This window comes from Vanellus vanellus, assembly GCF_965231255.1.
Source record: "Vanellus vanellus genome assembly, contig: HAP1_SCAFFOLD_35, whole genome shotgun sequence".
NCBI classification, from domain to species: Eukaryota; Metazoa; Chordata; class Aves; order Charadriiformes; family Charadriidae; genus Vanellus; species Vanellus vanellus.
The window spans coordinates 1,155,393-1,225,210 of record NW_028128889.1 but is presented as its reverse complement, the minus strand read 5'-3'; the positions used below and the strand labels follow the sequence as shown (position 1 = coordinate 1,225,210).

General features: G+C 52.8%; 6 protein-coding genes across 6 annotated transcripts; 4 read left to right on the top strand and 2 right to left on the bottom strand.

Moving 5' to 3' along the window:
• Window positions 1–343: 343 nt before the first annotated feature.
• LOC309683910 (olfactory receptor 14J1-like) lies at window positions 344–1,285 on the top strand (the record flags this gene model as incomplete). The annotated part of the gene is made up of 1 exon (XM_082499893.1): window positions 344–1,285. One exon carries the CDS (start codon window positions 344–346, stop codon window positions 1,283–1,285), a length of 942 nt encoding a protein of 313 aa, XP_082356019.1.
• Window positions 1,286–14,302: 13,017 nt separating this feature from the next.
• LOC309683909 (scavenger receptor cysteine-rich domain-containing protein SCART1-like) lies at window positions 14,303–22,679 on the top strand (the record flags this gene model as incomplete). Its single annotated transcript, XM_082499892.1, has 10 exons — window positions 14,303–14,633; window positions 16,621–16,935; window positions 17,799–18,119; window positions 18,205–18,519; window positions 18,877–19,191; window positions 19,810–20,124; window positions 20,888–21,025; window positions 21,185–21,280; window positions 21,722–21,805; window positions 22,495–22,679. The coding sequence occupies 10 exons, from the start codon at window positions 14,303–14,305 to the stop codon at window positions 22,677–22,679; spliced, it is 2,415 nt and encodes an 804-aa protein (XP_082356018.1).
• Window positions 22,680–29,192: 6,513 nt separating this feature from the next.
• On the top strand, window positions 29,193–30,128 carry LOC309683908 (olfactory receptor 14A16-like; the record flags this gene model as incomplete). The annotated part of the gene is made up of 1 exon (XM_082499891.1): window positions 29,193–30,128. One exon carries the CDS (start codon window positions 29,193–29,195, stop codon window positions 30,126–30,128), a length of 936 nt encoding a protein of 311 aa, XP_082356017.1.
• A 6,074-nt stretch (window positions 30,129–36,202) lies between these two features.
• On the bottom strand, window positions 36,203–37,159 carry LOC309683907 (olfactory receptor 14A16-like; the record flags this gene model as incomplete). The annotated part of the gene is made up of 1 exon (XM_082499890.1): window positions 36,203–37,159. One exon carries the CDS (start codon window positions 37,157–37,159, stop codon window positions 36,203–36,205), a length of 957 nt encoding a protein of 318 aa, XP_082356016.1.
• Window positions 37,160–44,811: 7,652 nt separating this feature from the next.
• On the top strand, window positions 44,812–45,801 carry LOC309683906 (olfactory receptor 5B21-like; the record flags this gene model as incomplete). Its single annotated transcript, XM_082499889.1, has 1 exon — window positions 44,812–45,801. The coding sequence occupies one exon, from the start codon at window positions 44,812–44,814 to the stop codon at window positions 45,799–45,801; it is 990 nt and encodes a 329-aa protein (XP_082356015.1).
• A 6,359-nt stretch (window positions 45,802–52,160) lies between these two features.
• LOC309683837 (olfactory receptor 10AG1-like) lies at window positions 52,161–53,099 on the bottom strand (the record flags this gene model as incomplete). The annotated part of the gene is made up of 1 exon (XM_082499835.1): window positions 52,161–53,099. One exon carries the CDS (start codon window positions 53,097–53,099, stop codon window positions 52,161–52,163), a length of 939 nt encoding a protein of 312 aa, XP_082355961.1.
• Window positions 53,100–69,818: the final 16,719 nt, after the last annotated feature.

The following is a 69,818-nucleotide window of genomic DNA, read 5'->3' as shown; positions in this document are numbered from 1 at the left end:
AGGAATATGCTGAGCAGCTCCACTTCATTCCAAGTGGATGACACATGAGGTAAAGACTGAATTTCAGAAGCTGTCACGCCCTTTTCCAAATCCCGGCTGCTGTGGAGCAGGGATGACACCTTGGGAGCCCACAAGAAGCTCCCAAGCCCACAACTCGGACAGCATAAACCAGAGCTCCAACACGGGAGATTCAAAAAGTCCCTAGAAAAAAGGAGAGAGGTGATGTGTGTTTTCAGGGGTTGAGGATTTGAAGGGCAGGGAATGGGAAGAGATTTGCTCAGAGCTGTCCTGAGTTGTGAGTGTGCTTTCTCAGTCAGCAGTACCTCGTGAATCAAGGGATCAGATGTCCAACGGCAGCTCCATCACTGAGTTCCTCCTCCTGGCATTCGCAGACACACGGGAGCTGCAGCTCTTGCACTTCTGGCTCTTCCTGGGCATCTACCTGGCTGCCCTCCTGGGAAACGGCCTCATCATCACTGCCATCGCCTGCGACCACCGCCTCCACACCCCCATGTACTTCTTCCTCCTCAACCTTTCCCTTCTTGACCTGGGCTCCATCTCCACCACTGTCCCTAAAGCCATGGCTAATTCCCTCTGGGACACCAGGGCCATCTCCTATGGGGGATGTGCTGCACAGGTATTTGTATTTCTATTTTTCATCTCAGCAGAATATTATCTTCTGACCCTCATGGCCTATGACCGCTATGTGGCCATCTGCAAACCCCTGCACTATGGGACCCTCCTGGGCAGCAGAGCTTGTGTCCACGTGGCCGCAGCTGCCTGGGGCAGTGGGTTTCTCACTGCTCTGCTGCACACTGCACATACATTTTCAATACCACTATGCCATGGCAATGTTGTGGACCAGTTCTTCTGTGAAGTCCCACAAATCCTGAAACTCTCCTGCACTGATTCAGACTATCTCAAGGAACTAAGGCTTCTTCTGTTTAGTACCTCTTTTACTTTTGTGTTTTTTGTTTTCATTGTGGTGTCCTATGTGCAGATCTTCAGGGCTGTGCTGAGGATGCCCTCAGAGCAGGGACGGCACAAAGCCTTTTCCACGTGCCTCCCTCACTTGGCTGTGGTCTCCCTGTTTATCAGCACTGGAACTGTTGCTTACCTGAACCCGTCCTCCATCTCCTCCTCATCCCTGGATTTAGTGGTGTCATTTCTGTACTCGGTGGTGCCTCCAGCAGTGAATCCCCTCATCTACAGCATGAGGAACCAGGAGCTCAAGGATGCCCTGAGGAAACTATTGCAATATACAATTTCAGCATCAATGAGATAACTGTCTGTCTCCTATGACTCCCAGCATATTCACAGAATACAGCAGGATGATCTCTTGTTCATGAGCTTCTCTTTTACTTTCTTTCTTTCTTTCTTTCTTTCTTTCTTTCTTTCTTTCTTTCTTTCTTTCTTTCTTTCTTTCTTTCTTTCTTTCTTTCTTTCTTTCTTCCTTTCTTTCTTTCTTTCTTTCTTTCTTTCTTTCTTTCTTTCTTTCTTTTTTCTTTCTTTCTTTTTTCTTTCTTTCTTTCTTTTTTCTTTCCCTTTCTTTCTTTCTTTCTCCTTCTCTTTTTCTTTCTTTATATTCTTTCTTCTTTTCCTTTCTTTTTCTTCCTTCTTTTCTTTCTTTCCCTTTATTGCCTCCATCCTTCCTCTGTTTTGCTCTTTTTCTCTTGATTCCTTTCTTTTTCTTTCTCTCCTTTGTTCCTTCATTTCCTTGTTCATTCCCTCATTCCCTTATTCATTCATTGGTTCGTTTTTTCCTTCTTTCCTTTTTTTTCCTTCTTCTCATATTTTCTCTCTTTCTCTCTTTCTTCTCTTTCTCTCTTTCTTCTCTCTATCTCTGTTTCTCTCTTTGTTAGACCTGTGGTAATATTATTCCTAATCTCACTTCTTAAGCATTTAGGTGTATTTTCTTGCCCAGTGACCTGGTGTACATGAGAAGCCAGATTCCCCCTGTAGTTGAAACAAAACAAAGGCGGCAGCAGAAAATCAAGTTTTAAACCCCCTGTTTCTGAAAACTTTCCTGGAGCTGAGGGTGAATCTCCTCGGACTCTGCAGTCCCAGCATGGGCTGTAAGCAAGCAGAAGGACAGGGGATTTTCCACTGGAGAGGGATTCATGATACCCTGTTGTACTGGCTTTTGATGGGATAATTTTTTTTATAGTGGCTAGTATGGGGATATGTTTTGGATTTGTAGTGAAAACAGTGCTGATAATATGGGGACAGTTTAGCTATTGCTGAGCAGGGTAACACAGCGTCAAGGCTTTATCTGGTCCTCTTAGTTCCCTGAGAGCGAGTAGGCTGGGGGTGCACAAGAAGTTGGGAGGGGACACAGCTGGACAGCTGACCCCAACTGACCCGAGGGATATCCCATACCATATGACGTCGTGACCAGCAATACAACCTGGGGAAAGAAGAAGGAAGTGCGGGATGTTTGGAATTATGGTGTTTGTCTTCCCAAGTAACCATTACGCTTTCCTGGAGTTGGCTGAACACCTGTCTGATGTTTGGAAGTACTGAAAGAGTTCTTGATTATGCTTTGCATACACACACAGCTTTTGCTTTACCTATTAAACTGCCTTTCTCTCCACCCTTGATTTTTCTCAGGTTTGTCCTTCCGATTCTCTCCGCCATCCCACCCAGCGGGGAGGGAGCCAGGGGCTGTGTGGTTCTTCGCTGCCTACTGGGGTTAAACCATGACACCTCTTTGAAACACCACACGCCAGATTTAGCGCAGCACTCAAACGCAGAGGCACTGGAAATACCCCACGGTCCTACCAAGCCCCCTCCTTGGCCATAGGCCCATCAGGAAGTGGAAGCTGGAAGGGGGCTCATCGGCAGTGATCCCTGTCCGTCTGAGTCTGCTTCCCACCCTGACCATCACAGCCAGTGCAGGGGCACCCCGTAGCCCCAGGGCACCACAGTCCTCGCCCACTAAAGAGCAGCACTTTCAGCTCAGGGCCCTGTGGGGAGCATGGGCAGGAGTGCAAAAAGAGCCGGCCAAGCCAGCACGGACACACTCACATGGGAAAAGGCTCTCTGTGATCAGGGGTGTCCCAGGAGAGGAGCAGGAGACCATGTGTGTGGAGGGGATGAAGAAAAAGAGCGACCCATGCCCGTGTGTCCAACTGGGGCAGGCTGCTGTGCCGCTGGCAGAGCAGGAGCTGCAAAAGGAGCCGCAGGGCAAGGACCCTCCTGCTGTCCTGGGAAGCGGGGCTGGCACAGGGGCGCTGCAGGCTGCTGGTGAAGGGCACCTCCTGGGCCTGACAGCAGGAGAGGCACTGAAACAGACCTCTCTTTCATCCTTCCACGTCCAGCCTGCAGCCCTGGGGCTGATGGGGAAGCTGAGACCCCTCTCTGTCCCCAGCAGCTGCTGTGCCCTTCCGTGGGGCTGTGGGCTGAGTGCCCAGCGCTCTGCAGCACCTTGCGGCAGGCACTGCTGTGGGTTCAGCCCAGACTGGGCTGCTCTGCTGGGCTGGGAAGATGGCAGGGGAGGTGGGGAGAGCAGGGGAGGGCCTGGGCTGAGCTGGAAAGTGCCTGGGAGAGGAAAATGCCAGTGCAGAGCTCAGCTGTGTGTGAAGAGTGGGTGCACACCGCAGTGTTCTCACACAACCAGGCCTTCTGGCAGAGACATGAAGGACCAGGAGAACAGGACCTGGTCTTTGTCATGGTCCCTGGACATACCAGGGAAGTTGCCCCAGGGTACTCATCACCAACCAACCCCTCACGGCTGCCACTGCCAGCAATAGCCACTCACCTCAGCTCAGAAAGGTTTTTTTCCCTCCACCGAGGGACACTGAGTGACTACATCAGAAGTTTATTTCTGCATTACAGATATTGGAATACATATTGCGTCTGTGTGATGAAACAAACATGAGTGAACACAAGTGCCATCAGCCCCTCCTGGGAGTGTCCTCTTGTGGGAAACTGAGTTTCTTGAGATCACTTCAGTGTTTGAGTAACAACCCCTTGTAACCACCAGTGGGATGTGTGTCCTTGAATGTAGGTCATAAGGACATAGAGCTGTATCACCAAAGATCACCAAATGGTTCAGGTTAAAAGGACCTTTAAAGATCGTCTCATCCGATCCCCTTGCCACCAGCAGGGACAGCTTCCACTAGATCAGGCTGCCAAAAGCAATTTCCAGCATGAGTCTGAACAATTCCAATGATGGGGCATCCACAGCCTCTCTTGGCAACCTATTCCCCTGTCTTACCACCATCATCATAAAATATTTCTTCCTCATGTCCTATGTTATCCCTCCTTCTTTCTGTTTAAACCCCTCGCCCCTTGCCCTGTCACTCTCGGCCCTGGTAAAACATCTGTCTTTCTATAAGCCCCCTTCATATCCTGAAAGGCCACAAGAAGGTGTCCCTGGAGCCTTCTCTTCTCCAGGATGAACAACCCACACTCTCTCCAGCCTTTCTTCACGGAAGATGTGTTCTCGGCCTTGCATCATTTTTGTGGACTGTGCTAACATGTCTACATCTTTCTTGTGCTGGGGACACCAGAGCTGGACACAGTACACCAGGTGGGGTCTTGCAAGAGCAGAGTGCATGGGGAGAATCACCTCCCTCGACCTACTGGCCATGCTTCTTTTGATACAGCCCAGGATACGGTTGGCTTTATGGGCTGCAGGTTCATATCGGAAGGTAATGATCAATTTTTCCCTCACCAGTGTCCCCATTTCCTTCTCTGCAGCGCTGCTCTCAATCCATTCATCCCTGTCTCTACTGATGCTGGCGATTGCCTCAACCAAGTTGCAGGACCTTGCCCTTGGCCTTGAACTTCTTCAGGTTCACATGCGCCCACTCCTGCGGTCGCTCAAGGTCCCTCTGGATGGCATCCCTTCCCTCTAGCGTTATCAACTGCACCACTCAGCTTGCTGTCATCTGCCCACCTGCTGAGGGTGCACTCAATCCTACTCTCTATGTCATTGATGAAAATATTCAATAGTACTGGTCCCCTTGAGGGACACCACTTGTTACTGGTTTCCACTTTGCACATTGAGCCATTGACTGTATTGGACACCACCATCCAGCACACTCCTTACCTTTCTACCAGTCCATCCATCAGATCCATTTCTCTCCAATTTACTGTCAAGAATGTTGAGGGGCACCATGTCTAAGGCCTTACAGAACTCCAGGTAGATGACATTACTTGCTCTTTCCTTTCCCACAGATGCAGTCACTCCATTCTAGAAGGCCACTAGATTTCTCAGGCACAACATGCCTTTGGTGAAGCCTTGAGGGCTGTCTAGTCACCACCCTGCCTTCCATCGGTTTCGACATATCTTCCAGGAGGACCTGTTCCCTGACTGTACCAAGTACAGAAGTGAGGCTGACTGGTCAGCAGTTTCCAGGGTCCTCATTTTAACCCTTTGTAAAAATGGGCCTGATGGTTCCAGTTTTCCAGTCACTGGGGACTCCAGCTGACTGCCATGATGTTTGAAATATGATGCAGAATGGCTTGAAAACTGCATCAGTCAACTCCCTCAGGACCCTAGGATTTATTGAGTTGGGTCCCGTGGACTTATGTATGTTCAGGTTCCTTAGGTGACCTCAAACCTAATCTTCTGCTACAATGGGAGGGATTTAATTCTCCCAGTCCCTGCCTTGAAGCTCATGGACTTGACAGACAGGGGAGGACTGACTGCCAGGGAAAACTGAAGCAAAAAACCCCTGTTGAGTAGTTCAGCCTTCTCCATGTCAGCTGTCACTAGTTTTCCTGTCCCATTTCTTAGGGCAGGTACATTCACTTGAAACTTCCTTTTCTGGCCAACATACCCATAGAAGGCCTTCCTAATATTCTTCACATCCCTTGTCAAATTCAGCTCCAGCTGTGCCTTAGCTTTCCTGATCCCACACACACACAACCGGGCAGCATTCCTATATTCTTTCCAGGATACATGTCCCTGCTTCCACTGTCTCTGTGTTTCCTTCTTACACTGTAGTTTCAGCAGGAGGTCCTTACTAAGCTGTGCCAGCCTCCAGCTTTGTATGCATGTTTTCTTACACGTGGCAATCAAGAGCTCTTGCGCTCTGAAGAAAACGTCCTTAAAGAGCCGCCAGCTCTGCCCAGCACCTTTGTCTTTGAGGGCAGTTTCCTCAGGGGGCCCATCCACTAACTCCTTAAACAACAGAAAGCTTGCTCTCCTAAAGTTCAGGCTCCTGATGGTACTCTTCACCAGGCCCGTACCCCTCAGGACTGCTAATTCCACCAGGGCACGATCACTGCATCCCAAGCTGCCATCAGTCTGGACCTCTCTAATTAGTTCTTCCATGTGGGTGAGCAACAGGTCCAGTGGCGCTTCTCTTCTGGCCAGGCTGTCTATCACCTCAAGGAAGAAATTATCCTTGACACTCTCCAGGAGTCTCCTGGACAGCTTACAGCTTGTTGTGCTCCTTGTTCAGCAGATGTCAGGAGGACTGAAGTCCCCCAGCAGGATCAGATCCTGCGAGCACGATGCTTCCTGTAGTTGAAGTAAGAATGCGTTGTCACCAGGCTCCCTTGGGGCAGGTGCTCTGTAGGAAACACCAGACATAAGGTTTCCTTTGTTTGCTTGGCCACTGGTTTTCACCCAGAAGCTCTCAACCTGTTCATTGCTGGTTTTCCAAGACAGCCCTGTGCAGTCAATCCAGTCTTTTACATGGAGGGCAACCCCCCGCCCCTCCTTCCTTGCCTGTCCCTCATGAACAGTTTAGAGTCATCGATTGCAGTGCCCCAGTCATGCGACTCATCCCACCCCATTTCAGTGACAGCAATCAGATCAGAGCTCTCTTGCTACACAGGGCTTCCAGCTCCTCTGCTTTGTTACCCAGCACACCTGCATTGGCACAGAGGCATTTCAGCTGTGCTATGGATCATGTCACCTTTTTAGAGGAAGATGCCCTAATTCCTTTGAGGCATTTCACAGGGGTTTCCCTGGTGGTTCCTAATACATCAGCAGCCCCTGGCTCTTCTCTGCAAGCAAGAAACTCCACCCCCTTCCCCCACTAAGCCTAGTTTAAAGCTCTCCTAAGAAGTCTTGTGAGCTTGTTGGTGAAGACCGTCTTGTCCCACTTGGTCAGGTGAATCCCATCAGCTCCCAAAAGATCCAGCTACTCAAAGCTCACTCCATGATCACAGAAGCCCAAACCTTGAGTGTGACACCAGCAGCCACAAAGCCAGGCATTCACCTGTTGGGTTTGTCTCCCCCTTCTGAAACCCCTTCCTCTGACTAGGAGGAGAGAGGAGAACACCACCTGTGCTCCTGATCCTTTTAGCATTGCTCTGTGGGACATGTAGTGTCTTCTGGTGGTTCTCAGTTTCCTTGTGGCAATAGCATTAGTCCCTATGTGGAATCGGAGTGAGTGAAAACCTGTAGGGTTCACCAGGCTCAGCAGCCTCTCAATGACATCACAAATGTGAGCTCCTGGTAGGCAGCAAACTTCTCTGGAGAAACTGTCTGGAAGGCAAATGGTTGCTTCGGTGCTTCTCCATAAGGAATCTCCAATTACTAATACTTTATGTGCTTTCTGGTGGCACTGGTTCTAATGCGGGCGGGTGGGTGGATCAACTTTGCACGGTCGGCTTTTCCTGAATCCTGCCCATTACTCACCTGCTCTTCATTCTCCATCCCCAGAGCATCACATCTGCTACACAGGGGCACTTCAGGGGAAGGGGGAAGGTTCCTCCTGCCCTGACCAGAGACAAGGGACCAATCTCCTTCCTCTCAGGACTTACTTGTGTCAGTCAGCCTGAGGTGGAATTCAGGCTTACCCTCCCCTTGGGCAGCATTAAGGCAGGGCTGGTGCTCAGCGTGGCACAGCGCACAGGACCACACATCCATCTCTCCCTCACGTTCCCGGATACTGCACTGCCTGTTGAGCTCCTCTGGTAACACACCTACTGGTTTGAGGAGTTCTTCCAGCTGGGCACACTTGCAGCTATGATGGCCATTGCTTACTAGGGGGACTTCCAGGTGCTGGAGCTCCATGCAACCTGAGGTCTGGACAGCTATTTCAGTCCTTGGGAGTTCTGTTTGGGTGGAGGTGACAGCATAGGCAGGCTGTAGAGCTTCTGCTTGCATTTCAGCCTCCGCCTTGCACTTGACTGCACACAGGACGCAGTCTCTTTGAAGTTCCCAGGAAAAACGGCTCTTTTACATCTAAAAGGGAAAATCCTTTGAAAGATGTTGTCCTTCTAATTCTAATTCCCTGGAGACCTCAAGCTTCTGGGTGCGCTTGCACAGCCACCAGCGTGCGGGGGTTACCATCAGGGCTGCAGCCTACGCCTGCCCAGGGAGCAGAGGAGGCAGCAGCCCAACAATGGGCAGAGTGCGCTGCCCTTCTTGTGCAAAGTGCCGGGCAAAGTGTTGCACTGCTCCCAGCTGACACCACTCCCTGTTTGCACGCCCTCGTCGTGCTGCTCCTCAGGGAACAGTTATATGTGGCGTCCTGTGGTTTGAACTGACCGTGGGGACCAATGCACCGCACAACTCTCGGCTGACCCCTCTTGCCAGACCTGTTGCCTGCCGGCTGGTCCCTCCACACACACAGCCCACAGGTGCCAGGGGCCCAGAGACACCCTCAGGCTCCTCCGGGCACCTCACAAGCCTTGACATCCTCTCAGCATGCCGCAACAACTGCTGCTCCACTGCCGCCACTGCCCAACGTTTAAACTCTGGCAGGAGCCATTACTTTCAGGTTGGTGTGGCTATTTAATTCCCAAAGTGCTGCAAATGAAAGTGTCACTGACGGTGAAATAAGTTTCAATAGCTCCAAAGTGGCTGGAGATTGTTTTTTTTAATAAAACTTTCGTTGTGGCTGGGAGCACAAGTGCCGTGGTTTAACCCCAGACAGCAGCGAAGCACCACACAGCCACGCGCTCACTCCTCCCAGTTGGATGGAGGAGAGAATCACAAGAGCAAAAGTCAGGAAATTCGTGAGTTGAGACAGGAACAGGTGCATAAGTAAAGCAAAAGCCGCGCACGCAGGCAAAGCAAATCAAGGAATTCCCTCACGACTTCCCACGGGCAGGCAGATGTTCAGCCATCTCCAGGAAAGCAGGGATCCATCACGCGGAACGGTTACTCGGGAAGAGAAAACGCCGTAACTCCAGAAGTCCCCCTTTCCTTCTTCTTCCCCCAGTTTATATGCTGAGCACGACGTCATGCGGTGTGGAACATCCCGTTGGTCAGTGGGGGGCAGCTCTCCCGGCTGTGTCTCCTCCCAACCCTTTGTGCATTCCAGCCTACGCGCTGGCGGGGTGGTGTGAGGAGCACAAAAGGCCTCGACTGCGGAGCAACAACCACAAACCTGAGGGTGTTATCAACCACCCGGCAGGAAAACAAATAGTCCCACCTCCTCCCAGCACCCACAGGGGCCATTGGCCCCGGAAGACTCTCTCTCTTCTGGTCATGTGCTCTGTTGTGATTGGCTGGCAGGACCGGCCGCTCCCTCCAGTTCACCCGGAAATACATCAGACCAGGAAGGCCCTTCCCCTACATGCACAGGGGCCGCCATTTTGGTTTGACCACCATTTTAGGTCAGGGTACCGCCATTCATGGCAGTGAGCGGCCGTTTTGTTAAACATCATTCTGCCCTGGGATTGGCTAATGGCCATCTTGTGACATCGCAACACCCACGTGTTCTCAGGCAGCCCCTGTAATTGGCTGGCTGCCTCCTTTGGCCTAGGAAGTGCTTGGATATGAAATATATACATTTATATTCAATATAGACATCTATGGAAATAGATCTCTGAAAGGAAGTGCGTAATTCTATTAGTAAAATAATTATTTATATATAAATAGGTACAGTATTTTTTTATAATCATCCTTTTATATATGTTTATACATATATGCATTTTTAACAAATAAACATTTCTGAAGCTACAGGATTTAACATACTCACAAAAGTAGAGGTATGAAATGGATAAAACCATCTTTAATATGATTTAAAATACTGCAGAAGTAAAGTTTAAGTGTGAGCAGAAACAAAAGGAAAATTCCGGGTCGGGGTCCCCCACTTTAGCAGGCGGCAGAACACGCACTCACAGCTCTGGGCTGGGGGGAATTCAAGAGGGTGAAGGGGTACCCGAAAGGTGCTGAGGCACGGACAAGCTGCGACATGCCCAGGTACTGTTGCTCCCTCCCTGGAGACCTCCATGGGGCTCCCAGAACAAATACTGTCAGGTGCAAAGAAGGGCCCATTCCTGTGAGCAGCACTGGGAGGCCCCCACAGGGGGGCTGCAGGGCGGCCGTGCGGGCTGACTGGGGCAGAGTGTGGGCTTTGAGCGGTGCTGCAAGACACAGGCCATGCTGGCTATGAGAATGGAAAACCAGGACAAAATGCCACCTGCAGAAGAACATACGCATGGGGTCAAAGCAGAAAAAACTCAAAGGGCCTCCCCAAAAGTACCACGTGCTTGAGAGAAAACAGCGAATGGGCCAGTGAACTGCAAACTGCATTTTGAGGTGTCCCAAGAAGTAGCTGGGTAGATTGGGGAGCCCCCTTTCCTCAAGGTTGTGGAGGAGATGACAGATCCCTGTCAGACCACCGTGGGGTGCAGGGCAGTGCTACATGTTCTGCCTTGCCCTTAGGTGGATGACCTGATTGACATTTTTAAAAAAACTCCAATTAACTGAGTGAGGGGAGAAGTCAGGAGTGGGCTGGGACTTGTCCACGTCCACCTGAGCCACACCAGCCAAACCCAGTATGCTGTGTGTATGTCATGTCAAAGGATGGGGAAGGGGGTGCTGGTGGTTGCTGCAAATGCATTGCATACTGCAGGACCTGAGCAGAATGCCCCCACTTATGAAACAGTCTTTATATCAACCCATGGTTTTGTTCTTTTGTTGTTTGTTTTTTTATCATTTGGCCTTCCAATTTTCTATCACCTCTTTCTGTGGAGGAGTGAGCAAGTGACTGAGAGGGGGTTTAGCTACTGGCTTGGGTCACCCCTAAAGGATGAGTACATACCAAATGCTATATTACTCCGAGGTCACGGCTGCCAGAGTGACAAGGCCAAGAGGAGGCTTATGGTTTGTGTAGGAGCTTGTGAGGTCACTTGTTCCCTCCTATCTCATAGGTGAGCAGATAGCAAATAGGTAGATATGTGGTGGTCAGGTCTTGGGTGCCAGAGTAGCTGATAGAGCAGGAGCAAGGCCAGGGCTCTTGTACGAGCCTGTGAGGTCACTGGTGCTTGTGTAGCTGATAGGCAAGAGGGAGACACACGGTTTGCGTATGTACTTGTGATGTCACTCTCAGCTGAGTAGTTGATAAGCCAGGACCAGGTACACAGCTTGTATAGGTGCTTGTGAGGTCACTGGAGCCTGAGTACCTCACCAGGAAGTACATGGCAGATGGGCAGATACGTACTTATGAGGTCACTCTCAGCTGACAGGCCATGAGCTGACCCATGGCTTGTGTAGGTTTTGTGAGATTGTCCATGTCTCAGTACCTGACAGGCCAGGAGCAGACCCATGGTATGTGTCTGTGCTTATGAGGTCACTCATGCCTGAGTAGATAGTAGGCCCGGAACAGGCCTATGGATTGTGTAGGTGCTTGTGAGGTCACTGGTGCCTGAGCATGCCAGGAGAAATGTGTTGAGTTGGATATTTTGAGGTACAGGTGCCTGAGAATCTGGTAGGCCAGGAGTAAGCACCTATCTTGTGTAGGTGTTTGCAAGGTCATTTGTGACCAATTAGCTGATTGGCCAGGAAGAGGCGCAGGGGTTGTTTAGGTGCCGGTGGGGTCACTGCTGCCCTAGTGTCTGATAGGCCAGGAGAAGACCCATTTGTTGTGTCGGTTGTTGTGGTGTCACTGGTGCCTGAGTTTCTGATAGGTTAACAGCCAAACAATAGCTTGTGTACGTGTTTGTGAGGTCACTGCTGTCCGAACACCTGATAGGCCAGGAGCAGGCCCATGTCAGACTTAGATGCTCTGACATCACCAGGAGCAGGCCCATGTCAGGCTTAGATGCTCTGACATCATCAGAGGCTGAGTGGCAGATAGGCCAAGAATATGTACGTGGCTTCGGAATGATCTTGTGATTTCACTGGTGCCAGAGTAGCTTTTATGCAAGGAGTAGGCATGTGGTTGTGTGGGTGCTTCTGATGTCATTAAAAGAGTATTTAGACCCCACCCAAATAGGGCTTTTTGGAAGAACCATCCTCAGCAGAAACCCATAGTGAGGTCACCATCAGTATAGGTCCTGAGCACACAGCGGCAGAAGGAGGAGAGTGTGAGGTCACTGTCAGTATAACCCATGAGCACACATCTTTGGCAGGAGGAAGGATGTGGGATCACATCACCGATGGCACCCCGTGGCCGTGGGGTCGGTGCAGAGTGGCCGCGTGCATCACAGGGGCATCACGGGGGACGGGAGCTGCCCGGCGGCGTGCCTGTGAGGCCGAAGGAGCAGCCCCTGCAGCCCTGGCTGGAGCAGTCGGGGTGGGGGTGTCTCGGGGGCACGGCAGGGATGTGCCTGGGCATGGCGCCAGGAGGAAACCACAGACTTCCTGCCCGGGCGCTGCGGGGGGAGCGCGGGGAGCACTGCGAGGCCACGTGGGCTGTGGGTTGTGCACCTGCAGGCTCCAGCTCCCGATCCGCCCGCGGGGAATAACGGCCCCTCGGTGACACGCTGAGAGTCAGGGACACGTCTGAGCCTCTGGGCTGCATGTCTGCTGCCAGGGCAGGGACGTGTCCCAGCTCCAGCTGCTGCGAGGGACCAACCATGGGCTCTGTGGGGAGGCCTGGACAAGCCAGCACTGCTGGGATGGAGCTTTTACCTGGGCAAGGCCTTTTCCCGGCTGCTGCTCCCAGCACAAAGGGGTCTGTAGCAGGGGCAGGGGTGGTTTCCTCCCCATCCTGACACAGACCCCTGTGCAGTCCCAGCTCCATGGCTCCCACAGCTCGGGGACAGCTGGACTTTGCCTCTTGGGTTCATGGATGAGGCCAGCGTAAGAGATGCTCAGTGCTCCCAGTCCCCACAGCGAGGTGCAAGGAGTGACCAACTCATATTCCCTCCACACCCAGCTTGTCCCATGACAATCCGCCACCACAGCGACCGTGATACGCGCAGTGGGACATGTATGTCCTTCATATATGGTCATGAACGGCGCTGGAGAAGTTCATTGGAGGGCTGGGCTGTGTCGGAGGGGAGATAGCTCCCGATAATGTCTAAAAAGGTGCTGCTGCTTCGATTGGCTCCTCCCGCAGCTGGGTCGGCATCTGCAGAGATATATTACCCTCCCATCATCGTTGTCACCATGAGTCCCTAGGAGACGTGACAAGGAGTGGGGTACAGCAGGGCTGTGCCATCAGGGATGAGGCTGAGGATGGGAATGGAGGGATTCCTGTCCCCTCTGGTGCTGTGGCTGCTCCTCTGCCTGCAGCTCTGCAGAGGTAAGTGCTGGCTCCCTTTTCTCATAGCCCAGAGCCTTTGGTACCAGTAGGGTCATCAAGATCCCTTTGGGATTTCAGTGCCACTGAAATGAGGGCTAGAAGGTGCTCAAGTCCATGCACTTGAGCATGGGCACAGCCTGTACCTGCTTCCATCTGGGTGGGAGAGGGTATCTCCACTTCCAGAGCTCAAGTGTTTAGGGCAGCCTGTGCCTGGCTGTATTTAAAGACAACTCATCCTGGGTTACCCTTTTGGGACCTCTTGTGCCCCCGTACTGTGCCCCCGAGGCTGACCATGGCTCCAGGCTTCAGGGGAGCCCCAACACCAGGAAGGCAGTTTGTGCCCCACAGAGAACGAGGGTTGTCTGCACCCACAGGTTTTAGAGAAGTTCCTTTCCTTGGGGCTCCCAACAAGCACGGGGGCTGGGCTGACACCAGGGGTGAGGAGGGGACATGGGTTTGGGGGATCCTTGGGATCATGTTGGTGTTCCCTGAGGACTGAGAAAGGCCTGGGGGTGGTGTGAGTTTGGGCGGTGTGAGTTTGGGTGGTGCCAGGGCAGGTGGTCGGAACAGGAAGCTGCGAGCCTGGGGGGACAGGGCTTTTCAGGGGTGCTGGGCTGGGGAGGAGTTGGGTGCCCCGTGCAGGGCCTGGAGGCACGATGTGTGGAGTGGTCATGGGAAGGAGGCCACTGGAGTGGGAGGAGGTTCCAAGGGCTATGGGACAGTGAATGGCCCAGCAGGGCTGGAGTTGTGCACCCCCAGCCTGCACGGGCTGTGGGGAGAGGAGGGACCTGCACCCTGCCTACAGACAGCCCGGAAGGGGGAGGGCTCCCACCTGGTGCTGGTGCCTCAGCCTGGGCAGGGGGGACCTCCAGACCTGGAGTCTGGGGCTCGGTGCTCTCCTGACAGGTCCCATGTCAGTGTCTGAAGGTGCTGCGGAGGTGAGGCTGGAAAATGGTGGCGGACGCTGTGCTGGAAGAGTGGAGGTGAAACTCCAGGGCCAATGGGGGACTGTGTGTGGTATATTATGGGACATGAATGATGCTGCAGTGGTCTGCAAGCAGCTGGACTGTGGGTCTGCTCTTGAAGCTCCTCAGTATAGATACTTTGGGGCAGGATCTGGCCCCATTTGGATGTTTGGTGTTAGCTGTCATGGTAATGAGGCTGCACTCTCTGATTGCACAAACACAGAATGGACTCAAGAATTCTGTGATCACGGTTTGGATGCTGGAGTGACATGTTCAGGTATGGGGCCAGTCCATTCCCCACTGTTTTGACTGGGATGGGGGAAGGGGGCTGGATGTGCCCTCAGGGAGCAACAAGGGGTTACTGGAGTGTGTCTGGTCACCCTGCCGAGCTGGGACTGTCATTGCTGGTTTCCCCAGTCCCTGAGGAATGCCCAGTAGGAACCCACCACTGCCTGACCCCCGAGGCAGCTCAGCCCACCCTCTGTTGGTGCCTGGGGCTGGGAGATGAATGGCCACCCTGCTCCGTAGTCTCGGTTGGTTCCCAAATTTCTCCTGTTCATACAGGAGCTGTCTGGCACTGAGGACCATGTTCCCCCATGCCAGAGGCACTGAGAGTAGCTCACATGGCCACCCACAGCCCCAGGGAAGGCCCAAGGTGGCCTGGGAATTCTGAGTTTTGTCCCCTGGAAGACACAAGTTTCCTTAATTGGAGGGGCTGCTCAGAGGAAAGGAGCACTGAGCTTGGGCAGAAGAGCAGGATGGCCCGTGGCCACCTCATTCCTCTTCCAGAGTCACCCCATGAGAGCCATCCCACAGGGAGACAACCCTGTGCAGGCAGTGCCGACCTGCTGCCCAGCCTCTCCTGCCCACCCCAGCCCCTGCCTGCCCTGTGCCACAGGGGTTTGCCAGCGCTTTCTGGCTGTCCTTTTTGCCTGTCTTTGCACTGGGAGCTGGTGTCAGCCCAGGGCTGCCCCTCTGCCCGCTCTCCTGCCCTCTCCCAACTGGTGGCCGGGGATGTGCACACCTGGCAGTGTCCTCTGGCCCTGGCTGAGGACCCCTCCCTGGGCAGGCGCTGGAGCCGGGGGCTGGTGCAGACAGAGACTGCAGGTACACCCGCACCACATCTCTTCCCTCTGACATGTCCCATCTAATAGCAGTACCCCAACAAAGTGAGAACCACCTGGGCATGGGGTGCTGTTCTGGCGGCTCCAAGGGGTTCCTCAGCCTGGTTCTGAGCTCGGTGGGGCAGAGAAGACCGCAGCAGCCAACAGAGCCTCAGTGCATCTCCTTGGGTTCAAGTTCTCCAGGCGCTGCAGTGCATGTGGCCAATGCCAGGTAGCCCAGGGTCTCCAGGAGAGCATCAGTTCTTCTAAGTGATTCCTGTGGCTGTGGGTTTGGGGGAAAAAACAACCCACGAGTGCTGTGATGATGTCAGAGGAGCAGCAGGGGTTCCCTGGTGTGTTTGTACCATCAGCACCCACTGGGAGATTCTTAAGAGGCTCTTTGGCTGTGAGTGCCCCAAGGCAGATGAGGTGGGACATGGTGGGACATGTAACCGAGAGAGGGCTCTGGGAATTCACAGGGTTCTTTGGTCATTCCAGGATTTGTCCAGCTGGTTGGAGGGGATAGCCCCTGCTCAGGACGAGTGGAGATCCGTGATGGGAACGAGTGGAAAACTGTCTGTGACTCAGACTTTGGTTCCAAAGCTGCCGCTGTGGTCTGCAGGGATCTGCAGTGTGGCACAGCCCTGTCTGTCCATGAGGCAGCTCACTTTGGAGAAGGGGTTGGTCCCATGTGGGACAGGGAGCTCCAGTGTGTGGGGAATGAATCCCTTCTCGCCTCCTGCCCCACAGGGTCCCCCAGGGACCAGCCCTGCACCCACGCGCATGATGCTGGTGTCACCTGCACACGTAAGGACTCAGGGCAGGCTGTTAACACGGGGGTTGGGCTGAAGACAGGGGATCAGGGCAGGGACTGCGCTGTGCTGGGTGTGAGGACAGGAGGGGCGATCACAGAACTATAGAACGGTTTGGGTTGGGAGGGACCATTAAATGTCATCTAGTCCAACCCCCCTGCAATGAACAGGGACATCTTCAACTAGATCAGGTTGTGGAGGGCCCCATTAGACCTGACCTTGAATGTTAGTCTGCAGCCCTAATGTTGTACAGAAGGAGGAGAAAGGAAGCGTGTCCGTTTAGCCTCTATTCCACCACCCAAAGGAGCAAAATCACAAACTGCCCCATCTCATCCTTCTCTGTCCCCAGAGTACACAGGGTTCAGGCTGGTGAACGGCAGCACGGTGTGTGAGGGGAGGGTGGAGATCCAGGTGCTGGGGACCTGGGGCACCCTCTGTGCCTCCCACTGGGATCTCTCAGAGGCCCACGTTCTCTGTCGTCACCTCAACTGTGGATTCGCTGAGTCTGTTCCCAGAGGAGGGCATTTTGGGAGAGGCACTGGCCCCATCTGGAGAGACTCATTCCACTGTGACGGGACTGAATCCCACCTGGGCCAGTGCTTAGTGACCTCACTGGGGATGTCACCGTGCTCTCATGGGAACACCGCTGCTGTCATATGCTCAGGTGAGTGCTGGGAAAACACTCAATTAACTCCGTTTTCTCCCTACGTGCTACATGGTCTCCCAAAGCAGGGGACGCTGTGGCAGTGCAAGGCGTCACCAGGGGACATCTGGAGCACTTTGCCTGCTCAGACTGACTACTCCACTGTGACAGAGCAGAGGACTGAACAGGGGCCAGTGTCTTTCCCCCTCAGGGCAGCAGCTCCGGCCCTGGGGCCACCGCCAGGCCCAGGCTCCTTTACCTTCCCACAGTGGGATGGGCCAGGGACGTGGCTGTGGGGCTTGTTTCCATCCCTCTGCCTGCAGGCAGCCCTGTCCCACCCCACAGAGAGTCCCACAGAGCCCAATCCCACAGCCAGAGGTGCTGCCTGGGGGCCACCAGCAGCAGCATCAGACCTGAGGGTGAGCTGCAGAGTGGGGCTGGTTTCTGGTCAACACAGGACCCAAACTTTTCCCATTTGATGGCAAAGGCCCACCTTGGTCTGGCTCCCAGTCCCCCATCCCAAGGGATGCAGGATGGCAGAGACGCATCTCTCCCGTGTCTCAGTAGTGGCCACTTCTGGCTGCTGCTCCCTCCTGCGGGAGCTGCCCCAACTGCCTTGGCAGGGACGTGGTCTGTGACTCTGCCCCACCAAGAGCAAAGCTGGCGTCTTACTCAGGAAGGCTCAGGGACTGGGAAAGCACCCCATGGAGCCCTGGACAAGGAGCTCTCCTTGGGGGCTGGAGGCAGGCAGGCGAGCTCCTTCTGCAAGGAATTTCCCTTCTGGGCCCCTCTGCAAGGGTGCCAGAGCCTGGAGACATGCTGCAGGCTGCCAGGCTCCCTGATGCAACCAAGGACTGGGGCATGGCTGCTCTCCCCAGGCCCAGCTCACTTTGAATCCCTGCGGCTGGTGGGTGGAGGAAGCCGGTGTGATGGGCGAGTGGAGATCTTCCAGCACGGGACGTGGGGCAGAGTCCTGGATGACCAGTGGGATCTGAAGGAGGCCAGCGTGGTGTGCCGGCAGCTGCAGTGCGGAGAGGCAGAGACAGCCTACAACCCCCCGAAGCCTCAGCGAGGGACGGGTCCCATGGGGCTTCGAGGGGTCCGGTGCGCAGGGCATGAGGCCAACCTGACCCTCTGCAACACCTCCCTGCCTGAGAGTGCACTGGACACATGGATTGCCGAGGACGTGGGGGTCATTTGCTGGGGTGAGTGGCACCGCAGGGCCCCCCAGGCTCTGAGCCGGGTGGGCAGCCAGCCCGTGACGGCAGCTGGGGTTTCCTCCTGCTGCAGGGAGCCGGCGGGTGCAGCTGGTGAACGGGCCTGGGCGCTGCGCTGGGAGAGTGGAGGTCTACTACCAGGGACGCTGGGGGACTGTCTGTGATGACGACTGGGACCTGTCCGATGCTGCCGTCGTTTGCCGCCAGCTGGGCTGTGGAGGGGCGGTGGAGGTGGTTGGCTCCACTCAGTTTGGGAAAGGCTCTGGTCAGATCTGGCTGGATGGAGTGAACTGCTCCGGGGCCGAAGCTGCTCTCTGGGACTGCCCGGCAGGGTCCTGGGGGCAGCACGACTGCGGACACAAAGAGGACGCAGGAGTCGTCTGCTCAGGTCTGTGCCAGGGGCTGCAGTGGGAGCCCAGTGCCCAGGCAGGCTGGGACGAGGGGAGGGCCGGCAATGGCCGAGGCTGTTCTTGGCCACCTCTGAGCCCCTGACAAAGCCCATCCTGGGGACACCCACCCACAGGTCCCCTCAGTCCCTTCAGGGGTCCCTGGGGAGCTCAGCTGTCCCTGATGGTTTGCAGGGAGGGCAGGGTTGTCTGTCCATCAGGGACATTTCTCTGCCCGTGGGTGCAAGAGGGACTTGCTGGCCGTTCCTTTGCCTGGCTGAGGGTGTGGGTTGTGCAGAGGCGTCCCTGCTGCCACAGCCCCACACCAGCCTGTTCCCCCTCGGTGCCTTTCCTCCCAGAGTTCGTGGCCCTGAGGCTGGAGAACAGCAACAACTGCTCCGGGCGCCTGCAGGTTTTCTACAATGGGACGTGGGGGAGCGTTTGCTCCAACTCAATGACTTACAAAACAATGTCACTGGCATGCAAGGAGCTGGGCTGCGGGGACATACAGACCCTGGAAACACAACTGCCCCCCGGCAGGCTGTCTGGCCCTGCCTGGCTGGATCATGTGGAGTGTGGGGAGAGAAACAGCTCCTTCTGGCAGTGTCTGTCTGATCCCTGGAACCCACAGTCATGTGATGACCTGCAAGATGAGACCCACATCACCTGCAATGGTAATTCTGAGCTACCCGGGCACCAGCTTCTCCCCAGCTCCTGCTCCCTTCTGGGCACAGTCAAACGCAGAGACAGGCTCTGCCGAGGCTCTTCCTTTCCATGCCAGACACTTCTGCTGCTGGTAGCAAAAATGGGACTTCAGCCCTCAGAGCCCCACACATTCACCAGCAGGGGAATTGCCAGCTGGGCTCCCAGCTTTGCCTGGGCAGGGAAGAGGTTTTTGGAGGCAAAGTCTCAGAAGGGAACAGCCAGGGCTCCCAGCAGTGTCCCTTCCATGGACACCCTGCTGCTGCTGTGAAGTCCAGGGTCCCTTTGGGGCTGAGCAGTCAGGGTCCCTCACACTGCGTGTCCCCTGAGTGACCGGGGTTCAGGTGCTGCCGTGAGTGAGGTGGCACGAGCAGAGATCAGCCCCGCTCTCTGCTGCACCATGCCCTGCAACAGCCCCTTCACTGCAGCATTTCCTTCTGCAGGGCGTCAGCCAGAATTGCTCCCGGCCCCAACGGCTGCGTGCCCCAGCACCACGAGCTGCACAGGTAGCTGCTCCTCTGCGTGCCCCTCTCGCCTGGCAGGGCTCTGCCTGCTGTCCCGCTGCCCTGGGAGCTCTCTGCCTTCTCCAGACAGGGAGAAGATTCGTGCCGTGGGAGGCGAGAACGGGTGCTCTGGCAGAGTGGAGATCTGGCACCGTGGCTCCTGGGGGACGGTGTGTGACGACTGGTGGGACATGCGGGATGCTGAGGTGGCATGCAGGCAGCTGGGCTGTGGCCCTGCGGTGTCTGCCCTGCACGAGGCTGCGTTTGGGGAGGGGACCGGCCCCATCTGGCTGGAGCAGGTGGAGTGCCGGGGGACAGAGCCATCTCTGCAGGACTGCTGGGCCCAGCATGGGGACAGCGGTGCCTGCCGCCATAAGGAGGACGCTGCTGTGCGCTGCTCAGGTGAGCGGCAGGGCTGATGCTCCTCACAAGAGTATCAGCAAGGAGCCTGTTCCCCATTGGGTCCCATCATGGCTTCAGAGGTCCTGAGAGCAAGGCCATCGCTGCAGAGCACGGGAGCCTTTTGCCAAGTGGGCAGCAGCTTCTGTGGGGCTGGATGTCCTCCAGCTTCTGCCCGCAGGGCCCTGCAGCCCCCAGGGACATCTCCCAGGCTGCCTGCTCTGTCCTGCCCTGAGGCCAGAGTAGGGCCCTGGGCTCCTTTCTGGCCACCCTCACCAGCAGTGCAGGAGGGGCAGTTTGGGTGGGATGTGTCAGGGATGTCTGCACATGCACACGTGTGCACACAAACACACACACACACACACACTATGTGACAGAGAGGAGGCTCCCTGGTACCTGCACACCCACCCATCAGCCCTATTCTCCTTCTCCTTCCTTGCAGATGCACCCAGGACGGCAGCACCAACCCCTCGAGCAGGTAACCTGTCCTCCCCACTGGCGCTGGCTCTCCTTGGGCCCAGGCTGTGACCCACAGCCAGAGGGAATGGGCTCCTTTCTGGGGTGTGAATTCTCCCAGGAGGAGGCACCAGGGTAGCAGGGAGGTGGGGAGGTTGGGAAGGAGTGTCATTTACCCAGTAAGGATGGAGCATCCCCATCCCTCATCCCCTGGAGTCCCCTAGTCAAGATGCAGTGGGGATCAGGACTGGGCTGTCCCGGCCCCTCACCTCTCCCAGGCCTGGTACTGCCCTTGGTTCCTTCCATGCAGATCCCACCCGGGGCCGTCTGAGTGGCAGCGGGAGACTCTCAATGCCCGTCATCATCTGCATCATCCTGGGAGCCCTTCTCTGCCTGCTCCTGGCCCTCCTGGCCGGGCAAGTGCGACGCGCCAGGGCTGGGCGCAGAGGTGGGTCCCTTCCAGGGGAAGATGCCTCCTGGCAAGGCCAGGGCTGGTGTGGGCTGTCAGTGAGTGGTAGAGGCAGAGCTGGGGGAATAGGTGTTTCCTACCTGCGGAATGCCATCCTCTCTCTGACCACCCCTGGGCCAGCTCTGCCTCTGTCCGCAGGCTCTGAGAGAGCTCAGGAGCCCTTCCCTGAGGCCGTGTACGAGGAGATCGGTTACAGCCCAGCATGGGAGAAGCAGGCAAGGTTCAGCGGCTCAGGTTGGTGCGCGTCCCTCATTGAGGACACATCTACAGTGCCTTCCCCCTGGTCCCCACCCAGGGTTGACACCCCCTGCAGCCCCCTGGCCCATGGTCCTGGGGGGCCCAGCACTGGGGCTGTGGGGTGAGTGAGGAGAGCAGCCAGGTCCTGGGCCCAGGAAAGAAGCTTTCTCTCCACCGCTCTGCCCATCCCAGCTGGGGACGGCCCCTCTCTGCCTGCCCCTGCACCCTGGGGGACACATGAGGGGTGAGGGAAGGGGCTGTCCCAGGGCAGCTCTGGGAGGCCCTTTGAGAAGGGGTTTGTCCCAGGGGAGCAGGGTGAGTCCTGAGCCCTCGTCCCTATGCAGACGTGGCTCTGTGGGTCCCCCATCACCAGCAGCACTGGCCACAAGCAGCGTCAGCAGAGCGCACTCCCATAACACCCATTGTGCCTCTCTCCAGGCGCCTCTTCAGAGGGGTCCCTGACCAAGCTGCAGTCCTACCCCGGGGACAGCAAGGAGGAGGATGGTCCGGGGCCAGCCCCAGGTAATGTGGGGCAGGAAGGGGTGGATCTCTCCTCCCTGAAGACATGCGATGGACAGCAGTGTCACTGGGTGTCAGCGTCAGAGTTGGAGAGGACATAGGGGGTGTCTTCTATGGGGCTGCCAACACCAATGTCTGAGCCCCATGACCCTGCACGTCCTCCCATCCTCTGCTCTGCAGATGTATCTCCTCACTGCCACCAGCTCCCCTCTCCTTCCAGACGTCCCTGTCCTGGCCGGAGGTGACCCAGCGGATGGCTATGATGATGCCAGGGAGGTTTCTGACCCGGGGGAAGATCCTGCCCCTGGGCAGGAAGACTGGGAAATGCCCAGGGTGCCAGAGGAAGGAGCAGGGCCCAAGGATGCACCCGGAGGTGAGAGGGGGAGATAGCGCTGCCAGTTCCTGGGGTGCCATCCCTGGTGCTGGATGAATCGCTGCCATACTGAGAGCCCGACCTGCTGGGACGGGGCCACCTGCCCCAGGAGTTTTCCTTGGTGGAAGTAACGGTGAGAGAGGGAGCTGAACATCTCCGGACTGGTGAGAAGGGAGGAAGGAGATGTAGAGTCCAGAAGGGGCACCCCATGGGGTGAACATGCGGTAGCATGCCTTGCTGCTTGCAGAGGCAGCCCTGCGCTCCCAGAGAAGTGCTGGGGCCCCTGGAGCTAAGGGGGATGTCTGTTCCCTGTCCCCAGAGAGCACGGGCTACGATGATGCTGAAGAGGTGTCTCTGGCGCATCTCCCTGAGGACACAGAGCCTGTGAGACTGGATCTCAGTGCACAGCAGTCCCTGAGCCCCGGGCCAGGAGAGCACATCCCTGCCATGCAGCGGGGTGCAGCCAGGAGAGAGGAGAGGTCTGTGCAGCTGGGAGAGCCGTGAGCACCAGGGAACCGTCTCCCTTTTCCATGGGCAACAGAAACTGCTGGGCGGTTGCTCTATTTTTAATCCCCTGTTTTTATACTGTGCCCGTGTATTTGGTCTTATTAAAAGCCTTTGAGTCTTCGAGCCAGAGCTCTTCTTGCCTGCCCAGGAGTTGTAGTGTCTCCCTGAGGCCAACTAGGGGGAACAGAGAAGGAAAACATGGGAGTGGGGAAGATACATGTCTTGGGGACAGCAGGCTGTGAGAGCCCATGGTCCCTCGGAAATGTTTCTGCTGACAGAGACATTTCCACCCTGCCAGTCACACTTTCCAGCAAAAAGGATTCTCTGCAAAGTCCTGTGATTCACCCAGTGCGAGCGCCCATCTCCTCACCCCGGGGTTCCCCAGTTGTCCTTTCCTGCAGCTTTGCCTGGGCCACGCTGGTCCCATGTATGCAGTGACCATATGCGTCAGCCATCGCCGAGGGTGTCTCGCCCTGGGAACGCTGCTCTCCCATGGGCTTTCCACAGCCGCGCTCTGCCCAGCGTGGGGTACCAGTGCAGAGGGTTGGGGTCTCACCCTCCCATCTCTCAGGCAGGTCCGTGGGAGCTGCAGGAGCAGGCACAGAGTCAGGGCACAGTGACAATCCCGCTTTGCCACAAAGACCGGACCCAGCCTGCAGGGCCAGACTGTTCAGGCCCCAAAATACCATGAAACGGGCTCTTTCTGCTCAGGTGTTCTGCCCCCTCACACATCTCCCTGAGGAGGAGGAGGAGGAGGCAAAGCTCTGCCAGGTGCCAGAGTCAGGGAGAACTGTCACAGCTGTGGGAGGGAAGGGCTGGTGGGGAGGTGGCCTGGGAAGGACAATGGGCTCTTCTCTATGGTTGCCATCTGGGGCAGCTTGAGTTTACAGGTCAGTGTCCATCCTGGCACCCATCATCTCGTGTTCAGAAGATTTTCCCACCTCTCTTCTTCTTTGCTTCACTTTTATACCTCATTTGTCTGAATTTGGGCCCACTGTTCCTGGGGACTGGGCACCCTGCAGTGAAAGGCCATTTCTCACATGGTTTGGTTGCAGGTAGTTTTGGTGGGGAAACAGTGGGGACACCATCTCCTGGTCCTCCCTGCCTGTGCACAGCTGTGGACAGGCCTGTGTCTTGCTCTTCCCACTTGCATGGGGTGGATGGGGACCCCAAACGCCCCCTAGAACAAGAGGTGGGTTCTGGCCCCCCAGTTCCACCTCTGCAGGGCTGTGCCTGACCTCAACAGCTCCGGGTGCCCTGAGCTGAGGCTCTGCTCAAGCCAGTGGTGATGGCAGAGGAAAGAGGACCTGGAGACAGGGTCAGGGTAAGAGGTGTCATCCCTCCAGATGGGAGTCCCACAGGTCTGTCCAAGTTCATCCAGCTCAAACATGCCTACCTGCTGGCACAGAAGGGTGCTTCCCATGTGCTCTGGGATCTTCACCTGGAGACAGGGCAATCTCAGACCCTGGGAAGCCACCAGGGCAGCGTGGCTCTGCTTCCAAAGGACACCCGGGCTGGAGCAGCACCCTCACACCACATCTCTCAGTGCAGCCAGAAAGGATTCCTCATGTGCTGCTGATTACCTCCTCCCTGAGATCTCCTCACAGGCACTCTGCTGCCCAACCTTGTCCCTGGGTGGTGGGTGGGGTGGGTCTGTGGTGCAGGCAGTGACCTGAGCTCAGGTCCAGCACAGCCGCCTGCCTCTCTTCTGAGAGGGGGCTCAAAAGAGGCAGAGCCCTCCTCACCCCACAGCCAGGCCCTGGGTGGGCAGGGCAGGCCCACAGTGCCTGGAGAGGACCAGAGGCTCCAGCTCCAGCCTGTGCCCGCCTGAGGCTGGGGATTCAGAGAAGAACACCCTTGGAGATGCCGGGGATCAAACCAGGGACCTCCCACATGCACAGTGGGCGCTTGACCACTGAGCAACATCCCCTTCACACTTGTCAGTAGAAGAGACATTCTGCTCCCACGACATGTCTATGACACGGCAGCTCTGTTGTCCCCTGGGTGCCCGGAGACCCTCTGCACAAAACAGCACTTGGATCCTCCTGCGATGGGGGAAGGCCGGACTGCCTCTCCACTGGGGCCTGATCCTGGCACAGGGCTGCACTGCAGAGCACTGCCCCTTCAGCGTCTCTGCAGGGTGATGGGGCAGAAGGAGGCTCTTGCTGCAGGCACTGCTCCCGTGCTCTGTCCCACCCTGGGGTGTTTGGATGGAGAGGAACAAACCTCTTCCCTTGAGCCTCCTCTGCCACCCAGGACAATACAAGTCTGTGCCACATCTGTCCCCAGCTCCACAGGAGGAGCAGTACAACAGGGTGAGGGACATGGCCTCCCTGGGGTGAGGTGCCCCCAGGCTCTTATGACACCCCAGGGTGTGTGGTGGGGGAGACAAGGGGTCAGAAATCTCACAGACCCTCGTCCAGGTACTGGCCCTCCTCCTGCACTTCCTTCTGCCCCACAGCATCCCTGGAGGTGGGGTGAAGGGCAGGCTTCCATCTCCATGGGGCTGATGCCCAGAGAGGGCACAGAGGTGTTTTATCAATCACTGCAGCAGGGGGGAAAAGGGGGCCAAGAAACTCTGCTCAGGATGGAGTGTGACTAAACGATACTGACGCCCGTGCACTGCAGTGGGTGACCCTCAGCATGGCTTTGCCAACTGTCCTGGGCACATCAGAGGTGTGGCTGTAACACCCCCCCGCAGGAAGGATGCTGCCATTCAGGCCTCGGTTCCAGGGAGTGCCCTTCCCTGGGACTGGGGGGACAGTGGCCTCTGGTCTGGGAACTGAAGACAAGGTGAAGGAGGTGCATGAGGAGGGGAGCAGAGTGTGCACCATCAAGTGTGACAAAGAGGAGAGGAACAAGGTCTTTGCAGAGACCCTACAGAGGAGAGATCCCCATCTCTGTGGAGCGGGGAAGGGGGGACAGCTGGACACCACCCCAAAGCAGCACTGCATGGAGACTCCTGCCCAGGGGGAGGATGGGGACTTGTGGCCCTGGAGGAAGGCTCCTTCTAAGCCACAGATTCACAGCTCCAGGGCAGTGCCAGTGCTGTGGCAAGAGGTGATGGAGCAAGCATGGCTGGGGTAGGCTGGAAGAAGGCAGAGGGGCTCTGCAAAAATGAAAGGGAGAAAATCATTGCTGAAGCCCGGGGTTGAACCAGGGACCTTTAGATCTTCAGTCTAACGCTCTCCCAGCTGAGGTACTTCAGCCCTGCCCCAGCAGCCACTGTGCCACCTGGGCCAGGGGACAGGCTGACACCCATGAGAAGTGCTCCTCAGGGAAGTTGCCAGGGAGAAGCTGTGCCCAGCCCCGGACAGAGGGGACCTGGCCCCTCCTTGCCTCCAAGGCCAGGGGGGCTCCAGGTTTGGGTGGAGGCCAGCTTACACTGGGCATGCCCAGATGTGTGTGGGCCTTGTACAAACCTGACAGGAGTGAAGGTGTTTGGCAGACCAGGCTTGTGCCACTGCAAAGGTTGAGGGTTGAGAAAGCATAGGGCTGGTAGAAAACCATCTGCCAGTTCCCTCGGGACACAAAGATGAATCTCATCAGGTCCCATCGACTTGTGAAGCTTCACGTTCCTCAGATGGTCTTGAACCTGGTCTTCTCCTTCAGTGGCCAGTTCCTCACTCTCCCAGTCTCTGCCTTTGCCTTCTGTGACTTGGGTGGTGTGGCTGGAGCCCCTGCCGGTGAATACCGAGGAAAAAATGTCATTGGGTACCTCAGCCTCCTCCATGTCCCAGGTTACCAGGTCTCCCATTTCCTTCCTGAGAGGGCCCACAATTTCCGTCATCTTCCTTTTGTCACTGACATACCTATAGAAGCTTTTCTTGTTGTCCTTGACGCCCCTGGCCAGATTTAACTCTATCCGTGCTTTAGCTTTCCTAACCTGATCCCTGGCTGCTCGGACAATTTCTCTGTATTCCTCCCAGGCTACCTGCCCTTGCTTCCACCCTCTGTAGGCTTCCTTTTTCTCTTTGAGATTGCCCAGGAGCTCCTTGTTCACCCATGCAGGCCTCCTGGCATTTTTGCCCAAATTCCTCTTTGTTGGGATGCATCTCTCCTGAGCTTGGAGGAGGTGATCCTTGAATATTAGCCAGCTTTCTTGGGCTCCTCTTCCCTCCGGGGCTTTATCCCATGCTACTCTGCCAAGCAGATCCCTGAAGAGGCACAAGTCTGCTCTCCTGAAGTCCAGGGTAGTGAGCTTACTGTGCGCCCTCCTCACTGCCCTAAGGCTCTTCAATTCCACCATCTCATGATCACTGCAGCCAAGGCTGCCCTTGAGCTTCACATTCCCCACCAGCCCCTCCATGTTGGTGAGAACAAGGTCCAGCATGGTCCCTATCCTCATTGGCTCCTCTGTCACTTGGAGAAGGAAGTTGTCATCGACGCATTGCATGAACCTTCTGGATTGCTTATGCCCTGCTGTGTTCTCCCTCCCACAGATATCAGGGTGACTAAAGTCCCCCATGAGGACCAGGGCTTGTGAATGTGAGGCTGCTCCAATCTGCCTATAGAGGGCCTCATCCGCACAGTCTTCCTGGTGGGGTGGCTTGTGTCAGACCCCTACTGTAATGTCACCTGTCCCTGCCCTCCCTTTAATCCTGACCATAAACTCTAGTTCCGCTCCGTATCCATCCCCAGGTGGAGCTCCATGCCCTCCAGCTGGTCTTCCCCTTCTCTGACAGATGGACCCCATCAGGCCCCAGGGGACCCAGTTTCTCAAAGTGAGTCTCATGGTCGAAGCAGCCAAACCCCTGGCTGCGGCACCAGTCCTGTAGCCATTTATTGACTGGCCAGCTTTGACTGGACCTTTCAAACCCTTCTCTTTGACTGGGAGGATGGATGAATCAGCCACCTGTGCCCCAGAGTCCCTGACCGCTGCTCCCACGGCTCTATAGTCTTTCTTCATCGTCTTCAGGCTGCTCCCGGATGCATCACTGGTGCCCACGTGAAACAGCAGCAGCAGATAACAGCCAGAGGACTGCTCTCAGCGCCATCGCTGATACGAGCCCCCGCTAAGCAGCACACCTCTCCAGAGGGTGCGTCAAGTCAGCGAATGGGTGCCTCCGTGCCTCTCAGAAGAGCGTCACCTACTGCTATCACCCGTCGCCTTTATTTAGTTGCACTGGTTGTTACAGGGGGAGCAGATCGGGTGGCCTTACTCAGCTCCAGCGCCTCTCCTGATGCAGTGGGTTTTTCCGCCCTGTGCGTTCCTGCATCCAGATCCAGAATCCAGCTTCCGTCGATCACTGAGTCCGGTCTGGGACATTCCTAGTGCCTACCTGTGACATGATCATCATCCTGGGAGTTTGATATGTATTTGTATATATTCTATCTATTTAATTATTTTCTTCTTATTATTTTATATTTATCGTTAAAGTCATTTAGTTTTCTTTCAAACTCACAAGTTCCTTTCTCTCTCTTCCTCCTCTGCCTGAAGGAAGACGCTCAGACAGGTCAGAGAGCATCTGTCATTCATTTCAGAACATGAAAGGTGTGAAGCTGGGTGCGCTCCCGGGGTGCTCAGGGCTGTCCTTCTGAGCAGGGTCCCTGCACCCCAGGGGGATGGGATGGGTCAGGGACTCTGTCGCTTGTCAGGTCAGCACTCGGCCTGCCCAGGCAGCTCCCCACGGCACTGCAGGGAGAAGCTGCAGGTAGAAGGAGTGATCCCTGGCAGGGAAGGGTCCTTCTGCCTGTCAGAAGGGTGCTGCGGGGATCAGGGATGCTCACAGCTCCGGAGCACAGCCTAGACATCTCTGGAGGGGAATCTTGCAAGATGGAAAAAACAGGGGAGTCTTCACCTGCAAGGGAAGGAGCTTGTGCATGGTGAGACACTTAGTGATCTGCAGCGGATCCCTCTGCTGTCAGCAGGGCCCGATTTCTTCTCAGGGTAACATCGGAGGGCAATGCCTCTCCAGCTCAAGAAGGAGCAAGCACAGGGCAGCTGGGAGCAAGGCAAATGGACAGACCCGCTTGCCTTCCTCTGCATTAAGCCCCAGCAAATCCTTCTGCTGCTTAGCCTGAGTGCAGCAGAGATGCTCAGGATTGCTGACATAGAGGAGATTCCCCAGGGAAGAAAGGAGGGGATGGGGAAGGGCTGTCCAAAACAACAAACAAAAGCCTAAACCTTTGTGTGCAACCAACTTCCTTTAGTACTGGGGGTGCAGGTGCTGACGAGCCCTTCAATATTTCAAGGGATTTTGTCTGAGGAATTCTGACTATCGTATCTGGCCCCTGCACCCACACTGCTCCCAGGTAGACCCTGAACTAGGGCATGATGGATGCCTTGGGAGCCCACGGGCAGTGTGCTCTTCTCAGCACACTCAGCCAGCACAAACAACAACTGCATCCAGGGAGCTGAACAAAGGTCCTGCCAGGCAGGAAAAAGGGGGTGTGTGTGGCAGAGTGGAGAATGTATGAGAAAAAGTCTTTGATTTGCAAAGAGAGGTCTGTCCTCACTTGTCACTGTCTTTTCCTCCTTGCACAGGCCCCTGAGTCCATCTGGAGAAAATGTCCAACAGCAGCTCCATCACCCAGTTCCTCCTCCTGGCATTCGCAGACACACGGGAGCTGCAGCTCTTGCACTTCTGGCTCTTCCTGGGCATCTACCTGGCTGCCCTCCTGGGCAACGGCCTCATCATCACTGCCATCACCTGCGACCACCGCCTCCATACCCCCATGTACTTCTTCCTCCTCAACCTCTCCCTTCTTGACCTGGGCTCCATCTCCACCACTCTCCCCAAAGCCATGGCCAATTCCCTCTGGGACACCAGGGCCATCTCCTACCTGGGATGTGCTGCACAAGTCTTTCTGCTGGTCTTCTTGATTGGAGCAGAATATTCCCTTCTCACCATCATGGCCTATGACCGCTATGTTGCCATCTGCAAACCTCTGCACTACGAGACCCTCCTGGGCAGCAGAGCTTGTGTCCACATGGCAGCAGCTGCCTGGGGCAGTGGCTTTCTCAATTCTGTTCTGCACACTGTTACCACATTTTCCATACCTCTCTGCCGAGGTAATGCTGTGGACCAGTTCTTCTGTGAGATTCCCCTGCTCCTTAAGCTCTCCTGCTCAGACTTAAACCTCAGGGAAGCTGGTCTAATTGCTGTTAGTGCGTTTTTAATCTTTGCTTGTTTTGTTTTCATCGTGCTGTCCTACGTGCAGATCTTCAGGGTGGTGCTGAGGATCCCCTCGGAGCAGGGATGGCACAAAGCCTTTTCCACGTGCCTCCCTCACCTGGCTGTGGTCTTCCTGTTCATCAGCACTTTAATGCTTGCCTACCTGAAGCCCCCCTCCATCTCCTCCCCAACTCTGGATCTGGTGGTTACTGTTGCATACTCAGTAGTGTCTCCAGCAGTGAACCCCCTCATCTACAGCATGAGGAACAAGGAGCTGAAAGACTTGTTGAATAAACTCATCCTACCGGTGGTACTTCAGAAGCAGTGAAATGCACAAGTCATCTCCAGTTTATCTTAGACAGGTGGTATGCTTTGGGTGTTTTATCCTTGATAATCATGGTCATGCATGAGTTATTGCAGTCATCCCACTTCTCCAGGGACAGAAAGCCTGTCTGTCTCACCCAGAGGCTTTCTGTAAATCTTCCTGTTCCAGATAAACTGCTTCCAGTTTATCGATGCCTCTCTTGAATTGTAAGAAGTTAAAACCTGGGAAACATTCTGAATGTGGTCTGACAAGTGCTGAGCAGAGAGGGATAAAGATTTCCCCTGGCTGTGCTCCTGCTTATACAGCCCAGGATACCTACAATCCAGGGCCTTGTATCAGAGCTGAAAGCCAGCCAGGCAGTCCGTAGCCTCTGTCATTGCAGCGGGCTACCCAAATCGAGGGGCAGGACCTTGGATTTGTCCTTGTTGGCTGTCGTAATGTCCCTATCAGCCCATCGCTCCAGCCTAGCTAGGTCCCTCTGGATGGCAGCCCTGCCCTCTGATGTAGCATCTGCTCCCTTTGATTTGTCGTGCTCCGGAAACACTATGAGAAATCACTCTTTCATCTTCCCTCAGACCATTAGAAACATCTTTGTACTGGCTGGGGTTGGGATGCAGTTAATTTTCTTCCCAGCAGCCTGTACGGTGCTGTGCTTTAGATTTGTGACCTAAACTGCCTTGATAACATGCGGATGATTTAGCTGTTACTGAGCAGGGCTTGCACAGCACCAAGGCCTTTTCTGTTTCTCACGCTGCCTCTCGCAGTGGGCTGGGCTTGGGCAAGGGGCAGGGAGGGGACACAGCCGGGACAGCTGACCCCAACTGACCAAAGGGGTATTCCACAAGACATGACGTCATGCTCAGAGATAAGACGGGGGAGAGGGTGTCTTTCCAAGGGGAGCCTGGCTGGGCATCAGTCAGTGGGAGGTGAGAGGTGGCCGGTGATCGCCTTTACACCACTTGTGTTGGAGTTTTTGTCCTGGTTTTTCCTTCACTTTTTAAACTGCCTGGATCTCAACCCAAATTTTATTTGTTACCTTTGTTCTTCTGATTGTCTCTCCCATCCAGCTACAGGGGAGTGATACAATGTCTGGTGCATGTTTAGTCACCACCTGGGGTCAATCCACCACAGGCAGAAATGTCAAATGTGTGCAAAGAAGAGATTTACTCTGTGATTAGCAAAACCTTGGGCAGCATTCAGTTTGAGTACCTGCAATAAAGAGGTGTAATGGAGTTGATGAGTCTTCCTTCATAGCCCCTGGCCAGCCCAGACTGGGCTGCTCTGCTGGGCTGGGGAGAGGGCAGGGGAGATGGGGAGTGGTGGGGAGGGGCTGGGCTGGAAAGTGCCCAGGAGAGGAACGCGCTGGTGGTCAGCAAAGCTGTGTGACCATGCAGGGTGAGGACTCCCACCTGTGGGTGTTTGCTACAGAGCCAGGTCTCAAGAAGGGAGTCAAGACATGTCAGCGCAGGAGAGAGGAGCTGGTCTGTGCTCCTGGTGGCATAGACAGGCTGGGAAGGGGCCCAAGAGCGCTTGTCAGCCCCAGCCTCTCACATGGGCCATTTCCAGTGCTGGCTGGCCCAGGCCAACCTCTCTTCTTGCCCAGAACCCAGCAGATCCCTGAGCAGGGCTGAGTGCGAATCCCTGCATGGGGCACCAGTGGGGCCGCACAGGGACCAGGCACTGGGCGAGGCAGCCAAAGCTGATGGGGACATCAGAGAGCATTGAAGGCTGACACCACAACTGTGTCAGGGGACATCTCCCCACCCCAAACACAACTGCCCCGTGGGGTTTCTGTGCAGGGGGGGCACGGGACCACATTTAGGGCAGCAGGGCTGGGCCAGCGAAGGGACAGGGCACTGACAGGGGACACAAAGCAGCCAAAAGGAGGTGAAAGCAGGGACAGGCCACAGAAAAGGGATTGATATTTATTGCCTTTGTGTCACGGGTGTGTTTTTTGAGAAGGCAAACCTCAAAACCTGGAGTTGTTGGTTGCAAGGGAAGTCAAGAGCAAACACAAGGAGGAGCACATATTGACAGGAACATCATGAAATCCCACAAGGACAGATGCCAGCTTCTGCCCCATCAGTAGACTAACCTTGGCAAAGGCAAAGGCTGAGGGCTGCCTGGCTGGGGAGCAGCCCTGTGGGAAATGTCTCGTTGGGCAGCAGGCTGGACAGGAGGCAGCCATATGCCCTGGCAGCAAGGAAGGCCAAGAGCACCTTGGTCTGTAGGAGCAGGAGCACGGCCAGGAGATTGAGGGAAGGGACTCTCCCCCTCTACATGGCATTCGTTAAGCCACATCCAGAATACCTTGTCTAGCTTTGGCACCCCCAGTACTGAAAAGGTGTGGGCAAGTGGAGCAGGTCTGGGGAAGGGCCCTAAAAATGCTTGGGGATGGGTGGGGCTGGATCACTTTCCTTGTGAGGAAAGTCTGAGGAATCTGGGTTTGTTCAGCATGGAGGAGGCTGAAGGGAACCACAGCAGGGGGGGGCTCATCCTCTTCACCATGCGGCCACCCAAGCATTGGAACAAGCGCTGGTCACCCTGAGAAGTCATGCAGTCCTCCATTCTTGGAGGTTTTCAATACTCAACTGGATCAAGCCCTGAGCCAGCAGGTCTGGCTGAATACCTGACCCTGCTTTGTGTAGGAAGTGTGACTACAGACCTCCCAAGGTCTACTCTGAATGAAAATGATGGAAGCACCCTCAGCGAGTTTGCAGACGACAGGAAGTTAGGCGGGAGTATTGGTCTGCCTGAGGGTAGGATGGCTCTAAAGTGGGATCTGGACAGGCTGGACAGATGGGCTGAGGCCAATGGTATGAGGTTCAACAAGACCAAGTGCCGGGTCCTGCCCTTGGGTCACAACAACCTCATGCAGCACTACAGGCTTGGGGACGAGTGGCTGGAAAGCTGCCCAGCAGAAAAGGACCTGGGGGAGGGGGCGGGTGTTGGTTGACAGCCGGCTGAATATGAGCCAGCAGTGTGCCCAGGTGGCCAGGAGGGCCAAAAGCATCCTGGCCTGTATCAGGATTAGTGTGGCCAGCAGGATGAGGGCAGTGATTGTGCCCCTGTATTCGGCACTGGTGAGGCCCCATCTCAAGTACTTTGTTCATTTTTGGGCCCTTCACTCCAAGAAAGACGTTGAGGTGCTGGGGTGTGTCCAGAGAAGGGCAACGAAGCTGGTGAGGGGTCTGGAGAACAAGTGTTATGAGGAGTGTCTGAAGGAACTGGGGTTGTTTAGCCTGGAGAAAAGGTGGCTGAGGGGAGACATAATCAGTTTCTAAAACTACCTGAAAGGAGGTGTGTGAGACGACTTGGGCTGGACACAGGAACAACCACAAAACCACGGGTGAAAGACAAAGAACCAATTTAATCTCAATACCACGCAAATCGGGGAATCTCCAAAGTAACACCTGGGCAGAGGGACGAGAGCAGGGCATGCAGGCACCGCAGAGCAGGAGAAAGTCCTTGTTAGCAGGAGCGTGTGAGCTCCGACTTGCTGTTCTCACCTGCTTTTCAAGGGTTCAAGTAGTGGTAGTTTTCCACTGTGCTTTGAGCTGCTTCAGCAACAAGGCAGTGATCTCAGGTATGCCAGATAAGGTGTCCCTGAGTCCATCCCAGGCTTACGTTATCTAAGTGTGGATGTTCTACTTGTGAGCACTCAAGGCTGAACAACAATTAGTGTGATGTATGTGTTGTCCAGCAGCCCAGATGGGAGTCACTTGAGCATGTTTACAATCCTCCTCGCCAATCTTCCATTCTTTTCCCATAGGAGGTTGTAGCAAGGGGGAGTCAAACTCTTCTCCCAAGTAATAAGCGAGAAGACAAGAGGAAATGGCTGCAAGTTATGACAGAGGAGGTTTAGTTTGGATATTAGGAAAAATGTCTTCACAGAAAGGGTTGTCATTCTGTGGAACACGATGCCCAGGGAAGTGGTAGAATCGCTGTCCCTGCAGGTATTTAAAAGACGGGTAGACATTGTGCTTAGGGACATAGTTTAGTGGTTTAGTGGTGGTTTTGGCAGTGTTAGTTTGATGGTTGGACTCAATGATCTTAAAGGCCCCTTCCAACCTAGACAATTCTATGATTCTATGGTTCTATGACACTTCTGTTGAGTAACAAGGTTCAGTGTGGACCCCTTGCTTTCTAAACTCCTTTTTGAAGCCTAGGTCTGGCTGGGTCCGATCTTAGTCTCAGATTTGGTCGACGGTTCATGTCTAATGGAATTATTCTTACAACATTAATAATATGTGGGTAGCTATATGGATTCGCAGTGTGTCAGAGTATTAATTCAGCATGCTATCAGTCACTTACTGAGGATCCATCGTGGTTAAGGGATCTCTCCGCCTTGGGTAAGGAAGGATCTCTGAGTCTCAGATAAGGCATCTCTAACCTTGAGAGGCGTCCCTGCTCAAGGGGAGAGTCACCTGGCGTGCTGTCCGCCTGCAATCCAGGGAGAGCTCACGCTGAGCCCATCCTGATGGTAATATTGATGGAGTGAAGTAGTTGGCTGCTCATCAATAGTATAGACAAGACAGTTGTGTTTCACTCTGGTATCTTGTTCTGAACATTGGTTAACTTGTACTTTTGGTTTTGAAACCACCTAGGTTGTCAATGAGTCAGTGGTCGTGATCTCCCCCTGCCAGAATTACCTTTTACCCACTTCTCCTCTGATCTTGGCAGTTCCAAGTGGTTTTCTGGGTTTGCTGACCAGGCCTACAGTTCATCGCTCTCTTGACAGGAATACCCTGCTTATCAACAATGCTACATTGTCTGCTGGTTCGTTCCTTAATTGCATTGTAAATAAATCATGTCTAATTACTATTTCTGTTTTTAATCTTAGGTAAATAATTAAATAGGGTTGGGGCAGTACAGAGGACTTGAGCAGCAGCAGGTTTCCTTGGTGGCTTCAATTAAATTTTACATTCCGTTTTCCTGGTTTATATCAACGTTACTACAAGATGATCATATTTTGAAGCTCCTCAGTACCCAATTCTTGCCCAGTCCCAGCCATGTCCCACACAGGGATTCACAGGCAGCCCTGCTCGAGAGTCTACTGGGGTCTGGGCCAGGAGAGAGCTGGGGCTGGGCTGGACGTTCCCTTGATACAGGTGCTGAGCCCAGCAGGAGGATGGAGATGGCCTCACAGCAGCACTCATCCATAAACCTGGGGTGAGCGGACAGTGCTGGAGATGGTCGGCGAGCCAGACTGGGGAGTAACAAAGGCCCTGGGCCACCTTCCCAGTGTGTCCATGCCACCAAGGGCACAGACCAGCCTCCTCTCTCCTGCACCTCCACGCCTTTGAGCCCTTCCCCAAGCCCTGGCACTGCACCACAACTGCTCTGGTGTGACTCCTCACCCTGCGTGGTCACACAGGACAAGCCAGACACTGAGGATTTTTACTCCTGGGCACTTTCCAGCCGAGGTGGCTCCATCCCAGCTCTCTCCCAGCTCCCCTGGCCTCTCTCCATCCCAGAGATGGCCCCACAGCAGTACCTGCCCCAGGGTGCTGCAGAGCTCTGGGAACTCACTCCAGAGCCCCAGCCCCTCGGGAGGGCACAGCAGCTGCTGGGGGGCAGAGCAGGGCCAGCCCCAGAGATGGGGGGCATCTGTGGCACAAGGACAAGGCAGTCAGCGGCACCCTGTGTCCTCCTCTCCAGGCTATTTGGAGAGGTCGGCAGCCCCTCTGGGCCACCCCCTCTCCCCAGGCCAGTACAAGAGCCCTGGCCCTGGGGATCCTCAGGCAGCTCCTGCTGCCCCGGTGACAGAGCGGCCTGCCCCAGGCTGCTGCAGCCAGAAAGGTCTCTTCATTTCCCACTCATTCATGCGCTGCTGATGGTGGGTCTCACAAAAAGAAGTTGCAGCTGCCTCATTTTTTTTCTTTAAATACAAAGAGAGCCTGAGTCTTATTTTACCCAAAGTCTCTGAGTCACACAAGACAGGTGGATACTTAACACGAGAGGATGAGTAAAAGAATTTCTTTTCAGAAAAGATCATCACAAGGGGAAAAAAGACAAAAAGAAGGAAAAAAAAGGAAGTTATGTCAGGCTTGGCCCATCACAAGACACATTGGGAATCATTTGCAGAGGAAGGTACGCAGTTCATGGCTGCTGAAAAAATGTCTAATCCACTTCCTCAGGGCATCCTTGATCTCTTTGTTCCTCATGCTGTAGATGAGGGGGTTCACTGCTGGAGGCACCACTGAGTACAGAACTGCCAGCACCAGATCCAGGGATGGGGAGGAGATGGAGGGGGACTTCAGGTACGCAAATAAACCAGTGCTGATAAAGAGGGATACCACAGTCAGGTGAGGGAGGCACGTGGAGAAGGCTTTGTGCTGTCCCTGCTCCGAGGGCATCCTCAGCACAGCCCTGAAGATCTGCACATAGGACACCACAATAAAAACAAAACATCCCAAAAAAAGAAAAGTACTAACCAATAGAAGCCCAACTTCCCTGAGTTTTGAGTCTGAGCAGGAGAGCTTGAGGATCTGAGGGATTTCACAAAAAAACTGGTCCACAGCATTGCCTTGGCAGAGTGGTAGTGAAAAAGTATTAGCTGTGTGCATTAGAGAATAGAGAAACCCACTGCCCCAGGCAGCTGCTGCCATATGAACACAAGCTCTGCTACCAAGGAGGGTCCCATAGTGCAGGGGTTTGCAGATGGCCACGTAGCGGTCATAGGCCATGACAATGAGAAGAAAATACTCTGCTGATATCAGAAAGGAAAAGAGAAAAACTTGAGCAGCACATCCCAAGTAGGAGATGGCCCTGGTGTCCCAGAGGGAATTGGCCATGGATTTTGGGAGAATGGTGGAGATGCAGCCCAGGTCGAGGAGGGAGAGGTTGAGGAGGAAGAAGTACATGGGGGTGTGGAGGCGGTGGTCGCAGGCGATGGCAGTGATGATGAGGCCGTTTCCCAGGAGGGCAGCCAGGTAGATGCCCAGGAAGAGCCAGAAGTGCAAGAGCTGCAGCTCCCGTGTGTCTGCGAATGCCAGGAGGAGGAACTCAGTGGTGGAACTGCTGTTGGACATCAGCTTCACAGGGAGCTGCCCAAGGAAGAGAAGTTATTGACAGGTTAGGACAAACATTTTGCAATATAACTCATTATTTCTCATAGAAACGCTCCAGTTTTCTTATTCCTTAGCAGCACCTTTGTTCAGCTTCATTTCTGGAGCTCCTTTGGTTGCTGTTGGAGTGTGCCACGAGGAGCTCAGGCTCCACTGTGCGCTCCAGAGTAGTCGGTTCTACTCTGCAACGGGGCAAGGTGGGGATTTAGCTTTCCCACTCACAATTTAAGTCAGATTTTAGCCACTCATAATCATAAGATTACCAGGGGAATATTTTTTCAGAGCTGAAACTGTCAGCATCTTTCCTGTAGTCTGAGTGAACTGCTGCATCTGGGGAGATGCAAAAGCATTGCCTGTGGCTTAGGGCAGAGTGAGGAGAGCTGGTCTGTCCATCAGCCTTGTTCCTGGCTCCTTTGTGCTTGGTTTGACCTGGAGCACATTCACTCTTGGTTTGACCTGGAGCATGTTCACACTGTCATATTATTTCCCCAAAGAAACAGAGGACAGTGGAGAAAAGAGGATTCACTTACAGAGTGCAGATCTGCATGGCAGGACCCACAGGGTGGGTGTCTGAGCTGCAGCTGAAACCCCACTCCCCGGCAAGTTGAGGGGAAGCCCAAGGGCGGCACAGACAGGAGGGGGAGGAAGAAGGAGCATCACCAGGGTTCTCTGCAAAGGCATGCAAGGTGAGGGAGAGCCTGCAGAGACGATGCTGGAGCTCTCTGTAAGCTGAGGCAGAGGGCAGTTGGTGTTTGTGTTGCTTCCCCGAGACTTTTGCATCTTTCAGCATAATAGCTGAAGAGTCTCTGTTCCCCACCCAAACCTGAAAGGTGAATTTTAATTCCTCCTTCATCACCCAGCCCACCCAGAGTAGAAAAGTCAAAGCACAGACTCCTTCACTTTCAGGTTACCCTCATAAATATTCCCCTTGAAAAGTCCCCTCGGGAACACCCTGGGGGTGATCTGGAGGTGTGAGCAGCCCTGCCCCACGCAGCACCCTCTTGACAGCAGAAAGATCCTGCCCTGCCCTGCCCTGCTGGGGATCGCTCCTTCCACCCGCAGCTTCTCCCCGCAGTGCCATGAAGAGCTCCCCGGACAGGCTGAGTGCTGCCCCTGGCAGGTGGCAGGGTCCCTGCCCTGGCACACAGCCCCTGGGGCACAGGGACCCTGCTCAGCAGGACAGAGCTGAGCACCCTTGGCTGCACACCCACCCGCACAGCCCTGCAGCCGTCCCCGGGAGAAGGCGGCCGGCATGCCCGTCCCTCTGATGGTGCAGCAGGGAAGCCCTGCTCTGGAGCGCGTCCTTCTCCACACTCAAATACTCTGAGCGCCGCCCCGCCAGATGCTATCTACGCTCATTTTCATTGACCGGCAGCCAGAGACTTACTGTGTTCAGCGCTGAGCAGATTTCTCCCCCAGTGAACTCTCACCATCCTCCAACTCCACACTGCCTTTAACTCTCACTTCTCTCGTGTCTCTTCAGTGCCTGCAGGCAGTGCCTCAGCCCTGCTGTGCTTTTCCGGGGAGCTGCTCCTGGGCAGAGCCGCCTCTCGGCAGCGCTCCCACTTGCCGTGAGCTCTCTCCATCCCGGGAGCCCGGCCCAGCTCAGCAGCAGAGGACCAGCCCAAGGCGGCACTTTCTGTGCCCCCTCTGGGCTCCCTTGAGGTGTCCCTGGGGCTCCAGGGGAATCTCCTGTGAAAGAGGCTGAAGCAATCACTGATGTTCCCTCCTTCACCCGGGAGGAGACTCTGACTTCCAGCAGTTTCATTTCTCCTCTCACAGACAGAGTTAGCTCTAAATATCACCTTTCCTTGTCTCATCATTAGACAGGACACCCAGACAGTGCCAGGGAGGGATCTTCTTCACCCTGCTGAGGGAAGGGATGCAGCTGCGTCAGTCAAGGAACCTTCTTCTGGGTTTGTAGTCCCTGGGCTTGAAGGGGACTCAGCTCCTCCCATGACTGCCACAACCCCACAGGTGGTGGGATTCCTCTTGCCTCAGCTCAGATGTGCCCAAAATAGGCTCCTGCAGGGGAGTTCCTTCTTTCATCTCCCATTGTAATTACTGGAGGTGGAGGCCAGGAGCGAGCTGTTCAGACACACACACCCCTGGTGACATGTGAAGTGCCAGAGGGGACCAACATGGATGCTGGAAGCTGAAAGCTCTAATGGAGCAGCTCATAGAGACAGGGCAGCGTCTGGGGACATCTTGTTGGGGCTCGTAGGAAATTCTTTTGGCCAACTGAAATGACAGCAGATGCCCACACGTACAAAAACTGAACCTGTAACAATTCCTTATGTCCAGGACAGCCTATAGAGGTCTTCAGCTGACCAGATGGGGTCATGTGCCATTGGGAGAGAGAAATCTCTCTCTTTCTTTTCTCCACCAGCTGTATTTTCTCCATGTCCTTTGAGTATAATGACAATGGTCTCATGTGCATCTCTTTATTACGTAACTGAATTCAGGGCAACTGCATCTCAATTTCATGTCCTGAAAGTGCTGCGTGAGATGCCAGGGCTCTCCAGCACAACTACACGCAGCTGACACAGACACCTCAGGTCCTATAGAGGAACCCCATCCCCATTCAGAGTCATTGCGTGCATCTCAGAGCGCTTTGGTGCCTTTGGGTTACTGACTGAAGCCCACCACTGCAGTGACAGAAGGTGTGCCTGTTCCCTACCCAGTAGATGCAGGGAACTGCATGAATACAAAGAACATCACACCAGGGTCTCCACTCAAGTGCATACCCTCTCAAACCCTGATGGTGTTTCCCCCATCATTTAACCATCCCCTTGATGATACAATCATGGATGAGGCCAATGATTTTCACAGTTTGCCTGTACCATAGCATGTACACTCCCAAGGACATTTTCAACATCATCTCTTCCTTCCTGACATCCGCTTCAGCTCCCCCAAAGCCCCTCAGGCCTGCAGAGACACCACAGACAGCAGGCTCCTCTTCTGCTCCGACTGCACAGCCCATCCCCGTTTCTCTCTGGCTTTCGGGGAAAGCCCAGTTCGCTCTTTGTGTGGGCACCTGATTTCTTCCTTACATTGCCATCGGCCATCCACTCCAGCGTGTCTCTGCCATGGAGCAAAGACTGTGCACACATGAGGTCTTGGAGGCTTGGTAGCAGGTTTCCCCATGGCAAGTCCACTCTCAGCCCTGGTGCCGCAGCCCAGACATGCACCGGTGCCCTCAGCTTGGGGCACAGGCAGGAGGAGTCCCACGTGCCATCTCTTCATTCACTTGAGGGGAATAACAACGCAGGTGTGTTGGGACAGCCCACGTGACTGGGGTGCTGTGATGAACGGGCAGAGGATGATGATGAGAGACAGGCTGGAAAGATCAGGAGGGGAGAGCTGTCAGTGCGAAGGAGATATGCTTAGATATGTGGAGCTCCTCTATGGGACCGACAAATGGAGTGAGCCCTTATGGCTGAGGGTAAGGGGAGAGGCTGGTAAGGGTGACGTTGTTGTGAGAGAAAAAGAAGACCAGAGGGCTCATGACCTTGCAAAATGGCCTTATGTGCAAAGTGTGAGCATAATTTTCCTTAGTTTCTCAGTCCTTATGTGTCCCCCGAAGGGGTCTGTAATGACCTGGTGTTCACTGGAAAGGAAGCACAACAGTGTGCAGACAATCGTTGAGGTTTCTGGATGGTGACAGCTCGGGAGGTGGGTCTTTATAGCACAGCTGCCTGATGGGCCAACTATGGTGACCAAGAGCAGGTCACGGTTGTGAAAACCAGTGTCGCCCTCGGCTGTCATTCCCTTAGCCTCGCAAGGGGTCAAACCCTTGAGAATGTTTTAACACCACAAAGAGTTCGGTGAGGCGGGAGCTACTGGCTTTGCAGCTCCTGGGCCCCTGACAGACTAACCAGGAGGTGTGTGTGTGGCTTAGCCCAACGATTGGCTACGTAAAGGCTGAACCTCTCTTTAAGAAGTTGTAAGAGTGTGATAGGTCAGAGCTGACCTCAGTGCATGTATTCACCCCTGGCAGTGGGGGATGTCTGGGGTAATGACAGTGAATATTTAGAGGCCGGTAACAGATCAAAGAATATAACACTGTCAAGTATATTCTTTATATATGTGTATATTTATACACATGAGTATATATTTATTATTTGCTATAACATTTCAAGGAGTATCAAAAGTACATATAACATGTTTCTACATATTTCTAACATTTCAAAGAACATCATATATTTTGATACAGCAAACCAAGGACTGTTTTTGCATTCAAAGACTGTAACTGGCACCTTAAATTAGTACCTTAAGCCCAAATTACAGCTGTGACTGAATAAAACTTCTCCTCCTTTCCCTACATCATGTGGTTGGAGTGTTCCTGGCAAAGCACCTGGTTGGCTCAGTGGGAGCAGATGCCGAGTTCTCAGGCCCATAGCTCATCAGATGAGCTTTCCTGCAGAGGAGACAGCCAGGTGGGAGGCAGGAGCAGGAAAGAAGCTGTCTCCGTTGCCACCATTGCACCATTGCCTGAGTGCAGCCTGTGCAGTGAAGGTTCCAAAGCAGTGAGCTGAGGGAGCCCACTGAGGGCTCCACTGGCAGCTGGATTAGAAGGGAAGGGTGGGCTCCAGCTGGAGGGCAAACACCATAGAGGTGGGAGTCAACAAATAGAAATGGGATGGGATAGCCTGGGCATGGGCTCCTGGGGCTGCGTCTGATGCCTTTGGGTATGTGCAGTCTCTGCATGGAGAGAGAAACGTACCAAAAGCATTCAGTGTCCAAAGAAAGGCCATAAACTGTGCTGGCAAAGGAGTTCCCCCTCTTCCTGGACCACCACCAACTGGATGAGGAGTGAATGTGCCCAGCTTGGACTGGGACCCCCAGCACCTTCCTTTCAGTGTGAGGCTCCCAAGATAAACTGTGATTCGATATCTCATGTCCATGAGAGCAACAGCACAAACGTCTGTGTCCTTTGGGCCTCCCTCTCCTGCCTTTCCAGCCAGGGCAGAGGAACAGGAGAGTGTTCTCCCAAAGTGGAAGCCCACCAGGACTGGAAGGAGCCATGCCCACTTGCTCCCCTTGGCTAGCAAAGGAGCAAGGGAGGCCCCTGTGCACCTCCTGTGCAGGAGAGAGGACACCTGTCTGGAAGGACATACCCACCGCTCTGCTGCCTTCAGCTGCCAACAAGGCAGGTCCCTCTGCCTCAGAAGGTCTGAGGCTTTCTCATGCTGTGTGAGCTGATGCAGTCATCTGAAGGGAACTGAGGTGAATGCGATTTCTGGGGATTTTCTTGTTCTGCTCACCAAATTCAGAGCAGCTCCTGGTTCAGTTTCCCTGCCTCAGTTTACATCATGTTTCATGGGGGTCAGCAGTGCCTGGGGCTGTTAAAGCAGTTTCTACCACCTCAGAGCTTCCATCCCACCAGAGAGCCAATTATACTGGTTCTACTCTCTGCAAATCCTCAGGGGTGACACGTTACAGCGAGAACCTTTAGAGTCTCCTTTCTGCTATAAACCCGGGCAGACTTGAGAGATGAGGGAGCCTTCAGGTGCTGCTGGAGACTCACCTTAGCAGCTGCTGGGAGAAGAGGGCAAGGGCAGAGTAAGGAATGAGCCCTTGTTCAGAGCTTGTGGTGAGGTCCAAGAAGTGAAGGTCATGGTAGGGAAGAGGCAGAAGGTAAGACGCTGAACTTGGACTTCATTGCCACGATCCATCAGAGCTGATGTCACTGCTTCATGATGAGGACTGCAGGTTTGTGATGGGTGTGCGGGGGGCTGTTTAGGTCTGAGTGTTATTAGTCAGGCTGCTGGGTCTTTGAAGAGAAGAAATGAGAGCATCGAGATAAGAGCTTCAGCCCCGTCCTTTCCTTCATATCATCCCACCCCAGCTTCCACCTTCCCCCAGACACCCCTGGGCCCCCAGCTCTGCACAGTGACATCCCAGGGACAGCCCCGGGACACTCTGCCTCCTTTGCTGGGCAGGCGGGAGAGCATTTGGGCATGTTGTGTGCAGCCACATTGCCTGTGCCCTTCACTTCATCCCTCACAGGGCTACTTCAATTGTCTCAAGATTTGGTTATTTTTTTGTTGTTATTGCTGGGTTTTGTATGTTTTCTCACTCTCAGAATTAGGATTATGACCATGTAGTTGTTGGGGTTTTTTTCCCAGCTCTCAGCTTTGTCACTCCCCTGCAGTGGAGAGGGCTGGGGGTATCAGGCATTCTGAATAGTTTTTGGCAAACTCTCGGCACAGTTCCTTTGATTATCCCCGCTGGAACAAGTGCATTCCAGCCCAAGAGGTGGGTGTGAGGCCCTTGGAGGGCACTGCTGTTGCACAGATCTGTGTTTGTTGGGCATGAGCCTTCTCCAATCATGCGCTGAGGCATGTCCTGGCATTGCCAACGCCCCTGACCCTGATCGTATCCCACCTCAGCCCCAGCACCCTGCGGACACCCCGCTTAATGTCCTGCTTGCCCAGGCAGCCCCTCAAGCACAGCTGGCCATGCCGAAGTCCTGCTGCTGGGCTGGGATCTGCAGGCAGGCATCCTCAAACCCCTCAGGAACCACTGCTCATGAGGGAAAAATGTGAAGCAACAGGTTCTGCCCAGCAGCTCCCAGTCACAGAGTCACAGAGCGGCTGGGCTTGGAAGCCACCCCAGCATATCAGCCTGTTCAGCCCCCGCTTCCTAAAAGCAGAGTCAGCTGAGGCAGGTGGCTCAGGACCATGCCCAGTCAAGTTTTTAATAGCCACAGGGATGAAACCTCTGCAGCCTCTCTGGGCAGCTCTTCCAGTATTTCACCACGCTATCTTTAAATTCCAGTTTCCTGTATTTCAATGTGTTCTTTCTTCTTGGAACCACTGAAGGGAGCCTGGACTTGCCTTCTTTTGCCCTCCCATCCTTCCTCCCTGCACAACCTCTCCCATGTGCCTTGGCTCACTCCCAGTAACCCCTTCCCTATTTTTTTTTTTTTATCCCTTCCTCGTCACATTTTATGCCGTATTTTGACCCGCAATGTGGTTTTCAGCATGCTCTCTGGCAGTCCCCCAGCACAGTGCCTTGGTCATCTGAGGCAGTATCTCCTGACCTGCCCTTTCTCAATGGGAGGGATTTGCCTGTTGGGTGGTGGGGAAGGAGTGGGGTGGGAATCCTTTCCTCCTCATGGGGGTGTTTCAGAGAGCTGTGGCGACTCACTCTGCGATGTGCCCATCCCTTGCTTTAGAGGAAGGGTGGTGTCTGCCATGACGCTTCACACACTGGGCTTTTTTGGAGAGCAGGGTTTGTTTTCTCTGGCACACTTTGTCTTTCCTGAGAGAAGAAGGATGTTGATCCTCAACACCTATAGCACATCTTCCACAGGCGTATGAAAGTTATGTGTTTCTGTGTGAGCAAATGCATATCATAGATTTATTGCACAGTGAGAAAGAAGAACTTCCATTGGGCAGCTGGCCTCTAGAATCTGCAGAGGGTCTTCTGGGTTGAGCATTCTTTACCTATCAGGAAGAACATTTGTTTTTCTACTTTCACGAGGCACGAAACACAAACTCATGTGAAGAGAATAACGCCCTACACAAAAAAATATTGAAGGTAAACACTGAAATGTGTTTCTTTCTCATAGGTCCTCTTTGGAGGAACTGAAAGATAAGGAAAGTTGCATGGCCGAAGGGGAAAGGGACAACGGGACATCATCCACCGATTTTGTGCTGCTGGGAATAAGTGGCGTCCCCACAGTCCAGAACCTGCTCTTTCTCCTCTTGCTTATGATATACTCAGTCACCGTATTTGGGAACATCCTCATTGTTGTGCTGGTGGTGGCAGACCGGCACCTGCACACCCCCATGTACTTCTTCCTGGGCAATCTGTCCTCCTTGGAGACCTGCTACAGCTCCACCATCCTGCCTCGGTTGCTGGCCAGCTTCCTGACTGGGGACAGCAGCATCTCTGCACACGGCTGCCTGGCTCAGTTCTACTTCTTTGCTTCCTTTGCCACTGCTGAGTGTTACCTGCTGGCGGCCATGGCCTATGATCGGTACTTGGCCGTATGCCAGCCCTTGGTCTATGCAAGCCTCATGACCTGGAAGGTCTCTGTACACTTGGCAGCTGCCTCTTGGTTATCGGGTTCACTGCTGCTGGTGGTAGTCATAGCCGCCTTGTCGCAGTTGCAGTTCTGCGGCCCCAAGACCATTGACCACTTCTTCTGTGATTTTACCCCATTGCTGGAGCTTGCCTGCAGTGACACCAGAGCAGTCACAACTGTTTCTTTCTTGTTTGGTACCTTGGATATAGTTTTTCCCTTCCTTTTCACACTGGGCTCCTACGTGTGCATCATAGCTGCCATCCTGAGGATCCCATCCAGCACAGGCAGAGAAAAGGCCTTCTCCACCTGCTCCTCTCACCTCACTCTCGTCACCATTTTCTATGGAACCCTCTTTGTTGTCTACATGGTGCCTAGAAGAGCTCCTCTGAGGCAGCTTAATAAACTGTTCTCCTTTTTCTACACCATCCTCACACCCCTGGTCAACCCCCTCATCTACAGCCTGCAGAACAGGGAGGTCAGGGAGGCACTCAGGAAAATCATGAGGAAAGCCCTGGTCCTCACCCAGAGCTCATGGTCCCCTGTTGACACAGGCAAAAGACACTTCTAGCTCCTTTGAAAGCTCTGGATACCGGCTGGCTCTTCAGAAGTGCGTGCCACTGAGACCACTGGTGCAGTGGTGAGGGGAAGATAGCAAAAAGTCCTTGGAGAGAAATATCATTCTTTAAAAACCAAAGTTTAAAATGTCACACATTTCCTTTTTTCATGATAATAAACTCCTTGATGATCTTACGTGTTGGAACTGTTGAAGTGTCAAGGTTTCGTTTTCTGATGGAGGTAAGAAAAGATATTTGAACTAGAATATTATCTAAGGGCCACCAAGAGGGCACCTTTCTTCATATGGGTACCCAAGATGGGAGTCATCTCCCCCTGTGGTGCACATTTCAAGAGCTCATAAACACTCACAGAAAGAAAGACTGTTTTTAAACAGAAAGATTAGTTTAATGGGCTCTAATGACTTCAGTGCAGTGGGGGCGAACAAAAGCACAACTCTGGTACTCAACTCCGGTACTCAACTCCGGTACTCAATTCCACCACTGTTATCACCAAAAACCAAACCGGTTTCATACTGACACTCACCCCTGATGTGCCATATCTCTTGCCAAAGTCCTTTGACACTGATCAGGTGCTCAGAGCCTTGTCTTGGTAAATGGAAATATCTCTAATATTTGATATTGCACCACCTCTCCTGGGCCCTTGCTGCTGTGTTTCGCTCCGAGTGCTTTCTCAAGAAAACCCTAAAAACTAGCTCTCTCAGCCTCTCCTGGCACATCAAGTGCTCCAGGTCTCAACCATCTTTCCAGCATCTGCTGGACTATATAAAGTCTATCACAGTCTCTCTCATGCTGGGGAGCCCCACACTAGACATGGCAGTCCTGATGCGGTTCCCAGAGGGAAAGCATCACTGCTCTTTCCCTGCTGCCTCTGAATTTGCTAATGCAGCCCAGAATGCTGTTGGCATTCCCAATCCTAAGGGCACGCTGCTCCCTCCTCTCCCACTTGCTGTCCACCCACCCTCTTTGCAGAGCTGCCTTCCAGCGGTCATCCCCAGCCGGGCCTGTTGCATAGTGTTGTCCCAGTGCAGTGGCAAGGGGAACATGGCATTTGTCTTGGATAAACATATTCCACCCAGGCAGCCCCTTTCACCAAGCCGTCAAGGGCTACTGCATCCACCTCACCCCCCATCCCAAGGGCCCATCGTGTTGTTGTAAAAGGCATTCAGGTTGGTCAGGCACAGTTTCCCATTGTTGAGGCAATGCTGGCAGTTCCCAATCCCATTCTTGACCATCAAGGTCTTCCAAGAGGATTTGGTCCATCACCTTCCTGGGGACGTAGGTCAGGCTGATTAGACTGTAGTTCCTTGAATTTCCCCTTGGCTCTTCATGAAGATGGGTGGAGGTTTGAAGAGGTTTGCCTTCTGCCAAGCATCAGGAACCTCCCTGAGTGCCATGGCCTTCCCAGGATGAGAGATGCAGCCACACAATGACTTTGACCAGCACCCTCAGCACCCTTGGCTGCAACTCTTCATGTCTGTATGAGTGAGAGTCGCGTAGGACCATTCAGCTCACTGAAACTCTCTCCACATCCCCTTGGTCACCAGGCACCCTGCCCCACTCAGCAGTGCCACCACAACGTTTTGCCGCCCTCTGGCTGCCAACACTCTTACTGAAGCCCTTCTTGCTACCCTCTGCCTCACCCAAGCAGTGCCCATCCTGGGGGAAGCTCTGCCCTGTGCCTGGGGAGGGTGGACAGATAAAGACCAGGGAAGTCTGGAAGAAGACAGGACAGCTCTGCAAAAGGCCAAGGGGGAACCCATTGCTGAAGTTGGGGCTTGAACCTGGGGGTCATCAGATCAAACTTTCCTAGCTCAGCTCCTTCTGCCCTGCCCCAGGAGCCCTTGTCTTGGTGCCAGACCTGCCTGAGCTCAGACAGGCGTGCAAGAGGTGTGCTCCTCAGGAGATACTGTGACTTTTCCCAGTTAAACCCCACAGACGGGACCTGCCCTCTCCCTGCCCAGGCCTGCCAGCCTGGCTGTGCCCAGAGCCCATCCCTGACACCCCACCTCAGCCTGTTCCTGAAAAGCTTGGTCCCATCTCTCCAAGGGCACTGGAGCTGCCTCAGGTTCAGACCATCTTGCACACCTCTCGTGGGATTTTAAATGCCACCATGTCCTGTTCGCTGCAGCCACGTGACACTGACCTTCTGCGGAAGAGCTCATGTACCCATGGTCCCACGGTGCTGGTGGGTCTATCTCAAATATTCCCTCCAGAAGTCCACCACAGGCAACGTGGTCCAGCAAGCCCTCCTCCCACATCAACCCTCTCATCTAGCTGGGTCCATCCCCAGAGGAAAAGAGAAGTGGCAGGATCTGACAGTCCTCTTTCCAGTGCTGAGGCAGGCACTGGGACAGCGTGGTGCTTCCCTGTGCATGAGCGCCTCACAGGTGCTGAGCGCATCATCTCCCTCAGAGGTGAGTGCAAGCCGAGCAAAGCCCCGTGTGGGATTTGACTGGATGGGCAGGGGCAGGCACAACAACGAAAAGGAAATGCAGATGAGGAAAACAAAAATCTAAAAAGAAAATGAAAAGCTAAAAGGGGGGTAGGGGGGAACCCCAAACCGAGGCTAGAAAAGGCACGTGCCATGGCCTGGGAAACTAAACCCTCCAGCAGAGCGCAGGACACACTGCAGAGCAAAGAGGCCAAAGGCTGGGATTTCTCCTGAACCTCCTATGTGGTATAAAAGCACAAGATCTTGAATTCATGATGGGAGGGGGATGGCCATCACGGGGATTGCTGTCACTGGAGTTGTCAGAGATGGGAGCATACCAGTGACTCTCTTTGTCTTCTCCAAGAGCCCTGACCTTCCCTTCCTGCCTCTTCCCAGACCCCTGTCTCTCCCTGTCGGCTCTGGGACGCCCAGCTCTCCCCCTCTTTACCTGCCTGTTCCATCCACCCTCCTCAGGAGCTTTTCTCCTACCGGCTTGTCAGTAGGGCTGGGCATGCTGCTCGATGGGTCTGTGTGTGGCCACATGGGTGAACGTATGCTTCTCCCATACAAACAGTGTCTCTCCTCTCCACCTCCTTCCCTCTCAATAAAACCACACTGGAAGTGAACACCATTTGGCTAGGTCAAAATTTGGACAATGCAGGGAGTCAACTGCTGTTCCCCATACCCACAGCCAAGCTGTGCAGTTGTGACCAATTGTGCAGTTGTGACCAGTTGTGCAATTTGGTTTCTTCTCCCTATGGCCACCTCCCACGCCTTCCATCTCATGTCCTGCTTCTCCTCACATCCTTGTGTCATGGGCCATCTTGTGACAGACACTCACCCTTGCAGGAAAGCTCACCACATGCACCTCTGCTTTGGTCTGCAATGAGCTCTGCCCTTTCCTAGGAGGCCTTTGTACCAGCAGCAACTGCTGTGCTGTGCCCATCCTCAGTGCTACATGGACAGCTGGGGAGAGGGAAATGGAGCTCCCTGTTTTAATGGACAGTGTTCCGCACAGGGACACTGCCAAGCCCCAAACAGCCACGCACCCAACTGCTTCCATTTTTCACGGCAGTGTTTGCAGCACCATTATCACGGCAGTGTTGCAAATTTTCTTGCTGAAGCCACAGGACCAGCAATGTTGAGCTGGGAGAGACTTTCCAGGATCCATCCCTGCCTTGCCCCTGAGGAGGATTTTCTAGTGCAGGTGTGAGTGAAAAGCCCTCTGAGCAACTGCATTCTATTTATTCTACAGGAGACACAGGGGGATGTGAAAGGCCCATGAAGTGTTGGTGTTGTGTGTGGCTGCTGATACAGTCAGTGGTTTCTCACTGCAGTGCAGGGTTGGGGTTCACACCATCACTTGGTTGTGTTTTCAGGCCAGGAAAGCATGTTCTTCAGCACTGTACCACTGACGTGAGGGTGGCTGACCCTGTGCACGCACAGGGACACTTGTCTACAATGAATTTCACCTGCCGTGTGATTGCGTAGTCATTCAGTCTTAGTAGGTCTTAGGCAGATGCCAGTGCACACCCCTGCAGACCTCCCCTCCACTGTGAGAACTGACCTGTCTGTCCTTCCTTTCTTTTCTTTCTCCCTCCCTCCCTCCCTCCCTCCCTCTGTCCTCCCCTCTTTCACTTCTCCCCTCCTTCTCTCCAAGTGTTGTTGCGGAATGGTGAGGAGTCCAGCCCATCCATCAGGCCACTGCAGAGTTGGTGGGGTCCAGCTGGTGGAAGCAGGGCAGGCTGTCAAGGAGGAACTTGGAATCACATTCCAGGGAAGCAGACAATGTTTTCGGAAAGCCAAAGCTTCCTCAGACTTGACCCTAGCAGCGGACATCAAGGGTAAGATGGTGAGCTGCTACCACTTCCTTAACATGGAAAGAATTAACAAGGACAGTGTAGGGCTATCTGCTCAGCTGGGTGGAGAACCTACTAACAGCAGACCCAGATAGGTCTGAGGAACTCAAGGCCTCCTTCTCCCGACTCTTCAACAACATGTCCCAGGCCTTTGTCTGTAGGGTCACATCTCCAGAGGAGAATTACAACCAGCAGTGGATGAGGGTGCGGTCAGGGATTACTTCATGAACTCAGCCCATGCAGGTCTGTGGGGATGAACAGACTTAATGGGAGTGTGTTGAGAGCTGCTGCTTTCACTGCGAGGCCATTGTCTGTCACTTTTGGAAAGCCATGGTGATGGGGGAGGTCCCTGGTGAGTGGAGAAAAGGCCACATTGCACCCATCTTTGAAAAAGCACAAACGTGCAATCCATGGAACCATGGGCTTTTATGAGAGTGTGCCATTGAATGAGTCCTCTGTGGGTGACATTTCTAGTCACATAAGGGAGAAGAAGGTGCCCAAGAATGGTCAGTGTGCTTGTATAGTCAGGGGAAATTATGCCTCACCAGGCTGATTGCCTTCATGGTAAACCACCTGTATTTGTGAATAAAAGGAGTAAAGTGGATGTCATTGGCCTCAGCATAGGAAGACTTTTGACATGGTGTCCCTCAATATTCTTGTATTCAAGTTAGGACGCTAGAGTCTGGATGAGTAGACAACCTCATGGGTAAAGCACCAATTGAGTGATTGGGCTGAGAGAGCATTAGTGAAGGGGTCACACCTCCCTGGATGGGCAGCAGAGGGGTCTTTCCTGGACCTTGAGCAGTTTATAAGTCTTGGCTCTCCAGTGTTCAGTCCAGACTTAGGGTGTCTAAAATAACTGCCCCCAGGGCTCTTGTTCTACTCGCTGGCTGCTCTGCTGTTGTGGGTTAACCCCGGTGGGCAGCGAAGCACCACAGAGCTGCTCACTCCTTCCCCCCACCCCTTGTGCCCCCAGTGGGATGGGGCAGGAAGAAACGAAGTATACAAGCAAGAAAACTTGGGGTTTAGATTTTAAAAGATGTTTAATATGCGAAGGATAAGTGGAAGAAGAGAGAAAGAAAGGAAAACAGAGCAAGTGATGCAACAGCAATCACTCCCTACCTCCCATGGGTAGTGGGATGCGCAGCCAGTACCCAAGACAAAGGTGGCTATTTCCGGAAAGCTCCCTCTTTTCCCTTTTATTACTGAGTATGATGTCATATGGTAGGGATTATCTCGTTGGTTAGTCGAGGTCATCTTCCTGGTTGTGTCCCCTCCCAACCCATTGCGCCCTCCCCAGTCTATTCCCTGAGAAGGCGCTGATGCTGTTCAGCAAGAGCTAGAACATCAGCGTGTTACACACTTTGTCTGCACAAAGAGCAGAGAGCCCCCTCACCCCAGAAACTTGCTGGAAATGAACTTTAGTAAGGAAACAGGACAGGCTGGAGAAATCAGTCGCAGGCATGGCCGGACAAGTGTATGACCAGCCAACAGTTTACATGTGACCAGCTCTTTTTAAACCCTTTTCCCTCTGTTTCCCATGTTTGTTGCTCCCCAACCCACCTTGATCCCTTCCTTTCCTTTGCCTTTGGACCTTTCCTAGACACCTCATGAGGAAGTGCAAGATGACTTTCAGATCTTTAATTATCCTAAGTTGATTCCATCCAAGGACACTCTGGATACTCAATGGGGTCTAGCAAACAATTTCTCAACCTAAGGTTGGTCATCTTCTCATGGGATGTGTCACCCTCTCATCCCTCATGACTGCTTTGACTATTTTCCTTTCAAGGCACTGGCAACTTGGGCCGACACAGCCGGAACAAGCGATTTGCAGTCAACTCTCCAGGGAAACTGAGGATGTTCTGGAGTAGGAAGATATCGAGGTGGAGCTATCAGAGATGGCAGGAAGGCCCCGGGAGAGCTATCCCCTTCCTGAGGAGGATCATAGCCAGGCAGGACACCACATTTCTCTAAGCTAATATGGGACACCTGTGTTCACACAACCAAACACCTTGTGGGGGCTTTTGGTACTGTTTCGGCTTATTTCACAAACTCTGCAGTATCACTTTCTCCATAGGAGTCTCTTCAGGGCAATACTCACTTCCTTATTCCTCAGGCTATAGATGACAGGGTTAAGCATGGGGGTCACAGCTGTGTAAAACAGGGCAAGGTATTTGTCAGTGTCTGCAGGGTCTCTTGACCGTCCTTTGAAGTACACAACCATTGCGGAGCCATAGAAGAGAGTCACTACCCCGAGGTGTGAGGAGCAGGTGGAAAAGGCTTTGCGTCTGCCCAGAACTGAGGGCATTCTCAGGATTGCTCTGACAATTTGCGTGTAAGAAACAACTATCAAGGAAAAGGCAAGGACTGCAAAGAGCAGGATGATGGTGTGCAGCATCACTCGGTTCCAGAAAGTGTCTGCACAGGCGAGTTGCAAGAGAGGGGGCACGTCACAGAAGAAGTGATGAAGGCCATGGGAGGCACAGAAGGGCAAAGTGAACACCTGGTACGTCTGCCCTGCCTGTACTGGTATGACAGCCAGCCATGACCCCACTACCAGCGTGACACAGAGCCTCCCATTCATGATGAGGCCATAGTGCAGGGGGTCACAGATGGCTACATAGCGGTCGTAGGCCATGGCAGCCAGGAGAAGGCTTTGGGTGCTTCCCAGCAAAACCAGGAAATACAGTTGGGCAGCACAGCCAAGGAAGGAGATCCTGCCATCTCCCGTCAGGAAAGCCAGCAGCATTTTTGGCAGCGTGATGGAGATATAGCAGATTTCCAGGAAGGATAAGTTCCTCAGGAAGAAATACATGGGGCTGTGGAGGTTTGGGTCTACCAAAGTGATGAGCACGATGAGGCCATTCCCTACGAGGACCATGAGGTAGATGATCAGGAAGACTGTGAAGCACAAGTCTTGCAGGTTGGCCTGGTCAGAAAATCCCAAAAGAAGAAATCCAGGTCCGGCTGTGTGATTCTCCAAGCCTTTTCTTTGGGGCATTTTCTGTCTACAGAGAAATGCAAACAACACACTCACTGGACAGTGGCAGTGGCCCATCCACCATCCCACACCCCTCAAGCACAGCGAAAGACTGCAGACGCCAGCGCAGGTGTGACTGCAGTGTTAGCAAAGCCCCAACAAGATCTGCATGGCTGCATGGGAGTCTACCACCAGGTACTTGTTGAGAAAGGGCTTCTAAGGAGAAAACAGAACAGAGATGTTCAGTCCAAATGATGGAGTTTGGCAGTATGGACCGGAAAAACGTGTCTTTCCTTCTCGAGGGGAGATGTTCTAAAAAGCATTGTCTGGTGATAGGTGAGGGAAGGGAAGGGAAGGGAAGGGAAGGGAAGGGAAGGGAAGGGAAGGGAAGGGAAGGGAAGGGAAGGGAAGGGAAGGGAAGGGAAGGGAAGGGAAGGGAAGGGAAGGGAAGGGAAGGGAAGGGAAGGGAAGGGAAGGGAAGGGAAGGGAAGGGAAGGGAAGGGAAGGGAAGGGAAGGGAAGGGAAGGGAAGGGAAGGGAAGGGAAGGGAAGGGAAGGGAAGGGAAGGGAAGGGAAGGGAAGGGAAGGGAAGGGAAGGGCAACACCAGATTTCACTCTCAGATTGTAGTGAGAGAGATTTACCTCAGCTCTTCTGAGACATAAGAACTCATCTCCTGAAGCTCTGTCCACACACGGTGAGCAGGGAGACATGCTTTGGATCCAAATTTTTCATTTCTACATGGCTGACAGGTGAACTCTATCAGAAAGAAAACAAATTCTATCTGTCCGTGAATCAGAAACATTGATGGGGCATTTCAACACGGCAGAAAAAGTGCTATTTGTGCATCTATCCCAATCCCTCAGGGTGCTAAAAGGAGCCACTGTGCAACACTGTCTCAAAGAGCTTTCAATGCATCCCAAAACGAAGGTGATCAAAGGCAGAAGAGTGGAGATTAGAGGGTGATCTCCCAAGGTATGTGGTTTTCCTGAAAAGGTCAGGCTTTTATGACTTCTGAAGGAGCTCTGTGCAGTTCCCTGTTCCTGACCTTGCTGCTCTGTCGCATGGATTTATGGCAGTTTACCGAGGGCTCGGTCGCTCTGATGCCAAGGCAGAGATGTTTCCCAGGCCCCTGGAAGCCCTTGCAGAGCCGAGCGATGCTCTCATTGACTGGGAAACTGAGCCTTCCCCTCTGCATTTCCCACAGCACACGGACTTCTTGTGGATCACACTGGAAGAACGTGAGCCTCTGCAGTAGCAGGTTGCTTCTTGTGAATAACAGACTCAAACAAAAGGTTTCTAAAAGTTTCGATTTGATGTGGAGAAGGCATGTTCTCTTCCAGACTGAGGGTGCTGGCTGCGTCTCTGCAGCTCTCGCTGACTGCCTTCCAGAAGTCGTCTTAAACTCTGATGTATCGATAATGAGAAGAGCTGGTTAGAAAACATGTCATAAAAGCGTTCCCATTAGCCAAGTGAAAAACACACCAAGTTTGGTCCAAGAGGTCGCTTGAATTCACAGACACCCAGTCTTAAGAGCATGATTTTTTTTTCTTTTGTTTTTAATATTCTCTTCCTACTGTTCCTGCCTATTTTGGTGAGTTTTATCCATGGAGTTCTCTTAGAGCTGCCCTTTGAAATCTCCAAGAGAAAATCAGGGTTTATGTGAGGGAAAAGTAACCACGACCTCTTTCCTAATCTCACAACTTATGAACGCCAATGCACAGGAGCATTAAATACTTCTTATTTCCTGAAATACTGTCAGATATTGCATTTAGTGTACACAAGTTTTTAACAGAAAGCAGCCGCTTATAGGCAGCTTTTCCATAATCAGCATTGTCTGCTCCTTTCACTCCCTCCCCCACCCAACCCTACAGCATCTTCTTTCTCAGCGCTTCACAGGATCACGCACAGTGCATGGTTTGGACTGGCTTTGGCGTGGGAAACTGCTGGAGGACTCTTTACCCGGGGACTGTCTCAGCAGCAGCGTTTCTCCAAGCTGAACCAAACCTGCTCCTCTGAGCCCAGCCGAGCCCCACAGATGCCTGCAGCTGCCGTGGCAGTGGCTGTGCTGCCACGGGCTCTAAGCACTTCAAAGCATGCCAAAAGGGAGTTACCATTGTCAGAAGCCACAATGCAGGGACACGCTCCTCACTCCATGATGCTGCAGGAGACGGTGCAGACCTCTCTTCCTTTCTGTCTTTTCCCTGGAAACCACCTGGATGGGGTTCCCCGGACTCTTCTCTGCCACTCCTGTTCCCACCTGGTTATAAGTCAGTGAAGAACCCCAGGAGAGAAGAGAGCAATGCTGGTGCGACCAGTGCTCCTCCCCAGACACCCACAGCATCATTACCAACTTGAGAAAGACTGTCAGAAAAATGATTATAAGGGTCTGAGCAACTTCTAGAATGTGACTTTTTAAAACAAAGAAATTGAGAAATGAGATTTAGCTGCTCAAAGGAAAACTGCTAACCTTGTAAGGGGATGGGTGGAGAGGCGGAAGGCAAGAAAGGAGCAGTAAAGAAAAAAAATGAATCTGTATTTAACTTTAGTTTGCAGAAATGGAAAAGGCTGCTCTGCAACACCTCCTCCCAGGGCCTCCATTTTGGCTGTGTCCTGCATTAGCTCTAAGGAGAGATGGTCTTGAGAGGTCAAACTCCAGTTGCTCATGCTGTTGGAACTCAGGTTCACCTCCAAAGAGGGTGCAGAGAGAAAGCTCGGGTTGGAGGTTCATGGGAAGGTAAGAAAGCCTGTGTCACAGAATCACAGAACCACAGAATGGTCAGGGTTGGAAGGGACCTCTGGAGATCATCTAGTCCACCCCCGCCACCCCAGAGCAGGCTCACCTACAGCAATTGCACAAGACAGTGTCCAGGCAGGTTTTGAATTTCTCCAGGGTAGGAGACTCTACAAGCTCTCTGGGCAGCCTCTTCCAGTGCCACTTCTTCTCTGCCACCCTCAAAGAAAAGAAGTTCCTCCTCACGTTAAGATGGAACTTCCTTTGTTCAAGTTTGTGCCCGTTACCTCTTGTCCTGTCACTGGGTACTGCTGGAAAAAGACTGGTCCCATCCCCCAACACTCTCACTGTAAGTATTTATAAGCATTAATAAGATCCCCCCTCAATCTTCTTTTCTCTAGACTAAAAAGACTCAAGTCCCTCAGCCTTTCCTCATAGGAGACATGTTCTAATCCCCTAATCATCTTTGTAGCCCTTTCATGTAGTCCTTTCATGGCACTGCACATATCTATGTTTGTACAGATTACTGTGGCCCCAGGGCCCCCCAAACGGATGAGTGTGTCTGACCAAGGCAGCCTTGCGTGGCTATATAGGGGAGAGCTCCCAGGGGAGAGCATCTCCTGCCCTTGAGTGAGGTTCATGCAGTCCATGATTTCTACCTCTGAAACTACGCATGGGTTCAGCCCTGCCGTTCAGCCAGTTCTTCACGCAGCACACCATGTACCTGGACAAGTTGTCCAGAAGGATGCTGCGAGGGAAACTATCAAAAGCTGTATTAAAATCCACAACGACTACATTTACCACTTTCCATTCATCCATTAGATAGGTGACCTTACTGTGGACTGTGGTGAATCGCTTCTTTCTCTTGATGTTAACTCCTTCTCCCAGGTGGGCATTGGGGCTCCTGACGGCCAACAGTTCAGGCTTGGCTCATCACTGTCCAAGAAGGGCACTCTGTGCAGCAGAGCTGAGATAGTTTCCTTTCAAAGTTTGAGATAATAAGAGGAGGAGAAAGCCCAAACTCTGATTCCATGAAGAGGAAGTAGAGGTGCTGGAGATCATCTGGCCAAGGATTCCCCATGACAGGGGAATCCTTTCCCACCACTATCACTGGATGGAACTCTATGGACATTTCCTGAAGTGTTTGAGTGCAAAAAGCCCAAAGAAAGTCATTTTGTCTCCACACCGTGCCTTCCTGGTGGGCCTTCCGGGTGACTGTGCCTGAGTCCAAGCTCATCACAGTGCTTGACCCAGCCATGAGACTTCTCTTACCTATCACCTGCACAGACAGATGGGACCTCACAATCTTCATCCAAACCATTTTCCTTTTTCTGGCCTGCGAGTTTCTCAGACAGAACTGGCTTCATAGTCACCTTCACAGATACCTGCCTGTTACGCACCTGTGAGATTGTGATGCACAACTGACATAAGTGGAACTTCCTCACCATCACGCACCCTGTCACCTACAAGCTGATCTGACATCTCATCTCACATTCACCTTCCAGCACCATGTGACTACTCCAGGACATCACAGTCTCTGCATTCACTCTTCCTCCCAGGGAAAAACAGCTCCAAGTGAGGGTCAGAAGAAGACAGGTGGAAGGTTAGTGGTTTGGAGGGAGGGTGCTGGGGCTTAGGGGGTTGGGGTTTCTGTTAGCAGTTTGCGTTCAGGCGAACCAGAAAATCTGCTGTGAATTTCTACTTTGTGCTCAGGGTAGGGCGAGGGGTAAGAGCTTCCCTTTTAGGGTTGGGGATCAGGGTGAGGCTCAGGGTGAGGGTTTGGGATTCTTCTTAGGGCTTCTTGTAATTGATGTGAGTACTGGTCAGCTTTGTGGGTTAGGGGGTGGGGTTAGGGCTGGAGGTGAGGGCCTGGGTTAGGGCTGGAGGTGAGGGCCAGGGTTAAGGCTAGCCTGGCATGAGTAGGGACCTCACAGACAGCAACCAAGTGCTGTCCCTCTCACGCACCTCTCCTTTGAAGTTCCCTCCACTCCCTTCTCTCTGATGAAACCCTCACTCTTCTTGAGCACCTCACAATGCTGCTTCTTAGCAACCAGCTTCCTCCAGCAGAAATGACATCCCAACCGACTCTCCAGAAAGGACACTTTTGCCTTCATCTTCCTCTTGCCTGCCCCTAACCTCTCATCTCATCTCCCTGGCCTTTCCCTCCAAAACCTCAGAATCCCTCTCATCCTTCTACCTCCTGGGAAACATGAGTGAGGCTTAGGAGAGGGGTTGAAGAGGAAGGGAGGTTGAGGGACAGGATGAGGGAGTTGGGTTAGGGTTTAGGCTTGAGGCACCTGGTGAGGGTTTCAGCTTTGGCATTAGTGTTCAGGGAAGGGCTAAAGATGAGAGGTCTGTGTTAGGTCTTCGGGTCAGGGTAGAGGCAAAGGTTTAGGGTGAGCTGGGCAGTGCCAGGTCTGAGAAGCAAAGTGGTGTAGGCACTCTGCATGCTTCTGCCCTCGTGGTGACCTGAGGGAAACCTCAGCTCCTGGTGACCAAAAGCATCACCATTTCAATGGTCTGGGGATCAGCACTGGGCCCCTCGGCTTGACAGGGCACATCCAAGGGGCTACACGACACAGGACATCTCAGCCTCCTTTCTTTGTCATCCTGACATCGCAGCCACTGAGTTTGTGCTCCAATCAGCCCCCAGGGAAGCCCGCTTCAATTCCCTGAAACAGCTTCATCACCCACAGCCCTCAGCAGACCCTGCTAAACCTCCAAGCCTCTTTATTCCTGCCATGGCCCTCCACTCCTTGTGATTTTCCCCTGGGAGCTTGTTAGTGTGCAGCAACTGTAATGAGTTTATTCTTGCATCTCAATTTCTGTACAGTTGCAGAGGGATTTTTAGGAGAGTGTGTCTTTGAGGAAGAGTTTTGCAAAGTCTGACGATGTTAACAAGCACATGATGGAACACAGGTTCTTTTCTTTCTCAGTCGTGACTCAGTATTGATTTCCACATTGACAAGTGATTTTTCATTTGACTGTCAAATGATGCCCACAACACCCCAATTTCATTTGCTAGAGGTGGCCATGGGATCAGGAGGCAGAGGCAGCCAGGTAGATGTGACCACAGGAAGATGGGCAGGGAGATCGCGAGAGACATGAGTTGGTGACAAGGCTCTGGGCTGGGAATTTGGCCAAGAATGGATGCTGAGCTCTGCCTGAGAACCTGAGAAATTTTTTCAAGATTAAAAAAGCTAGGAGCACTTTGTCACTCGCTGCAGTGATTGAATACTTCTACTAAAACTAAAAAAAAATTCCTGAAGTCATGCCAAAATGGGGATTTTCATTATATATTCACAAATTTCTGGCTATGTCTTCTGTCCTTAGTCCTCAGAATTTTTGTCCTCTCCTTCTGAATTGTTCCTTCGATTACCTCTCACTGCTTTGACCTTCAGGGAGTTGCCACATTCACCTTCAGGGAGCTAAAAGCTCCCCTGTCTGCCAGTAGTCTGCTGATTTACCTCTTAAGCCAACTCGCAATTCTGTGTATATTAATCATTTCCTCTATACCTGTGTAAAATACTTCTTGTATGGAGATTGCTTGAGGAAGGTGGACCTTATTGGAGGTTTGGACCTGGCATACAGTTGAGGACCGTGTTGCTTCTTTTTATTAATTTGTATTCTATTTTACTTGTGGTTGTTCGAAATTAATAAGGATCCTGTGTCTATTTACAGCCAAGCCTCAGGGTAAATCACGTGGGAATTGGTGCAAAGGAGCTGTTAACATTCATCTACAGAGTTCGGTGCAGAAATGTGATGTAGGAAAAGAATGCAAGTCCCAGGCGGCCCCCGAGAGAAGTGGTGGGGTTGGGGAGGTGGGGAGGAAAGTTGTACATACAGTGGGGGACCACGAGGGGACAGCTGTTGCTGCCTCTGCAGACTTCCTCAGGACACCCTCTGCTTCAGTATCAGTTGGAGAAAGCTGCCAGCACTTCTGCAAACTGAAAACATAAAATAAAATATGCTTCAAAATGAAAACCAATTTTTTTTTTAAGTTCACATTGAAATCTTCCACTGTAAGTAGACTCCTGAGACCTCTCCAATTAGCTGTACAAGCCTGGAAGCCCTGCAGAAAATCACGGAAGAGATGATGCTCATTTGGGCTTTCTGCACTTTAACGAGCCCCATGGTGTATTTGGTGCTGAGCCCATGAACCTCAGATACTGAGAGTGAACAACCTGTCCAGGAGTTAAAGTCAGCATCAAACGCCAAAGTGTGTTGGAGCATTAATTGGCCCCATGGAGGGCCATTCCAGAGCAAGCCTCCCCATGGGTTTGTTAGAGCAGAGGGAAAGATTTGACACAGTTATGATGTACAGTGATTAAAAATTTATTAGTGATTTAAGGTAGATCAAGAGATGGAATTTTAGCAGCACTTAATCATTAACCAATTCAGAGGTTTGCAAAGTGATTTGACAAGATAATCGAACAGCAACTTAGCTACAGATTCGAAGATGGGAAGATTCACACTAACGTACTATAGAGTATTCCAAATCAATACATATACATATGGGCAAGAGCACACGTCTCAAGTTAATACATAATACATGAGGAAAGCATATAAGTACACATGCACACACACCCCCACACAGACAGAGGTCTTTGATTCCTGGAATCAGGAATTTCATAATAGCATATTAGCTATAATGCTCATAATTTCATAATGGCTCTAACGAGCCAACAGGTACCACTTTTAACTCCTACGTGTACATGGACAAACAGCAGAATATCCACATCCATAAAGCTAATGTGTATATCACAAACACATAGGTGGAGGGGTGGGTGGGAGAGAGGCTAGCTTATAGTCACAATTTCCCTTTCCCGAGTTTAGGATAAATACTCACAATGCATTGGTGTTCCTCAAGGGGCAGTAGTTGAGGCTCGAGAGGGATTCTCTCACCCTGGCCTTGTAGTCCTCTGGGTGTCAGCCTGAGCGGTGTCCCCACTCAGGGGAGATCCTGGCCACAGCCCACTGCGATCCAGAAGAGTTCAAATGGTCTTTATGATAATTGCTACTTATAGGATCTGAGATAATTGACTTTCATCATGTACTTTTCCACTCTGAACCAGCTCAGACAATGCAATATTCCAGTACTTTCAACCAGAAAATACGCAAGCCCAGAAGTTGCAAGGACTTGGGGTCCTGGTATTCCCTTTCTTTGTGGCCATGACCCATATGTTGTGAGTAGTGATGGGTTGTACTTATTATCTCCAAAGTGTAGGACCGTAGGGATCAGGCGCACTATTGTGTTCTGGTCCGTTGTGTTCCACCTTTTCTATCTTTCATGGTACACCATTATGTATCGTTCTGGTCCAGTGTGTTATTTTGTGGCTCAGGTGGGGAGGAAATCTCAGCAAGTACCGAGTGGCCTGGGAGGAGGGGGGTTCCCCACCATAATCTGCCCGTGACTAACATTAATTTATCTGGTCTGTAGAGCTGCTGTTTTGTTGCCTCTTGTCTCTATGCCTCTAAACATGGAATGCCTCAATCCAAGTATAATTTGAGGGAGATTTTGTGTTTGGTTAGTTCCTCAGCATTTTGTTATATGTTATTAAGTCACATATACACAGGGATATTTTTGCAGGAATGCAGTTTCTTTAGCCATCCCCCAAACTGCAATGTATAAGACAATATTTAACAGCAAGCATAATATAACAGCAGTCAGTAAGATCACGATAGGCTGTAACACCGGGTTTAGTATTCCAGTGGCTGTTAGAGTCCATCCAAACAGAATTTCCCACCAACGGTGTTCTGGATATCCATCTCCACTTTTTAACGCTCCTTTTTAACATTGATGCATTTCTTTAACATCTCACTGGACTGTGATAAGAGCCTTTGTCCGGTCTCTCGTGCTTGTTGTAGAAGGTTGATTAAATCCGGGTGGTGAAGGAGCTGCTTGATTATACTTAGCCTCATTCTGATAGGTGTGGGCTGTAGCTCGTGATCTATCATGTAATCAACAGACAAATCATCACAAATAGTTATTGGTAGAGATAAATTAAAAGCACAACCAACAATCATGGACAAGATGCATACACATAAGTTGAGCTGATTGGTTTTGTTGGAAGCAAGATCATCTATCAATAAAGATTCACACAATGTTTGCATGCAGACATGTCCTTTTCCAATGTCTATGACGACGCTTTCAGGAATCTCATTTGGGTGGATTTCAAGGTGGCAGATGCTTTGTTCTGTATCTTAACAGATGTCTTGAGCTTCAAGAATGATACTTTTGCAAATGAAACCTTGTTGGTCTCTCACAATGCATGTGTTGACATCAACTGTCACTTTCCTCCTTTTGATGGGACCACACTCTGTGCTTTAAGGGATAGAGTACAGTTCCATTTTGACTTAGTCTTAATGCAGTAATTGGTTATATAGTGCACACCAAAGCATTGCGTATTGCGAGGATAAAGGCAATAATCTTATCACTTTCTGTGTGTTAAGTGAATTTGATTAATTGCCACCATGATTGAAACTGTTTTTCAAATTCTGAGGCATTGTCCCAAATCAATTTACGAGTTTCAGAGGGTAGGGTTCCTCCTTCTCCTTCTCTAAGAATGGCTGCTACCATAGGCTGTATCCACAAGTGTGCTCGGATACAACTCAAGGCAAGAGAGGTTTTACCTTGGGTTGCTCCGAGGGCTTTTGCAATGAATTGATGATCATTTTCTTCACTTTCTTCCCAATGAGGTAAAATGTCTGATTGGAGACACTGACTTGCTCCCAAGGCTGATAAAGAGGACTGTAGTGGGCGTTCCAATTTGGTCAGGTCATCGGTAGTAGCAGTTAGTGTGTTCACTAGGACCTCAGCATCTATGCTATTCAGTACTCCCCATCCTGTCCCCAGTAATGCAGTGGTGTCCCATCGTATAAATTGGGATTGTTTATTGTTAAAAGATGGTCCATGTAACCATGTTATGTTGTCAGGAGTGACCGATCATAGTTATCTTCATACAACAGGACCATGGGGACCGGGCACACTACTGTGTTCTGGTCCGTTGCTCTCCATCTTTTCTACCTTTTGTGTTAGACCATTATGTATCATTATGGTCCAGTGTATAATTATATGGCCCAGACATTGGAAGAACTGCTCTCTCCTGGCACTTTCCACACCAGTCCAGAGCCTCCCTGCCTCTCCCCCACCTCCCCTGCCCTCTCCCCAGCCCAGCAGAGCAGAGCAGCCCAGTCTGGGCTGGCCCCACAGCAGCGCTGGCCACAGGGTACTGCGGGGTTCTGGGCACTCCCCCCACAGCCCCAGCCCCTCGGAAGGCCACAGCAGCTGCTGGCGGGCAGAGCGGGCTCTCAGCCTCCCCACCAGCCCAGGGCTGGAGCTGGCCCCAAGTGCCAGCAGAGCCCGCTCACTCTCGGGCTCTCCTGCATTCAGCTGCGGGGCATCCCCCGCCCACACTGCCTCTGCCCCGCTCGGCCTCCCCGCCTGCCCTGCTCCCCAGCACAGCACCAGAGTCCTGGGGCTCCTCAGGCAGCTCCCCCACCTCTCCAGTCTCCCTTCCCTGGGCCCGCTGCATCCTCACTGCCTCCCACGGCACGGCACAGTCCTGGTTTGTGGGCACCTGCTTTGGTGCTTTCTCCTGGAGGGACTGAATCTCGGAGGCTGTTTCACCTTCTCAGTCTCCATTCCCTTCGCACCCCAGAGGACATGGAGTGTCCCCATCCTCCCCTGACTACTCCAGATTCCTTTCCACATGGACTGACATCTGCCATCAGCCCCACCATACCTGTGACAGCCTGAGGAGGGTGACAAGGAGGTCCTGCGTGATCTCTCCTTGTCGTGGTTTGGCCTCAGCCAGCAACAGAGAACCACGCAGCCGCTCACTCGACTCCCACAGCCGTGGGAAAAATCAGCAGAAAAGGGCAAAACTCGTGGGTTGAAATATTATAATTTAACAGAACAGACAAAGGGAAAAAGAAAGAAAAGAAAGAAAGAAAAACAATAACACCGGTAAAGGAATACAAGAACGCGATTACAGTACCGCCGTGAAGCGCACCGACCGGACCCGCACCGCCGCAACCCGCCCCCGAGTGGCGACTGACTCCCCTGCCCCGGCTAGCTCCTTTTATAGCGGGGCATGGGTCACGTGGTATGGAATACGTGCCTCCCCTGCCAGCTCCTTGGAAATTAACCCCATCCTTGCCGGAACCAGGACATTATCCACCCCTTATTCCGTACCATCTATGTCATGCCCAGATCTTTCAGTTCCCATTGTCTATGAGCCATCCCTTAAAAATGTCCATTAAGCTCACGTAGTCCATGACGGTAGGCTCCAGCAGTGAGAACAGTCTCTCAGGGCACATAAGATGATGTGTAGTGCTGAACTGGTGGGTGCTGTATTTGAAGCTCGTGACTGGGGAATGCAATACAGTCCATGCCCATGGTCCACAGGTTGAAGATGTCGATCTCAAGGAAAATTGCTGGGCGCCAGATACTGAGATCAGTTCTTATTACATCATCACGCACTTTACTCAGTCTCATCAAAGTCCATCTGTCATTGATTTGGGCGATTCTTCTGTAATACCATTGATAGCAATAATAATGATAACATACACCAGCAAGGTTATTTAACATTTAACATCATAAAATTATTCACTGGCTATTCTCACCCAAAATCAAATCCTCATGAGGTACACATCGGACCTCCCCATCCTCTCGCATCACCCACCAAGTGCACCCGGGTCCTTGTGCAAAAGCAATCCCACGGATGGGTTTGCCTTTGCCTGAGGCAGGGCTAACCCAGACTGTCTTTCCTAACATATTCTTCATATGCACTACAGGGACTTTATCCCCTTCTACTGTACGTGGAAGTTTTGATTGGGCAGGGCCAGCTCGATTGGCAGATCCCCTAGTGTTAACTAACCAGGTGGCTTTTGCTAAATGAGTATCCCAATGTTTGAAGGTCCCACCCCCCATGGCTCTCAGGGTAGTCTTTAGCAGTCCATTATATCGTTCTATCTTACCCGAGGCTGGTGCGTGATAAGGAATGTGATATACCCACTCAATGCCATGCTCTTTGGCCCAGGTGTCTATGAGGCTGTTTCGGAAGTGAGTCCCGTTGTCCGACTCAATTCTTTCTGGGGTGCCATGTCGCCATAGGATTTGCTTTTCAAGGCCCAGGATAGTGTTATGGGCGGTGGCATGGGGCACAGGGTATGTTTCCAGCCATCCAGTGGTTGCTTCCACCATTGTGAGCACGTGGCGCTTGCCTTGGCGAGTTTGTGGGAGTGTGATATAATCAATCTGCCAGGCCTCCCCATATTTATATTTTAGCCATCGTCCTCCGTACCAAAGAGGCTTTAACCGCTTGGCTTGCTTAATGGCAGCACACATTTCACATTCGTGGATAACCTGTGCAGTAGTGTCCATGGTCAAGTCCACCCCTCGGTCACGAGCCCATCTATATGTCACATCTCTTCCTTGATGGCCTGAGGCATCGTGGGCCCACCGAGCTATGAATAGTTCACCCTTACGTTGCCAGTCCAGATCCACCTCAGCCACTTCAATTTTAGCAGCCTGATCTACCTGCTGGTTGTTTTGATGTTCCTCAGTGGCCCGATTCTTGGGGATGTGGGCATCTACATGACGTACTTTCACAACCAGATTCTCAATCCGGGCAGCTATATCTTGCCACAGTTCAGCAGCCCAGATGGGCTTACCTCTGCGCCGCCAGTTGCTCTGCTTCCACTGCTGTAACCACCCCCACAGAGCATTTGCCACCATCCATGAATCAGTATAGAGGTAAAGTACCGGCCATTTCTCTCGCTCAGCAATGTCCAAAGCCAGCTGGATGGCTTTTACCTCTGCAAACTGACTCGACTCACCTTGTCCTTCGGTGGCTTCTGCAACTCGTCGTGTCGGACTCCACACAGCAGCCTTCCACTTTTGATGCTTTCCCACAATTCGGCAGGACCCATCAGTGAACAGGGCATGTTTCTTCTCATTTTCTGGCAGTTCATTATACGGTGGGGCCTCTTCTGCACGCGTCACCTCTTCCTCTAGTGATATTCCGAAATCTTTGCCTTCTGGCCAGTCCATGATCACTTCCAGTATGCCTGGACGACTGGGGTTTCCCATTCGAGTTCGCTGGGTGATCAGTGCAATCCACTTACTCCACGTAGCATCAGTTGCATGATGTGTGGCAGGGACCCTTTCTTTGAACATCCAGCCCAGCACTGGCAGTCGAGGTGCTAAGAGGAGCTGTGCTTCAGTGCCAACCACCTCCGAAGCAGCTCGAACCCCCTCGTATGCTGCCAATATCTCCTTTTCTGTTGGGGTATAGCGGGCTTCGGATCCTCTGTATCCCCGACTCCAGAACCCCAGGGGTCGACCTCGAGTCTCCCCTGGTGCTTTTTGCCAGAGGCTCCAGGTAGGGCCATTCTCCCCGGCTGCAGTGTAGAGCACATTTTTAACGTCTTGTCCTGCCCTGACTGGCCCCAGCGCTACTGCATGAACTATTTCCTGCTTAATTTGTTCGAAAGCTTGTCGTTGCTCAGGACCCCACTTAAAATCATTCTTTTTCCGCGTCACTTGATATAGAGGGCTCACAATCAGACTGTAATTTGGAATATGCATCCTCCAAAAACCCACAATACCTAAGAAAGCTTGTGTTTCCTTTTTACTAGTCGGTGGGGACATAGCTGCTATTTTGTTGATCACATCCATTGGGATCTGACGGCGTCCATCTTGCCACTTTATTCCTAAAAATTGTATCTCCTGTGCAGGTCCCTTAACCTTACTTCGTTTTATGGCAAAGCCAGCTTTCAGAAGGATTTGAACTATTTTATTCCCTTTCTCAAAAACTTCTTCTGCTGTGTCGCCCCATACAATGATGTCATCAATGTACTGCAAATGTTCTGGAGCTTCACCCTGTTCCAGTGTGGTCTGGATCAGTCCATGACAAATGGTGGGGCTGTGTTTCCACCCCTGGGGCAGTCGATTCCAGGTGTACTGGATGCCCTTCCAAGTGAAAGCAAACTGTGGCCTGCACTCTGCCGCCAAAGGGATTGAGAAGAATGCATTGGCGACATCAATTGTTGCATACCACTTGGCTGCCTTCGACTCCAGTTCGTATTGAAGCTCTAGCATGTCTGGCACAGCAGCGCTCAGCGGTGGTGTGACTTCATTCAGGCCAGGATAATCCACTGTTAGCCTCCACTCTCCATTAGATTTTCGCACTGGCCATATGGGACTATTAAAGGGTGAGCGAGTCTTGCTAATCACTCCTTGAGTATCTAGTTGACGAATCAACTTATGGATGGGAATCACAGAGTCTCGGTTAGTAGATATTGCCGTCGATGCACCGTTGTGGTAGCAATCGGCACCTGTTGTTCTTTGACCCTCAAAAACCCTACCACAGAGGGGTCCTCTGAGAGACCAGGCAAGGTGGATAACTGTTCAATTTCTTCTGTCTCCAAGGCAGCTATGCCAAAAGCCCACCGATATCCTTTTGGGTCCTTGAAGTATCCTCTCCTGAGATAGTCTATGCCAAGGATGCATGGAGCCTCTGGGCCAGTCACAATGGGATGCTTTTGCCACTCATTTCCAGTTAGGCTTACTTCAAGCTTCCAGTACAGTCAACTCTTGTGATCCCCCTGTCACTCCAGAAATACAAATGGGTTCTGCTCCTCTGTAATTTGATGGTATTAAGGTGCATTGTGCACCAGTGTCCACCAGAGCCTTATACTCCTGTGGCTCAGATGTGCCAGGCCATCGAATCCACACAGTCCAATAAACCCGGTTGTCCCTTTCCCCCACCTGGCTGGAGGCAGGGCCCCTCTAATCCTGATCATAGTATACGTTACTCACTTGTTGCAAAAATGATTTGGAAGTCCCTTCAAGAGGATCGGAGGTTAGATCAGGCCTTCCATTCTGTCTGGGGAACTGTCTGCTGGAAACAGGAGCTGCACTTTTTCTGGAGGGATCCCCTTTTGTGTTTGTTCTTCCTTGCAGCTCACGTACCCGTGTCCGTAGTGTTGAGGTAGGTTGTCCATCCCACCTCCTCATGTCCTCTCCGTGGTCACGCAGGTAAAACCACAGGGTGCCTCGTGGTGTGTACCCCCTGTACTCTTCCTCTTGAGTAGGGAAACGCCTGCTCCTAATAGCTGAGATGCTGGCCTGTACAGGTGGGGAGTAGGACATACTCTCTTCAAGTTGCTGGACCTTCTGGGACAGTTTCTCCACAGCTGAAACGAGGGGGGAAGACAGGCTTTCTTCATATTGACGGAGTCGTCCAGCCACCTCATCCACCGCTGGTCCCTCTTCACCTCTCCATTCCATCACTGCCAAGGAGTTGGCATATGATGATGGTGCGCTCCGTACAAACTTCCGCCATATGGGCCTTGTGCACTGGACTTCATCAGGATCTGTGGGTAACTGCACATTATCTGGGTCAAAGTAAATCATCTCTCGTACGGCTAATTCCCTTAGGTACTGGATACCTTTTTCCATGGTGGTCCACTTGCTTGGACGACATACAACATCTTCGCTGAAAGGATACCTTTCCCTTACACCTGCCAGGAGTCGTCTCCAGAGGCTGAGGGCTTGTGTCTTTTTCCCAATTGCCTTGTCAATGCCTGCCTCCCTAGACAAGGATCCCAGCTGCTTAGCTTCCCTGCCCTCTAATTCCAAGCTACTGGCCCCGTCATCCCAGCATCGGAGCAGCCAGGTGACAATGTGCTCACCAGGAAGTCGACTGAAATCTTTTCGCATATCTCGCAGCTCACTCAGGGATAGGGATCGGGTTATTACCTCTGGTTCTGTCTCTTCCTCCTGTTCCTTTGATGGCCCTGGTTCATCATCATCCTTTACTATGCGAACTGATTTCTTGGTGTATTTCTTCTTCTGTATAGGAGCAACTGATACTGGCACAGGTTGGTTGTCCGGTTCAGCTGCAGTGCCTGCCACTGGGGTTTGAGTGGCTGCATTGCCTGTCACCAGGGTTTGAGTAGCCACAGTGCCTGCCACTGGAGTTAGAGTAGCCTCATTGTCTGCCACCGGAGTTGGAGTAGGCATAGTGCCTGCCACCGGGGTTGGAGTAGGCTCCTTGTCTGCTGGTCTGGCTTTCCCCTCTTTCCCCTGAGGGTCCTGCATAGTACTGAGCAGTGTTTGGTAGATACTGGCCAGGGCCCAACACAGTGCCGTAAGTTGTTCCTCTCTGGAATAGCCACAGCATTTTCCTTTCAAATATTCTATTACTTTATCAGGGTCCTGTAGTTGTTCAAGGGTGAAGTCCCAAACCATTGGAGGTGAAAAGTTCTCTAGATACCTGCCCATGTTCTCCCACATCCCATGCCACCCCTGACTATCTGGCCTTGGGACAGATTTCTGAGTGGTAGTCTTAAACAGCTGTTTTACCCTAAAAAAAACTTGAAAAACATTCAGGAGACACAGCAATAGGAACACGCTGGTTTGAGCATCCCAAGGATATTCAAAATTCTCAAGAGGTGTTATACCTGGCCAAAAGGAGAAAAGGGAGGCAAAAGAGCTGGGGAAAGTATCTCCCCCTGTTTCTCCCATAGATTGGGTGTGATTATTGATAACTTCTGAGAGACGGGAACCAAGGTATGGACAGGACAGCAATACTACATAGAAACCCCAACAAAGCCACTTGAATAGTGATGTTGCCATATCATAAGCTGATATTGCACAGGACAGCAAAATTATAGTCCTGATCCCTCTCCCTGAGATAACAAACAGCATCACAGGGAGTACATACAGCATATAAGAATTTACATAACACAGCCATGTAAACAAACGAAGCAACATTGTAACCGGCAACTATTTAACTAATCGGAGAAATACATATAAGAAATCCGTTTTAACAAGCTCTGGTCAGATCTGTCGTTATTACAACCCTTCGTGCCCCACGTTGGGCGCCAAAAAGGACTGTCGTGGTTTGGCCTCAGCCAGCAACAGAGAACCACGCAGCCGCTCACTCGACTCCCACAGCCGTGGGAAAAATCAACAGAAAAGGGCAAAACTCGTGGGT